The sequence below is a fragment of the Sarcophilus harrisii genome, chromosome 3 (genome assembly GCF_902635505.1).
Source record: "Sarcophilus harrisii chromosome 3, mSarHar1.11, whole genome shotgun sequence".
In the NCBI taxonomy this organism is placed as follows: Eukaryota; Metazoa; Chordata; class Mammalia; order Dasyuromorphia; family Dasyuridae; genus Sarcophilus; species Sarcophilus harrisii.
Genome location: NC_045428.1, coordinates 400,651,263 through 400,710,805, shown reverse-complemented (window position 1 = coordinate 400,710,805; position 59,543 = coordinate 400,651,263). Strand labels below are relative to the sequence as shown.

Sequence of the window (59,543 nt, the reverse complement as noted above, 5' to 3'; positions counted from 1 at the left end):
TCCAATATTATATTGTTCCATAGCTTTATATTCTGCTACCTCAATAGTAGGAATGAAATTAGGTTACACCCATGTTTTTATCACTTTAATCTGCCATACAGTTGCCTTATTGCTTTCAATTATCCAAAACAAAAAAAAAAAATGAAGCAGAGAATTGTTTTAATTCAATTAAGTTCCCCTATACTAATTCTCAAGACTTGTACATGATTAATAATAAAATTAATCTTACAGTTTTTGAAGGCAGGGATGACATTTGTCCCTCATCCCATTTTCAGTTTCCTAAAGTCAGTCCAGTAAAAATGAGTTTAGCCAATTCTGCATATATATGTATTTGTGTATATGTATACATATTTACATATACATCTGTGTCATAACAGAAACAACTCTACACGTCCATCTTTCTCTGTTAATAGTATCCTACTATTTAGACTTTCCAATCCTACAATCCTTTCTCTTTCCAGGAGATATTCATAAGAGATGTGATATTGATCAGTTTTATTTATTCACAGACTTTCCTTGAGTTTGTGTTTCTGAGTCTGAGCAAGTAGGAGTTATCCATTGCCTTGTCCTCATAACCCATACATGAAAAGGTTTTGGAATATTTTCCTGTTCCGTTTTAGAAATTCTTTTATCTTAAATTTCACTTGAAGCAACCAGTCCTATGCAATCAAGTTCTCTGAGTAGTTCAAAGATGGCCAGATATAACAGAAGTTGCTCTACATCCCTGCAACTACAGGATAATATGGGGGATGTATTTTCTTTATTTAAAAATTTTTTTAGGTTATGCATGTACTTTTTTTTGGCTTAGACAATTGAGGTTAAGTGACTTGCCCAGGATCACAGGAAGTGTTAAGTGTCTGAGATCAGATTTGAACTCAGGTCTTCCTGAATTCAGGGCTGGTGCTCTATCCAATGCACCACCTAGCTGCCCCTGTACATTCATTTTTTACATATTTCCATGTGAGTCATGTTGGAAGAGAAAAAACAGAGTTAAAGAGAAAAACAGCAAGAAAAAAAACAGAAGAAAAAATGTGAAAAACTATGATCTACACTCATTCTTCATAATTCTCTCTTTAAATGCAGATCACATTTTATATATAAAGTTTATTGAATTGTCAAATCATTTTATTGCTGAGAAGAGCATAGTCTATCATAATTTGATCATCACACAATCTTGCTGTTGCTATGTACAATGTTTTCCTGGTTCTGCTCACCACACTCTTGCTCTACCTTTATTGCTCTTCACTTGGCCACCAATCTTTCAAAGCAGTCTTTTCACATGCAGCAAAAATTCAGAGGACTTCTCTGTTCTGTTATTTGGCATTATAAAACTTTGATTAAAAAAAATTGCCCAAGTTCCTAAGAAATTGTCCATGTTCCCAAATTGCCTAGCTAGTCTCTTTAAGTATTCTCACATTGTGACATCAAGATTTTGTGATTTGAAATTGTGCATAAAGTCAAATACTGGTCCTTTTGAGGCTTTCCATTAGCCACCTTTTCTCTAGTTTAATCCACTATTACTGCTGTGGTGTTTCAATGATAAATCCTACCTGGACTCAAATACTTCCTTCCCAGTGGGACATGCATTCAATTTTATGGTAGTGGTAGGGGGAAAAGAAACTCCAAAATGATCTCTGTTTTCCCCTCTTGTGCAGAAAAGTTCTGTGACTGATCCAAACTGGTTAGTTTTTAAAAAATTTTTATGAACTAAGACACTGATTTGTTGGGAAAGCAAAATATTACTATCATCTTTGTTCACAGATCTATATTCCCCCACCCCCCACCCCAGATCTACATTTTGAGCATTACAGTTGGCTAATGGAATGAAAATTGATGAGGGTAAAATTGAAAGAAAAGGAAAGGGGGATCTTACTCATCCAATGGCCAACTTTGGGCCCATTTTCAGAGGTAAGAGCCTATTCCTTATGTTCTAAACTAGACTAAGAATTATGAATAGGATAATATTTTGTTATTTTATATATAAAAACATATACATATTATATATTTTGTTAACAAAGAGTCCCAAGAAAGAGGCAGAATGGCATAAAATTGGATAAAGGGCTGGCATTAGAATAAAGGAGGGCTGAGTTCTAATTCTATCTTTTACACATTTAAGATGTGACTATAAGTTAGTAATAATCTCTAAATTCTCAGTGCAAATTCTCTAAGGTGGTGAATTATAGGCATTGGTCAATATTCATTGAGTAGAGGGAGTTTCCTCACCAGTAGTTCATCTAAATTGAATAAACTATAGATCTTCATTCCCCTCCTCAAAAGTTCAAATATTGTCCCTTATTAATTGGTATAATGTGACATATGCTATGAATTTATCTGTATACACATGTAATCTCTCTTAAATACAATATTTGAAACATATACATTCACAAAAATAACATTTGGGGGAATAGCTTATGAAACATTTTTGGGAAATATGCTAAATAATTACACTCTATAGAACTATTTATAAATGATTAATTTTTGACTTTAGTAGTTCTGTTCTGCAGCAAATGCCAGTTTTCTCCTCCTCCAACTTCTTTCTATGTTCATAAATATTTTTCCAGTTCTTATATTCTCTTAATAATCACTTTTCTTCATTTTAAGATTGTTTTCTTTGATTGCACATACTTTCATCTTTGAAAAAAATTGAAAGGATTTTCTTCTCTCCTCTTGGTAGGTCTTGTGAATTGCCTAAGTCTCGGCATAATGAAGATGGAAAATGAAGTTTTGTTATAAGATTGTTTCTAAGGAAACTATTTTCATCAGGCCAAATCCTGCTCCCCCCAAACCACAAACCAAACCAAATACTGTATGTTCATTGTCATTTCTTCTGGCATAGTAATATTTCATTACAGTCATTATTACAGTATTTATTCATTTTCTACACTTTGTTTCCGGACTTTGCTATTACAAAAGTACTGTTAAGAGAATATTTTGGTATAAATGGTGACCTTCTTATCCACAAGCTCCTTGGTTTATAAAGCCTGGTAGCAGTCTCTCAGGGTCAAAGGATTTGAACATTTTAGTCACTTTATTTTAAAAATTATATTAATTCACAGTTCTACCAATGATGGGCAGGTAGGTAATGCAGTGGACATAGGGCTGAGTCTGGAATCAGGAAAATCTGAGTTCAAATATGACCACAGACACTATTATGTGATTTTAGGCAAGTCACAGTGTCTGCCTCAGTTTACTCATCTGTAAAATAGGGATAACAATAGCACCTACTTCCCAGAGTTGCCATGTGAGGATCAAATGTGATAACTATTTGTAAAATGCTCAACACAGAGTCTGACAAATAAGAACTATATAAATGATAGCAGTTATCATTTTCATCAAATGGAATTTCGCCTTCCACCCTCGTTTTTTAGACTTTAGATACTTCTCATAGATAAAATATATTTTCCAGGCTCTACCTATGTAATATATATATATATATATATATATATATATATTACCTCCACTTTCAAAATGTACAGACAGGCCCAACCAAAACAGACAAAGACAGTCTGGATTTCCCAAGAAGGATATATAAAGGGCATAAACCAGTAAGTGCATTCTGTCACTCCCAGAATCTTTGCCCAAGTTTCCTGGGGAAAGATAAAGGGCAGATCGTGTCCTCATTTATCCCACTTTAGCCAAAGTTATCAGTCCCAGGTTTGTCAATCCCATTGATGGTGGCAGATTTTTCTAGATATACAATCTAAAATCCTGGAATTCTTCCTTTGGTACAGGTAGTTGTTGTGCATGTACAAATTTGCTCAGTCTGATGAACTAATAAGGCATTTTTGCAAAAATGCTATAATCAATCTTTCTATTGCTCAGACTGTGACAAAAGATTTTCCCCTCTGATTACTTGGCTTTATGTAGAAAATGTCTCTAGCTAGTTTGAATGCATCCATCTCCTGCATCAACTTCCCCTACTCCTAAGTCTCCCTGCCTCCTTACCATTATATAACTCATTTAAATGTCCATTTTATTTTTGACCCAGCAGGTCTGAATCACTGAGTGATTGATTAAAAACTTCCACATGGCCAATAATAGATGTTATTTAATTCTTCTTCCTCCTATACCATGGGTCAGACTTAAAGAATATGAACTTCTTTCCCCTTTGGGGATGCTAAGAAATATCTTCCTAAATGTTTACAAAGTCCAGGAAAGACATTGAAAGTAAGACACAAACTGAGATTAGAGATCCCACTATGCTTAGCCATATAAATAACAAGATTAATTGCCAGAGAACTACTAGCCACTGCTTAAAACTCAAAGGACTTGGCGGTGCCCTAAACCCTCCTATTCTTAACATCAATGACATCATAGATATGTTCTAATAATATTAATAGTAATGATGATTATGATGGTAGCTAGCATTTATATAGCACTTTAAAGTTTGGAAAGTACTTTCTAAATATTATCTTCACTTTAGTTTTCTGATCTTTTTGTTTTTTGTCACTGTTTTTATGAAAATTCTGAATTCAAGGTGATGAAAAAAAGCATACTTTTAATACACAGTCAAGGATCCATGTCAGAAATGTAATCACATTTAGTTAGACATAAAGAGTGATAGTATCAGCAAATTAGAACAACAGGATAGTTTACCTCTCAGATCTGTGGAGAAAGAAGGAATTTGTAACTAAAAAACTTGAGCTCATTATTGATCACAAAATAGATAATTTTGATTATATTAAGTTAAAAAGTTTTTATACAAACAAAACTAATGCAGACAAGATCAGAAGGGAAGCAAGTGGGAAAATATTTTTATATTCAAGGTTTCTGATAAAGTCCTCATTTCTAATATATATATAGAAAATTGACTCAAATTTGTAAGAAATCAAGCCATTCTCCAATTGATAAAGGGTCAAAGGCTTTGAACAGACAATTTTCAGATGAAATTAAATCTATTTGTAGTCATATGAAAAGGTGCTCTAAATCACTTTTGATCAGAGAAATGCAAATTAAGACAACTCTGAGGTATCACTACATACCCCTCAGATGGGCTAAGGTAACAGGAAAAGATTATAGCGAATATTGGAGGGGATATGGGAAAACTGGGAGACTAATACATTGTTGGTGGAGTTGTGAGCTAATCCAACTATTTTATAGAACAGTTTGGAAATATGCCCAAAGGGCCATCAAACTATGCACACCCTTTGATTCAGTAGTATTTCTACTGAGCTTATATGCCAAAGAGATCTTAAAGGAGGGAAAAAGACCCACATGTGCAAAAATGTTTGTGGCACCACTTTTTGTAGTGGCAAGAAACTGGAAACTGACTGGATGCCCATCAATTGGAGAATGGTTGAGTAAATTGTGGTATATGAATGTTATGGAATATTATTGTTTTATAAGAAACAATCAGGAGGATGATTTTAGAGAGACCTGGAGAGACTTACATGAATTGATGCTGAGTGAAATGAGCAGGACCAGGAGATCATTGTACATAGCAACAGCATATTATACAATGATCAATTCTGATGGACGTGCCTTTTCAACAATGAGATGATTGAGGCCAGTTTCAATGATCTTGTGATGAAGAGAGCCATCTATACTCAGAGAGAGGACTGTGGGAACTGTGTGTGGTTCTTAACATAGCATTTTCCTTTTTTTGTTGTTGTTTGCTTGAATTTTATTTTCTTTCTCATTTGTCTTTTTCTGATTTTTTTGTGCAGCAAAATAATTGTATAAATATGTATACCTATATTGTATTAACAGATATTTTTCTATGTTTAACATATATTTGAATACTTTGCCATCTAGGAAAGAGGATGGGGAAGGGAGGAGAAAATTGGAACACAGGGTTTTTCAAGGGTCAATGTTGAAAAATTATCCTTGTATATGTTTTGAAAATAAAGAGCTTCAATAAAGAAAGAAAATGTAATAGTATCAAAAAATGTAATCACACTGAAGAGATTTACAATAATAGGGAAGCCTGTAAGATTTGCCTTCTATCTCATAATGAGTTCTTAGATATTGATTTTTAATTTGTCTCAGTTTGTAATAAATTTGTATAAATTTATATAAATCCATCCAAACATGGATCATAGGACTCTTGTGTCTGTTTGCTCTTACACACTGACTTATCAAATAATTTTTAGGATCATAGTTTCAGAATGTGAATGCCATTCTATAGATCTTAATTTGTCAGATGAAGAAGTTGAAGCCCCAAGTGAATAAATACCTCTTGCTTATGGGCAAACAGGTAAAGTAGGAGAGCCAGAATTTGAAGCCAGCTTCTTTGAACATCTAGCATTCTTTCTACTATTTCCATGACCCATGACAACAGAAGCATTGGAAGTTACTGAACATAACTAAAAGAGCTTTTTAAGGCAAAGACAAATGAAAGCAAGAAAGCAAAAGGGCAGATAAGCAGTTAATGCCAAGCAGGAAGAAACTTTTATTTATTCAGTTTTAATTTTGCTATTAAAAGGCAAAAGCAGAAGTATTACCGGAACCATCTTGCAAACCTTCTTGCAGCCTTTACCAGTAGTGATCTTTGCATAGGTGATGTTCTCTTATTTTTTGCATCTAGGAATAAGAAGAATTCAGAACAAGTAAAACACTGAAAACTACCTACATCTATGAAAAAAGGACAAGAATAATCATATCATTATGTTGACAGTGTACATGGTATAGTACCTAGAGCACTGTATTAGGAGAAACGAATTCTGGGATCTCTACTCTATGTGACTAGTTAGTTAAAGTATTCAATATTCCCAAGTTTCATTCTTTTCACTTACAAAATGGCTTCAGGATTGAACAAGGTAACTTCCAAAGTTCTTTCCAATATGAATCTACAATGATTTATTTCACGTAAATATTTGCCATTTTCTTTTCCAATTAAGGGTAGATTTAGGAAAACAAAACATTAAGTCCACTAAAGAAATTCAATCAGCCTAACACCAATTTAACCAGGTCATGTTCATGGTAGTTAGCATGAATAGTCAATGAAAGCCAAGCAAACAAAAAAGGTAACAATTATCTTAATTAAGATAATGCTTTATCCACAAGTTTGCTCTCTTGTAAGCTTATGTGAGCAAAGCTCATTGCTATGGGAGTCTCTTAACTGGTGAAGATCAATGTTCTGCTCCTGTAAGGAATGGGGCAGAGCTGGTGAAAATGACAGAGAGCACTTTGGTCTCTTCAAGACTAGTATTTTTCTAGCTCTGCAGTTGTTTCAGGCACTTCTGTTTCCCAACTTTCAAATTTAAGATGGAAGATGTCAACACTATTTGAAGTTGCTTAGGGAAAAGACTCAGAGAATAGTCATGAAAGGAACTTGAGAGGTTCCCATTTTTCTGCACTTGAGATTTGGAGGAACTTTCCCATGAGTCAGATTCAGGAGTTCAATTGAGCTGAAGTACCTTGTAGAACTTCTTCCCTCTGCATTCTTTGTTATATATTCTCCTATGTATGCTTTTTCTGAATGGTATTTTGCTTTGATTTGGTTAGGTGAGTTTTTTGGCTATTACTGTGTGTGGTCATTGTGGAACTGAACTTGATAGGAAGGAGTCAAAGCCTTGGATCCAAAGCTCGGGGTTGTCCTCCTCCTTTCCCCATAATGAAACAATGATTAGAAATTAGCTTGCATTTGAAAACCATATCCCTTAGACTAATAATTCTTAAGGGAGTATATATATATATATATATATATATATATATATATATATATATATATATATGTAATTCTAGCCCATTACCATCTTTCTCTGAGGAGAGCAGAGAAGCCTATATATTCTGGCTCCAATGTCCTGTTTCTCCTTCTGTTAGCAATGAAAATCTTCCTTGGAGAATGGGGTGGGGCAAGGGGAGAAGAGACTAGAGAAGTGTATTTTCTCTCTTTTCTTCCTCTTCCAACTTTTAAACATTTTTATTTAAAGATTTAGGTTCCAAATTTTATTCCTTACCCCCAACCTGAGATGGTAAGCAATCAGATAATAGGTTATACATGTGGAATTATGTAAAATATTTCCATGTTTAGTCATTTTGTACAAGACTACTCAAATAAAAGAAACAAAAGTAAAAAAAAAAAAAAACGTTTCAGTCTGTATTCAATCACTATCAGTTCTTTGTCTGGAAGTGGATAATGCTTTACCATTAATCCTTTGTGATTGCCTTCGATGATTGTATTGTTGAAAATAGCTAAGTCATCCATAGTTCTTCACTGAACAATGTTGAGGTTGTGTACAATGTTCTCCTGGTTCTGATCACTTCACTATGCACCAATTCATGTAAGTCTTTCCAGTTTTTCTTAAGTCATCCTGCTTTTGTCATTTCTTACAACATAATATTATTCCATTACAATCATATACCACAACTTGTTCAGCCATTTCTTAAATGATAGTTATCCCTTTGATTTCCAATTCGTAGCTACCACAAAAAGAGCTGCTATATTTATATACAAACAGGTGCTTTTCCCTTTTTTGGGTATCTTTGGGATATAGAGATAGTAGTATTATCTGGCTCAAAGGATATGCAGTGTTTTATAGCTCTTTGGGCATAGTTCCAAATTCCTCTAGAATATTTGGATCAATTCACAACTTCACCAACAATGCATTAGTGTCCCAGTTTTCCCACATTCCCTCAAACATTCAACATTTTTCTTTTTTTTTTTCATATTAGCCATTCATAGGTGTGAGGTGGTACCTCAGAGTTGCTTTAATTTTATTTTATATTTCTCTGATCAATAGTGATTTAGAATCTGTTTTATATGACTCTCACTTTGATTTCTTTGTCTGAAAATTGCTTGTTCCCATCCTTTTACTATTTATCAACAGGAGAATGATATGTATTTTTATAAATTTGGTTCAGTTCTCTATATATTTGAGAAATGAAACCTTTATTAGAGATACTTGCTAAAAAAAAAAAAACTACTTTTCTGCTTTCCTTGTAATTTTGGTTGCACTGGTTTTGTTTGTGCAAAAACTTTTAAATTTTATAAAACAAATTATTTTACATATTGTAATGCTCTCTTTATCTTCTTTGGCCCTAAATTCTTCCCCTATCCATAAACCTGACAGGTAAACTATTCCATGATCTCTTAATTTGCTTCTGGCATCATATTTTCTGTGTTAAGTTCTCTATTCATTATGACCTTATCTTAGTATATGGTGTGAGGTGTTGCTCTACACAACACCTTTCTGTTATATTGTTTTCTACTTTTCCAAGCATTTTTTGTCCAATAATGAGTTTTTATTCCAGAAGCTTGAATCTTTGGGTTTATCATGTATTAGATTACTCTGCTCACTTACTATAATGTAATTTGTACCTAATCTATTCCACTGAGCCACCATTCTTAATTCTTAGCCAGTACCAGATTGTTTTGATAATTATCACTTTATAATAAGAGCTTGAAATTTGGTATAGCTAGATCCTCTTTCACATTTTTTTTTCATTTGATTCCTTTGATATCGATGGACTTTTGTTCTTCCAGATGAATTTTGTTAATATTTTTCTAGTTCTATAAATAACTTTTGATAATTTGATTAGCATGGTACTGGTTATAGGTGAAATTGTCATTTTTATTATATTGACTCAGTCTACCCATGAACAATAGTTACTGGGTTTGTCTTGGCAGATAGATTCCCAAGTATTTTATATTATCTACAGTTATTTTAAATGGAATTTTTCTTTCCATCTCTTGATGCTGGACTTTGTTGGTAATATGTAGAAATGCTGATCATTTATGTATGTTTATTTCGTATCCTACGACTTTGTTAAAATTGTTAATTATATCAAGTAGTTTTTTAGTTGATTCCCTAAGATATTCTAAGTATAAGATCATATCATCTGCAAGTGATAATTTTATTTCCCCATTGCCTATTCTAATTATTTTAATTTCTTTTTCTTCTCTTATTTCTATAAGCTAACATTTCTATAATACATTAGTTATTTGACAATGGTCTGCCTCTTTTTGAACTACACAATGATACTTCTTTGAGACAAGCTCTTACAACATCTATACTAATAACACCTATACTTGTTTGCAAAGTTCTAGGCTTCATGATCCAAACTAAGAGTTCAGATATATAGTGCTCCATAGAAGCTACATTTTACAGTGACCCTTATGTAAATGTTGTCATCAAATAACTAGGATAGTTATTCTCCATAGCTTTCTCCATTTCATTACATATCTCAGATGACATTATCTTAATGTCATCAAAACTACAAATATTCTTCAATAAAGCCATGCCTTTAAAAAGTGAGCCCTAAAATAAAGCAGGAACCATATAGGTTCAGGCTTACCCAAATTGGAAGATTCATGGATCTCTATCATTCCTCTGGAAGAGTTTATGGGTGGATATTCTTTTTCTTCCAACTTTGGCTCCATGTCCATCCTAATTCTGTTTTTCTTTTCATATATTGATAATTTAGCTTCAGCTTCTGCGATCTGAAATAAAAAAAATTCCTTCATTTTCCAATGATTCCATCTTATTTTTTTATTATCTTTACTTGCATACCTCATATTCCTGAGTAGCTGATGTTATCCCTGCTTAGTGTGTCTTTGCACTATTTGCTCTTCAGTTAACTTACAATTCATTCACTCTTCATAAATTTATTTACCTGAAAGTTTCTTGTCTATCCTCTGTGGGACAGAAAAATTGAAAAGATATGGTGTCTATCTTTGAGAAATATGTAATAACACAATAATGAAATTGAAGATATATAGATACACATATACAACTAAAAAATATAACTGCTTGAATTTTGCAACTCCTTATAATAAAAAGGGACATTGAGGAGACTACTTCCAGCTAGGAGAATATATTGGATATAGAGGATTTATATTCAACTTCTTATAAAAAAGATTGAAGCTGATAAGATTTATAGAGACAGATTTGAGCAAGTTGACTTTTCAGGCAAAAGGAATGGTGTAAACAAGGGCATGGAAGTAGAATGGAGCAAAGCCCATTTGGAAAAAAGTCAAGTAAGACAAGATATTGCAATATCAGATTTGTAAAATTGCATGTGAGAAGTAAGCCTGGAAAGACTTATTAGGGGTCAGACAATGGAAGGCTTTGAGTTTAGACTTTGTTTCATTATGTAACAGGGATTCATTTCCAGTTTGTGAGCAGAGAACTGAGTATAATCCTAGAGAGCACAAAGACTTTTTACATAATAGGATCAGTGTCAGCAATCTTTGAGAAATTCTGGAGAAATACCAGAAAGCCTAGATGTGAAGATGTCCCCAGTATCCAAAAGGGGTGAGAATTTTTTTTTAAAAAAAGAATTTCTAGAAAATCTATATATGATATGATATGAAATATATGAAATTGAGGTGGTGGAGCCAAGATGATGGAGAGGAGACATATCGTTATCTGAGCTCTCCCTAATGTCCCTCAGCTAAATACCAAATCAAGCCTTTAAACTGTTTCTGGAGTCACAGAACCCATGAATATTTGTAGTGTCACAAATTTCCAGCAGAAATTATAGGAAGAACTTCAGAAAAGGTCTGTTTCAATTGGCTCAGAGGGAGGCAGGCTGAGCACAGGTTCAGCACAGAGACCTAAGGCAGTGTGGGATCCATATGCCAGAGAATGTACTGGGAGGAATTTACAGCAGTGTTGGCTACTCTGTCCTGGTTGCAAGCTGGTGGATCAGCAGAGTAGCTGTGAGACATCCAACACAAATACTAGAGGCAAGTAGTGAGCCTCTGAACCCCAGAATAACACAAGACTTCCCAGCACCAGAAGTCAGCAGCACCAACCCAGTGCAGCCACTGTCACCTCTAGAGGAAGCTTGGACAATCCCCCCTTTGCCCTAAAAGCAGACCTCAACCTTTTTTAAAAAAGTGAGCAAAAAGCAAAGAGAACTTTGACCATAGATAGTTTTTATGGAGAAAGAGAAGAACAGATCTCAGACCCTGAAGAGATTAAAAGCAAATCATCTCCAGATGAAGCTCCAAAGGATGATATGTATTGGTTCCTATCTCGCAAGACTTTCTTGGAAGAATTAAAAAAGGATCTTAAAAGAGAGTTAGGGGCTTATATCCCAAAGACATCTTAAAGGAGGGAAAGGGATCCACATGTGCAAAAATGTTTGTGGCAGTCCTTTTTGTAGTTGCAAGGAATTGGAAACTCAGTAGATGTCCATTAATTGGAGAGTGGCTGAATAAGTTATAGTATATGAATGTTATGTAATATTATTCTTCTGTAAGAAACAATCAGCAGGCTGATTTCAGAGAAGCCTAGAGAGACTTACATGAACTGTTGCTAAATGGTGACATGAGCAGAACCAGGAGATCATTGTACATGGCAACAACAAGACTATATGATGATCAATTCTGATGGACATGGCTCTCTTCAACAATGAGATGATTCAAACCAATTGCAGTTATTCAGTGATGAAGAGAGCCATCTACACACAGAGAGAAGATTGTGGGAGCTGAGTGTGGATCACAACATAGCATCATCTTGATCTGATTTTTCTTGTGCACCAAGATAACTGTATCAATATGTATGCATATATTTGATTTAACACATTTTAACACATTTAACATGTATTGGACTACTTGTCCTCTAGGGGAGGGGGTGAGGGGAAGGAGGAAATAATTTGGAACAGAAGGCTTTGCAAGGGTCAGTGTTGAAAAATTACACATGCATTTGTTTTGTAAATAAAAAGCTTTAATTAAAAAAGAGAGAGTTAGAAGAGAAATGGGGAAAGGAAATGAGAACATTACAAGAGAATTTGGAAAAGGAAACACAGAAATTATCTGAAGAAAACTCCTTACAAAATAGAGTTAGTGAAATGGAAAAAGAAAACAACTCCTTGAAAAAAGAATTTGTGAAATGAAATCAATGGCTTGAAAATAGGTTAGAATTTAATAACTTAATTTAATAATAATAGTAATAGAATAGAATAATGTAATAGAATTTAATAAATTAGAAAGGGGAAGCCACAATAACCAAGAGCTCACTTGAGTTGTCTAAACATTTCACATTCAAAAACCAAGATCTTGGTTTAAAATATTTAGCTTAAAATAATTTCCTTTTTCCTCATTGCTGTCATGTATACCATCAACTTCCTAGTCCCTTACAGTCAATTTTTAATTTTTAATTTTCAGTGCCCCTCACACCCTATTCCCTGACCTACTTATTTGTAAGTGCTTTACATCTTTGCAATTTCCCCAAGCCATTCAATTAAATTCACAGTTTATGTACATAGATTATTACTTCCACTTCTGTGATTTTGCCCACTTCATTTCTCTCACCTGGAATGCTTTTCATAATAGTACCTGCTTCTCTGGGTAGATGAGAGGTTCAAATGAGATAATCATTGCAAAGAATTCAGCACAGTGCTTGGCACAAAAATGCCATATAAATGTTTTCATCAAAGATGCTCCAAGTCATTATTAATCAGAGAAATGCAAATTAAGACAACTCTAAGATACCACTACACACCTGTGAGATTGGCTAAGATGACAGGAAAAAATAATGATGATTGTTGGAGGGGATGTGGGAAAACTGGGACATTGATTCATTGTTGGTGGAGTTGTGAACGAATCCAACCATTTTGGAGAAGTAGTTTGGAACTATGCTCAAAAGTTATCAAACTGTGCATACCCTTTGATCCAGCAGTGTTACTACTGGGATTATATCCCAAAGAGATTATAAAGAAGGGAAAGGACCTGTATGTGCACGAATGTTTGTGGCAGCCCTTTTGTAGTAGCTAGAAACTGGAAACTGAATGGATGTCCATCAGTTGGAGAATGGCTGAATAAATTGTGGTATATGAAAATTATGGAATATTACTGTTCTGTAAGAAATGACCAACAGGATGATTTCAGAAAGGCCTGGAGAGACTTACACGAACTGATGCTAAGTGAAATGAGCAGGACCAGGAGATCATTATATACTTCAACAACAATACTAGATGATGACCAGTCCTGATAGATCAGGCCATCCTCAGCAACGAGATCAACCAAATCATTTCTAATGGAGCAGTAATGAACTGAACTAGCTATACCCAGAAAAAGAACTCTGGGAGATGACTAAAACCATTACATTGAATTCCCAGTCCCTATATTTATGCACACCTGCATCTTTGATTTCCTTCACAAGCTAATTGTACAATAATTCAGAGTCTGATTCTTTTTGTACAGCAAAATAATGTTTTGGTCATGTATACTTATTGTGTATCTAAGTTATATTTTAATATATTTAACATCTACTGGTCATCCTGCCATTTAGGGAGGGTAAGAGGTGAAAAATTGGAACAAGAGGTTTGGCAATTGTTAATGCTGTAAAGTTACCCATGTATATATCCTGTAAATTAAAGGCTATTAAAAAAAAATAAATGTTTTCATCATTTTTCTTATTCTTCCCCATCTTTCTACCAATCTAGTCACATCAACTACTTTCAAAGCCAAACTTTAAAAACCTTATGTATCTCCAAAATACTTTCCAGAATTATTATCTATTCTTCCTTTCTGAGCTTAAGAATTCAAATGGAAAGTAAATAAACTAGCTATATGGCTTTTAGCATATTATTAACTGACTCATGCTGGGTATTCATATACATAAAATTAACTCATGGTGCTGGGGAGTTGGAATAGATATTTTCAAGGCTATTACTAATCTTATGGTATCAGTTATGTGTTAGTTATCAAGTTTGTTTTTATGATCTAAGAAATCCATCATAAGCAGAGTAGTGGTTGTAAAGATTGAGGAAGATTGTTTGGTCTTAAGAGAATGATTTGAAAGCATGGAGGCATCAATCATTCCCCATGCAATTATGTGATCATGACAAATCTCTACTTTTTCAATATATGGGAATGAGTATGTAGAATCTTGACTTGGAAACACAGTTATGACAATAGTGAATACATATTACTAATAGCACTTGAAAAGAATATTATGCTGTTTTTTTAAAAAAAAATCTTCCTTAACTCAGAATTCTTAGGAATAAAAGGAAGTGGCATTTACTCTCTTCAAAAACATTCTTGTTTTTCACTTCTTACCAAAACTAGCACCCATTCCCATTTCAGAAACATTGCTTTTATTCCTTTCCTATTTATCCTCTTTTCTTCTCTTCCTTTTTCCTTTCCTCATCCTTTCTTTTTTCTTCTCTTTCTCCCCCTCCTCTTTTTCTCTTTCTCTTTTCTCCTCTTTTTCCTTTTCTTCCTTTCTTTCCTCTTTCCCCCTTCTCTTTTCTCCTTTTTTCCCTTCCTTCTTTTCCTCTTCTTCCTTCTCCTCCCTTCTTCTCCTCTTCCTAATTTCTTGTATCTCACAACATTCAGGAGACTGCATACAAACAGGTCTTCTAAATCATTGTGTAATAGAAATGGGAAAAGTGCCCGTGAATTGAACTGTCTCACCGTGGCATATGCTGTTTTGAGGAATTCAGTATCTTTCTGAACTTTTTTTTTCAGAGCACTTTTTGTTGCTAGTTCTCTTTTTTTGAATTCGATTTCTCTGGAAAAAAGAAAAACCAATAATGTGTTATAAGTGGAGAAACTGACTGTAGATTTGATTTGTAGATTTTGTAGCTGACTGTAGATTTTGGCATTTTTCCTTTATATTGATAATCTAGAATTTATTCAGACATTTTTTATTTGTCAGGCATTTCATGCTTCTCAAGGTTTTTGGAATAATATTATGCTACTATAAATTTATTTGAACATGTACTACTTTTCCTCCATTTAGGATATTCCTAATAAAGGGACCTATGTCAGAGACATGGATTATATACTGTAAATTTTGTTAGGTTGACCAGAATATTACTACATTGCACTCTAAAGACATTCTATTATTTTGCAATCTTATTTGTAATAGATGATAGTGTACCTGTTTCTCCAGAGTGATGCCAGAGTTGAAGCTTCATAATTTGGGGTTTCCTTTTCAGTAATTCTGTTAGTTTCACCTCTTTCCTTTAGAAAGGAATCATTTTTGAAAGAGATAATTAAAATATAATGTTAAAGGAAACAAAAGCAAACCTTTTTTAAAAATACCAATCTGAGACTACTCAGGATGAACTTTTAATATCTGTAACTCAAAATGATTTTTCAAAATTTAAAGAACAAGTATGGCCCAAAGTGGAGATGTGAAAAGTGACTGCCTTCTCAGTTCCTTTGCAGAGAACTGGATGGTAGACAGATATGGGACATTACATTTTCGGATGTTTTTCAATGTAGTGATTGGTTTTGCTGATTTTTTTCCTTTTCTTCCTTTTTTTTGTTACTTTAAAAATATTACTTCTTATAAGGTATGGGTTTCTTGGGAGAACAAAAGGGATGCTGGGAGAAATTCTGGTGATTGTGTAAAATAAATGATATCTATAAAAATTAAGAAAAAAACTTTTAAAAATTGAGGTTATTTCAATAGTCCAGGCAAGAGATTTTATGATCCTGAGACAGGATAATAGTGTTCATGTGAGCAGAAAAAATGTTAAGATGTCAGAGATGTTGTAGAGGCATGGTGAGAAGATTAGTTGATTGATATAAGAAAATGAGGGAGAGTAAAGAGTTTGGAGATGACTTTTAGAGAAACAAAGGTAGTGTCCTCAATAGAAATAGGAAAACTTGGTGGACTAATAGGATTTGGAGAAAGATAATGACTTGACTCCAATTTGTATATCTTGGTACATAAGGTAATTAATGCATATTGATTGTATGGGTCTGAAGCTCAGGACATTGATTCTTTTTGGATCTATGGAACCAAATGGAGCTAATGAGATCATCAAGAAAGAAGGTGTAGGATGAGAAAAGATTACATGAAGTAGACTGTGGGAAAACACCCAGATTTAATGAGTAAGAAATAGTAATCCAGGCTAGAGGAATAAGATATGATCAATTAATAATAGAAACATCAGGAGTTTCAGAGCAATCAAAGGTGGGAAAGTAATCTATATGTGGAAGGGAAGATCCACAATGTAAGAAGTGGTAGAAAGGCAAGGAAATATGAAGTTTGAGAAAAGACCATCAGATTTAATTAATAATTTTAATGTTAGTAAACTAAAGGTCAAGATTATTAGTTAAAAAAAACAGAAATTAAAGGGGCCCACCATTACTATATCTCAAACTGTATTATAAAATATTCATCATCAAAATTATCTGGTAGTGGTTTTAGTAATATTAAAAAATAAAAGGCAAATGGGTGGAACAGATTGAATAATCAAGACTAGAAGCAAATGAAGCCAAAAGTCGAGTAATCAGTGAACCTGAGAGCATGAATGAATGAAGATGGGGGAGGGGAGGAGAGAGGAGGAATGATACTGTTTTAGAAAAACTATAGGGAAAATAGAAAAGCAGTTAGGCAATAATTAGGTTTAGAATAGCATCATACAGTATTTATGAGCTCTGATGGGATAAACAGCTTAAAATAAAAAATATTTAAACGTCATGGAAAATAGAAGTTTCTTTCAATATATGAGTGGGAAAGATGTTTGCAACAAAATAAGGTATAAAGGTCAATCATAAAAAACTAGACAATTTTAACTATGTTACATTAATAAACTTTTGTATGAGTAGAATCAATACAACTTATAAAAGAAGAAACTTTAAGCTGGGAATATCTTTTGAATTTAATTTCTCAGTTGAAAAGTCTGCTTTTTCAAAATATATAACGACTTTGGTTTTTAAAGTCATTTCCCTAGTAGATAATTCATCCAATAATAATATAAGCATGCTTTCCTCAAAGAACTACTAAAAACCATCAACAATCATCAACAACCTCATGAATAGGAAGGGAAATAGATCAACCAACTAACCAACTACTTTTTTCATTTCACATCAAATTGGCAAAAATGATAATATATGGGGATAGACATTTTGAAGGAGCTATGGGAAGATAGATCAACTATTAACTAATTATTGGAGGATATGAAATAAACCCAGCAATTCTGAGAAAAATATTTGGAATTATATAAAAAAGATCATTAAATGTCCTTATCCTTTCATTTAAAAAATTTTTTTGAAGCAGTTAGGGATAAGTGACACATAGGGTCACACAGCTCTGAGGCCAGATTTTAATTGAGGTCCTCCTGATTCCAGGTGCCAGTGCTCTATCAATTGTATCACTTAGAAAGGACATTAACCTATGTCCTTTTAATCATTAACTCCACTGTGACAAATATGTACTCCAAAGAAGTAAAAAAAAAAAAAATTCATATACACAGTTACCTTTTTTGGGGGCTGGAAACAATGTAGGTATAACTCTCCATTGAAAAGAGATTGACTGAACAAATAGTGGTTTATTAATATGATATGTTTAGTTAATGAAGAAGCCATTATTAAACATGTTATGTGCCAGTCACTGTGATGAGCTCTAGGGATACAAAGAAAGGCAAAAGCATGGTTCCTTGCTCTCAAGGAACTCTTGTTTATTGGGGAAAGTATATCAAAAACTGTACATACAGCAGTATAGAGCATAAATGGAAAATAATCTCATAAGAAAGGTTATTAGTTCAGGATGACCATGATTGGCCCTAAATATGGAAGGAGCATTCCAGATGATTATTTCAGGAGGCTGAATTTAAGCTGAGTCTTATAGGAAGTCAGGAAAGCCTGGAAGTAGAGGTGAGGAGATAGAACATTTCAGTGTGTGTGTGTCTGTGTGTGTAGCAGTTAATGAGAAGGCATGGTAGTTGTAAAATGGGAGTATAGTTTGTGAGAAGGGCAAGAAATCCACGGTCTCACTGGATTTCAGAGTATTTGGAGAGGAAAAAGGCATAAAAAGACTGGAAGAAACAGGCCATGCATTGCAGTATTTTAAAAGCTAAAAACAGGATTTTATGTTTGATCCAGGAATCTCTAGCATTTATTAAATAGGGCAGAAGTATGGTTAAATCTTGATTTTAGGAAGATCACTTTAGCAGTTAAGGGTAGGATGGATTGGAATGGAGAGAAACTTTGATGTAAGGAAAGGCTGTTGGAATAGTTTAGGGAGGAGATGAGGGAGGAGAGCATGCATCAAAGAGATGACTGAGGAGATGGAAAAAGGGGGACATTTAAGATATTGTGGAAGTAGAAATGGCAAGTCTTAGCAGGACATTGGACACATGGGATGATGACAATTGAACTCATGGGAGCTAATGTGATTACCAAAAAAGCTGTTGTAGAGTGAGGAGAGCAATAGGATTCACAAGTAGTGGGTACAACTGGGATGTAGACTCCAGAGAGTGAGATGGACTAATCATATGGGGCAGAGGAGGAGCAGATGGAGGTGGTATTATAAAACTCAGGGAAGAAAGACCATCCAAGAGAAGAAAAGGCTTGATAGTGTCAAAAGTTGCAGAGAGATCAAGTTGAATAAGACATGAAATAAGAATTAGATTTGAAACAAAAGAATCAGTGGTAGGTAACATGAGAGTGCCATTTCAATGTTGTAGAAAATGACAAATTCAAAGAATTCAGAGATGCAGAATGAAATTAAGAACGGATTATTATAAATAACTAAAATTAATATAGACAAAAACATCACTAAAAGGTTGCCATTCTCTTAATTGTATTGAAAAATCTTAGCACCCAGAAAAAGAGAAAATGAAAAAGTTTTCTCCACTTAGTAGAGTGGCTAAATAGTAGTTATAGAATGTTGCATGTTCTGTCAGATGCAGTTATATTGGCAGGTTTTGTTAATTTCTGTTTATTTATTTATTTATTTTTGCTGAGGCAATTGGGATTAAATGATTATATATATATATATATATATATATATATATATATATATATATATACAGACACACTCCAAGGAACTGCTCAGTGATAATTGTATGGGATAAATCTGGAAAAGACCAGGCTGTGAAAACAAAATGCATCAATGTAATTATAAAAAAACAAAGAAACCCAGTGTGGTGAGTTTCTAGATATTTACTAGCATGTTTCAGACTATTGCAGCTAAGAACAGAGATTTGTTTTATAAATAAATTATTTTTAATAATGGATAATAATGAATTAATTGAGCTTTTACATCCTTTATAGGTATTTCATTTAATACCTGTTTCGCTGAATCAAGGAAACCTCTTTTCCTTTCTTCCTCTTTCATTAAGTGTTTGATGAGTTGCTTGGTGTTCTCAGGTGACTCTCGTCCAATTTGAATCCTAGTCACATAATAGCACCGTTAAGTTTTATGACCATAGAATAGTAATAGGGACAAATTGAACAGGCAAATATATCAACTTTCAGGTTTCCAAAAATCTTTTTAGATAGATTAGCATTTAATTATCAAGAGAATACTAATTTGTCATTAAAGATAATTCAATAAAATTATCTCCATTTATGAAGTGGATATGTAAAACTGGGCATTCTTTCCCCCACACCCCCAGGCAATTGGGGTTAAATGACTTGCCCAGAGTCACACAGCTAGGAAGTGTTAAGTGTCTAGGACCAGATTTGAATTCAGATCCTTGTGACTTCAGGGTTGGTGCTCTATCTACTGAGCCACCTAGCTGTCCCAAAAAATACTAGGTACTCTGACCAAGAGTATAAATGGATCCTAAAATTTGCATTGTTTGTTATACAAAATAAAGTTATTCATATTTAACAACAAAAAGCAAAAAGCTGGGGAGAGAAATGCTTCTTCCATAATCTATCTTTTCTTCTACTTTTGCTGTTTTTACATAAATTGAATAAAATTTCAATACAATAGATAAAAGTAGCATTTTTTGTATGACAATGAATGCAGTAAATGTATTTACCAGACACTATGTTCCATTTTTTTAAAAGTAGAGTCAATTTCTTCTTTGGTTAATCCTATTAGACTTGTACCATTGACATTAATGATTTGGTCAAATAATTGGAACCTGAAAAATACAAAGACTATTGTTCATATTATCAGTAAAGACATCTTCAGAGATTAGATTAATAAGTCTATGACCCATAATTTCAGGGTTGTGAGTGCATCCCCTTTATAAACATAAAACACAACTTCTGGACAAATTGCTATTAGGTTCTGAGATTGTCAAATTTGGGATGGTCGAACAAATTCATCACCATGTAGTGAATTTGGGGATCACCTTCCCTAAACTTATTTAGATTATTCAAAGTATGACAAACACAAAATCAATCACTAGCTCCATGTTCAGATCCTTTCCAAGTTGATAGAAAAATCTGATGTCTCCCCTCTTCTGGTATTGCCTTTCAGAACCCAGAATCATCTTCATTTTATTAAGAGGCATAAGAAATGGAGTGTTCAATTGAGAAACAGATACTTTAAAATCTCACACATAAAACAAGTCTCTCCCTCAAGAAATATGGATGTTTTTCAATTTCATTATCACAATATTGTTAAATTAATATTTATAATCATCATATTTATCTTTTAAATAAAAATGTGAATAATCTACTCAGAAGTTGGGCTCAATTATTCCACTGAAGGAAGCTTCAACTCCTATATAAAAAACTGGGGGCCTAAATTAGAGAGATTGTCAATTGATAAGCTAGTAGAAGGCACTTCTGGTGACACTGAACAGAATAAAAAATGTGATAAAACCCAGAAAAAAATTCTCCTGAGCCTGAGACAAGGGCATTTTAGCCATGTATCAGTCATATCCTACTCAAGCATAACCAAGTAGGCAAAAATATAAGAATAATGCAGAAATGGTTGTATATGTTGAGGTGAACAGTGATCAAGAAGCTCGTTGAGTGAGAATTGATAAATAACATTAATATTTTCTTTCACCTTAATATATTATTGATGGTTAGTTTCATTTGGAAAATTTTTGTCAGAGAGTCAGCTCAGAACCTGATTTCTATGAATACTTGGCAACATGTTGGAATTTCTTACTATGATCTTTTTTCAAGTAATTGCTTATGATTTGTTTCTGGTAGTACTTTGTATGTTCAAATAAGTATTATATCTGGGTAGCCTGGACTTGAATTAGGAATTAATTGTAGTCCTATCAAACCCTAATTATCTATACTTATTTTCCAAGGAATAGGGCTATCCTGTCTTCTCAACTAACTCAAAAAGCTGAGAAACTATATGTATCAGATTGGTTTTGTAAAGTCCCTAAAGGCCTTACAAATGATTAATATTCAAGTAGATGATTTTGAAGTGGAATGGTAGGAAGAGTGGGAAGGTGACTTGGGAAGAAGAATTTATAGATACATTCTATGACTTAAAATTTTTTTTTTGTCTAGCTCCTGTGCATGTTTACTAAAATGATCCAATTCATGGAAATTGAATAGATATCCCTCAATTGGGGAATGACTGAATAAGTTTGGTATATAAATGTAATGGAATATTATTGTTCTATAAGAAATGATAAGCAGGGTGATTTCAGAAAAGCCTGGACAGTTTTACAGAAACTGGCTAAGTGAAGTAAACAGAACCAACAGCAAGGTGGTGAATGATCAACTGGGATGACCTTGCTTCTTTTTCAACAATAAGGTGATTCAAGGCAATTTCGAATAGATTTGTGATGTAAAGTAGCACCCATATCCAGAGAGAGAAAGACTGAATGCAGATCAAAGTATTTTCACCATTTTGTGGTGGTGGGTGGTTGCTTATTTTTTTTTTTTCTCTCATGCTTTTTTCTCCTTTGATCTGATTTTTTTTCTCAGCATGACAAATATGGAAATATATTTAGAACAATTGTACACCTTTAATCTATATCAGATTGTGTGTTATCTTGGGGAGGGAGCAGGATAAGGAGAAAAATTTAGAACACAAGATTTTGCGAAGGTGAATGCTGAGTTTTATCTTTGCATGTATTTGAAAAAATAAAATGCTACTAAAAGTAAATAAAATAAAATGGTTTGTTTCAAAACATACTCAGGTTCCCCCTGCAAAACTAAGTTATATAGAATTATAAGGTCAACTCCAAGCTTACTTTCCAGATTTATGGGCTGCTCCTCCTTTGACAATTTCCATGATAAAGACACCTGGTTCCTTCTCCTCCTTGTCTGCTGGATCATAGAAGAGACGAATAAGGATTCCCAGTCCCTTTTCATCTAGAAGTACAAAAACTCCAGATGATGTCCCAAAGTATTTAAATCTGTGCCAAGTTATTAAGACACATATTCAGATGAACCAAGTGGAAATTTCCTAGCTAGTGAAATGTTTGAGTTCTACAACTTTATTGGGAAGCTAGCCATTTGTAACTCAGATTGTACTTCTTCCATAGCATTAAGCTCAATTCCACAAATCTTTACTAGGTACCTACTCTAACCTTGGGCTCAGAAGGTACAAGGATGAATCAAGACACTGAGCTGGGATTAAGGAATGTACAATCTACTAAAAATAGTATTATCCATAATGGCCTCCAGGCAGGTCTACCAATCTGTTTAACTAGAATTGTAGCTGATCTAAAGTATGCATGATAATCCTGGGCAACGAGTTCCTAGGACAAGGACAAGTTGAGAATGAGTTCATCCAGTCTGCAGTGGGCAGCCACAGCTCCTGTGTCTCTTTCAGGAAAGGGTTCTACTGGTTAAGAGAGTGAGATAGCAGCTGGATATTTCTTTTGGGGAGTATGGAAGGCATGCTCAACTTGTGATGAGTCTTATTATGTCTTAACAACTGTGAGGTTAAATGACTTGACCAAGGCCACATATGCAGTAAATAAGGGAGGGGAAACTTGAACCCAGGTTTAGAAATCTGCTTTTTATCCATTACACATCAAGGCTCTCAATTAAAATATGAATTTATAAAAATAAATTTCATAACTCACCTTTTTCAATTTGAAAAGAGATTAACTCCATTTTACTGAGTCTTTGCATTCTTTGCCTCTTGATTCAGGCTTGTTGCACAGGGCAATCCCAGATCTCACTTGAATGGGAAATCAAAACTTTTTTTTAAAACAGGGTCAACTAAATTTGCCATAAAGTTATAAACATTAATTCTTAGTAAAAATTCTCATTTTCATGATTGAGAAATTCATTAAAAAATTTTTTTTGTCATAGCAGACACATCCCCTCTCTCCTCAAGAGTAATTTTTTCTCAGTGCATTTCATGTATCCAAATAGACTTTCCAACACTTTATTATATTTGTGATTTTAAAAGAGCTAGGGTCTAATGAAAGGAAATTAAGTCCAAAGGAATTTATAATGTAGAAATATCTCAAGTGATATTTATAGCACATAAATGATGATAAAGGCACATGGAATTTGCTTATCTCCAATGTTAGGTTGGGCCATCACATACACATCAGATTTGTTCTTTCTCTGATGATGTCTTTAGCCTCTAGCTATATACTCTTCTTTTACCACTATTCTTCCTTTTCCATCCTCTCCCTGGAAATACCTTTCTGATTGCCACAGAAAGATAAGTTCCCTGATACCTGTCTGCCTGTGAATTTTGGAATTTTAATTGGAAAATTAATGAGACAGATTTGATCAAATTTTTTCATTTCATTTTTTAATTACTTCCAATGAAATATCTATTTCCCTCTTAAGTTCCCCCGATTGTCCTATACCTTGGAAGGATCATGGATGCCAGGAAAACTCAACTGAATAATGTCACAAGTGCTGGGAGCAGAACTTGGACCATCAAAGAAACTCTTGGAGATTATTTTTAACTAAACTCACAGACTTTCATCTGTACCCATAGGTTTTGTTAAGTCATCTTAATCAGACTTTGCTTGCCTTTTGCTAACTGTGAAGTTCTGCAAGACTCTTATCATTCTTTTCCCTAAATCTCTCTATAATATCTCATTTGACAGATTTGTGTAGTTAATCCATAGTAGAATTTTCAAAATTCTTTCTGCTTATATTTCTTATTCCTTACACCTTAGCTGCAAAAATAGACAAGATCTGGGTTCCCCAAGTTTTGTGATATACATATATATAACATACTATATATATAGTACATACATTTGTCCATATGTATAACACAAATACACATAATACGTACACAGAACATAATATACATATTATCTATAAGTATACATGCAAAATATCTGTAATATATACATGGAAGGAGAAAGAGATGCAAAAGAAAAACACATCTGAAAAAAATCATGTTGTTGTTTTATTTGTAAAGTGAATTGCAGAAATCTTAAGTGATCCTTAAGGCAAACCACACCATCAGAATTATGAAGGAATAAGTTATATCACTTTCTTAGTAAACTTTAAGATAGAAGTTGAAAAACAGAATTTAAGATTACCACGAAGGTGCTCTTGAGTCAGTGGAAGTCAGTTAAGAGCAAGGAGAGGCACCTGGTCGGCCACCTTTCCACTTAGGGCTCTTCCCAGAGGGCTGCTTTCAGTCTCAACTTTCTTTCTATTCTCCAAATTCTGCTCTCCAGTTCACAAGCAGCCTTGCTCTCATCATTGTACCAAATCTACTTAGCCTCTTCTTCATCATTATACGTGATTCTCTTCTTAATCATTATGATTATCTTTTTCTTCCAGGCTTCATGTCTCTCCTGTTGTTAATCTAAAATCACCTTTTCATCTCCATCTTTTTTATTTATTCTTCTGCTCTGCTTCCCTCTGCTCTTCCTATGCCTCAGGCTTTTTTTTTTTTTTTTTTTTTTTTTTTTTTTTTTTACTGCTGGAGTCCTAGTTTTTTTTCTCCAGTTTTCCTCTATTAACATGGAACAGTTCATTCTACTTCTTTTACTGTTGGTCTTTTAAGATTCTCCTCAAAACTATATTCACTTCAAAGTGCTCTTGGCCAAAAGCAGTCTTTGTCCCGCCTCACAATCCTAAAATTATCCAATCTACCTCACAGTGTCTTGTTTTTCAGCACAAATCCAACATCTCCTTTTCCATTCTGATGGAATATCAGAAGCTATCATCCCTCTTCCCACTTTCCTTAGTCCCTTTAACCTTACAATCCCAAATTATAAGGTATGTGATTAAATTCTCAACAAGGAAAAGTGAATTTAACCAGAAAATAAATGGTTGGTAAATAAAGCAAGCATATACCTATTTCCAAAATGCCTCAAAGTTCCAATGAAATGGGGATTGATCAGACACCAAAATTCAAATTCTTCAAAACACTGCTCACCAAAAGCACCAAACATTAAACTATCCCTATTTGCCACTCCACCCATATGAAACACACTATAAAGGGAATTCTAGTGATGCCTCAGTGATGTCTTTGAGCAACAATGCCTTATCTGTTACCATGGAAATAAAGAATAACAAATACTTTATGATGTAATTAGTCCCAGAAGAAAGAATAGCAATAACAACAAATAGTGTGACCTTTGACTCTGTGGCTCAGGGAGGGAAGAGATCAAGTCTTAGATATGAGTTGAAGTGAGCTTCGTTGATCCCTCAAAGACCCCAAGCACATTACCCAACAGTCATTAAACTGAGACAATATATACTAAGTCATCTGTTTTTGGTATTGAGGTTTAATCTTTAGTTACCTGGTTATTCCATTCTGTAACTGCCTAGTACCCCAATAGTTTTGAGTGTACATACATTATATATGGTTTACCTCTCTAATTGACTGCATTTGTACATAAAGTTTCATTTTTCATTTGGTGCCTTTTGTCTTAGTTTTTTACTTCTGAGAGGAGAGGATGTCTTATAGGATTGCCTCCCAATGTAATATGTCATCAGCTTGGTAAGAAATGAGATTAATAGCATTCTATTTTGGAGCTTTCTCTTCTGATGACTTGAGGAAAGAGCTCTAAATTTAGTAGTAAAAAACTTGGGCTAGGACCCCAGATTTGTCCAAGAAAAGATCACCACCTCTCCTAGCATCAGTTTCCTCATTTGCAAAATGGAATAAAGGTAAGGTGGAATAGCAAAATTTATGTATCAATTCTCCTTGGTCCCTTTGCCCTCCAACTTTTAATACACAGGGAATATGATTGAACTCACAAGGAGAAATGTATCATAAAGGACTTGACACTCAACTAATGAAAAACCAGAAAATAAGTGGTCTGTAAGAAAATCAGGAATGTACCTATTGTCCTGAAATGACTCCAAGTTTAAGTAAAGATTGACCATATACCAAAAACTATAATTATCTAAACCTTCTTAACTTATGAAAAGTCCTACAAATCAAACCACCCCCTAAGTCAATCCACTCAAGAAGGAAACATACCACAAGTGAAATTCCACTTCCTAGAGTAATACCTCGTAGTAACTATGACTTCCCTGTTACAATGGAAATTAAAAAAATAAAATATATGCTTTACAGTCAAAGCATCAAGATCATCAAAGACAACAGAATTTATTAGCTTTTGGTTTTGTGGAGAGATGGGAGAGAAGGAAAATTAGTACTCTTGATCCTCCCACTGTGGAGAAAGCTCTCCCCATTTTTATCTGGGTCCCTTTGTCACATCCTCATTATGACAACTTTAGGCCAAGCCTCCCTGTAAGTTGGACAGAATTAGCTAATTTTCTACAAACTCTTTCTTTTCAGCTTTTCAAATATGAATCCTGTAACTTACTAGTCCTTTTTGAAGAAGTACACTACTTTTTTTTTTTTAGAAGTACACTACTCTTTTCCTTCTTTGTCCTTCCTCCTGGAACCAGTTAAATTTATCCCTTATTATCTTCTGGCACTTTTTCTCCTTAGTTTTTTTTCCCCTTCCTCCTCTATTACAATGAAGATTTTGACCCATTATTTATAAAGATAATGTTCTCACCTGATAATGCCACCAAAAAGGAGAAGCATTTCTGATCTAGACCACAGCAAGCAATTCCTTGGACAGGAATTAAATAGAAATCTCCCATATCTGTTGGAATATAATCTATTCTGTGAATATCCATCTGTTTCTTCTTCCAGGGAGACTCTCAGTTTTTAATATTTCTCCCTTCACTCTAGCTACTCCTCTGAAGAACTATAGAGGCAGTTATTTGTGTACCTTCAACTCTCCAACTTCCTTACACCTTCAGAAATTACTTTTTCTTCTCATAAACCTATCTTCCTCCCAACTTATCTTGTTCATGTTCTTTTAGCATCTCTTCTGAACCTCTATAGTCCTATGCCTCTTGCTTCTGTTCCCTCTTTCATACTTCTCTCCTATCCCTTCTTCTTCCTCTCCCAATGACATCCATATCCTTCTTTCCTCATTCCTCTCTCCTTTCCTTTTGCCACTGTTCTTTCTACTACTCAGGTCTTCAGATCAATGAGTTTTTCTCTTAGTTTTCCTCTAGCTATTCTCCATTATTTTGACCCTAGCCCTCTTTTATTTTCTTCCTTTAACTTCAGATGAAGTAACTTGGAATAAGAATAAAGAGTTCCTCTGCCCAAATGTGAAATGCAGTCTCTGACTTTCCCCCAACAATCCCCAAATTGTCCATTCACCATCACATTGCTTCAGCCATCTTCTTCAGCACCACTGTAACAACTCCTCTAGAAACTGCTCCAGTAAAGTTTGGATGCAGGTTTTTCTCTACAACTTTCTGAAGATTCTTTCTGGATGCTTCCCATACTCCCTGCATGGCCTATTGAAGGAGAAATTGTATTGACTCTTTAATATGTCAATGGCAAAGTGAATTCCCATCTACCATAAAAAGGCTATCATATTTTCTGAAGAGGTGATCAGAATTACATGAGATAAAACCCACTACACGTCAAGGGTTTGCAGTTTCTGCATGAATATTCTATCCCTATTGCTATTTTAACTTGATAATAACTACTATGCCTATATCCTTCAGAATCAACAGTTACAAGAGTAATTTTAAAGGGTAATTAAAGACATAATTGAAGAAGAGATCTGAAGAGATCTAACTCATAGTACACATGGGGCTATTGAGAGCCATGGAGGTTCAATGATAGCTTGTGCAATTGATGATCTACAAAGAGAAGATGACTGACCTGTTCATGATAAGGGCACTCTGCCAATTCACTCTCAGAGTACAGAAGGGACAATTGTGATGATGGGATGTTGCTGAGGAATGGAAATTAAGGAGTCAATGAGAATTAAAGATACATACATCAAGAGCAGAACTTTTGCTATGGAAACCCTTCCCCCACCTTAAAAAACCACCTTAAGTCAAATAACCTATCTTGTATTTGATTTCCAGATGAATATTGATAATGTGGAAAAGCTTTAAGAATTGAAGAAATATTTTAAGCACCCTAAAGGAAGGAATTTCTAGGAAACTTTGCATTTCTGTGATCAACTCAATAAACTTTGTTTTAAGGGGGCTCCCTCATTGACTACAAATATGGATGGAATTTGCATGACTAGTTGCTCTCAAAGTATAGTAGTAAGGGGGGCAGGGAAGGAGACAGTAAGGAAAGCCCTGTTATGTTTGTATCCCTCCTTCTTTTAATTGCCTCCTTCTATACCAACCAATATAAGTTGTCTATAGGCCTTTGGAGAGAGAAGAAAAACTGTATACTTTGTTGAGGGATTGCTACAGGTTGATCTATTCATGGGAAAGGAGTGTTGGAGGAATGTAATATTTATTGCAAGTGGTCCTAATAACTAGGGAAGCTCAGATTCCAATTGTAGACAAAAAGAAATGTCAAGGATGCAGATTCACACAGACATATATATTATTTCAGCATGTTCAACATAATGGAAATCTTATTCTCTAACAACCTAGAGAGGTTTGTGTGGCATATTAGGAAGTTTATGAATTGTCTTGTTTTATCCTTTAATGTTAACATCCTCTTCAATGTTAAATGTCTACACTTGAATGGAATGTCAGTTTTAAATTTTGTTGAAATGAAACCATGGTAAAGCACCACTTTGTAATAGGTAGAGAATGGATATTTCATGTTCTCTTGTTTAATGCTTATCAGTTTAAAGGTAAGGAAACTAGATAATCCAAAGAAAGGGGGAATCCCTTTGTCACTTCTTTGGTGGGTTATTAGCTTAATGTCTAGGTTAATTATGTTAATAAAGCTTTATATTTGGGGGAAACTGTTCTGGATTTATAAGCAAAAGGATTTAGACATATCCCAGAATTGCTATTTATCGCCACTCTTACAATTAATTATAAGTATAGGGTTGGGATGGAATAGTAAAAATCTAGCCTTTCCCTTTCCACTCAACCTATCTTTCAAACCCTAAATGGTAGAATGTGATTGAATCTCCAACAAGAAGAAATACATTCAGAAAGGGTTTGACAACATGACAAAGCAACAACCAGAGGTAAATAGTCAGAATGGAAAGCAGAATGGAAAATTTTGCCAAAATTTCTCTAAGTTCCATTAGATAAATAGAAGATTGATACTACCAAAACTCTTATTCTCTGAACCACCACCAATTAAAAGCACTACAAATAAATTCATTCCACTTACCAAACCACCTGAAGGAAACACATCACTAAGGCAGTTCTATTCCTTAAAATGATGCTTCAGCAACCAAGCCTTTTCGGCTACTTAATGATGAAATGAGTGGCAATTTGCAGATTTCGTAACTGAATATTTTAATTTGTTTAATATTTTTAGTAAAAATTCAATAGAGATAGTTTGAGGGAAAGCTAGATGGCATGGTGGTTAGAGCACAAGCTTTGGAATCAGAAGAACCCTAGCTTAAATCTAACCTCAGATTAGCTATATGACCCTAGGTGAATTAGTTGTCAAGATATTAGGAAACATCCTTCCCCCTCCCCTCCCCAGAACTAAGCCACCCAGTAAGCAAGTTGATCCTGGAGCTTAGCATAACAATAAAACTTTGCACTCATCTTTTGGATGGTTTCATCCTCTGGCAAAATGCATTGCTCTTACAAACACCAGATGTTCTCTGAGGTTTTTATAATTTTCATATTAATTGATAATGATAAATATTTGTTAAGAGTTTTCCTATTTCCCAGGGGCCTGAGAACCGTAAGCAGCTGATCTGCAGCAGAAAGTTTTTTTATTTTTTTAACTTTTTTTTTTATTATAGTAACTTTTTATTGACAGAATCCATGCCAGGGTAATTTTTTACAACATTATCCCTTGCACTCACTTCTGTTCCAATTTTTCCCTCCCATCCTCCACCCCCTCCCCAGATTGCAAGCAGTCCTATATATGTTGAATATGTCCTAGTATATCCTAGATACAATGTATGTGTGCAGATCCTAACAGTTTTCTTGTTGCACAGGGAGAATTGGATTCAGAAGGTAAAAATAACCCAGGAAGAAAAACAAAATGCAAACAGTTTACATTCATTTCCCAGTGTTTTTTCTTTGGGTGTAGCTGCTTCTGTCCATCATTGATCAATTGAAACTGAATTAGGTCTCTTTGTCAAAGAAATCCACTTCCATCAGATTACATCTTCATACAGTATGGTTGTTGATATATATAATGATCTCTTGGTTCTGCTCATTTCCCTTAGCATCAGTTCATGTAATTCTCTCCAAGCTTCTCTGTATTCATCCTGCTGGTCATTTCTTACACAACAATAATATTCCATAACATTCATATACCACAATTTACTCAATCATTCTCCAATTGATGGGCATCCACTCAGTTTCCAGCTTCTAGCCACTACAAACAGGACTGCCACAAACATTTTGGCACGTACAGGTCCCTTTCCCTTCTTTAATATCTCTTTGGGATATAAGCCCAGTAGAAACACTGCTGGATCAAAGGGTATAAACAGTTTGATAACTTTTTGGGCATAATTCCAGATTGCTCTCCAGAATGGTTGAATTCGTTCACAACTCCACCAACTATAATATATTAGTGTCCCAGTTTTCCCACATCCCCTCCAACAATCATCATTATTTTTTCCTGTCATCTTAGCCAATCTGACAGGTGTGTAGTGGTATCTCAGAGTTGTCTTAATTTGCATTTCTCTGATTAATAATGATTTGGAACACTTTCATATGAGTGGTAATAATTTCAATTTCATCATCTGAAAATTGTCTGTTTATATCCTTTGACCATTTATCAATTGGAGAATGGCTTGATTTCTTATAAATTAGAGTCAGTTCTCTATCTATTTTGGAAATGAGGCCTTTATCAGAACCTTTAACTGTGAAGATGTTTTCCCAGTTTGTTGCTTCCCTTCTAATCTTGCTTACATTAGTTTTGTTTGTACAGAAGCTTTTTAATTTGATGTAATCAAAATTTTCCATTTTGTGATCAATAATGGTCTCTAGTTCATCTTTAGTCACACATTTCTTCCTCCTCCACAAGTCTGAGAGATAAACTATCCTATGTTCCTCCAATTTGTTTATAATCTCGTTCTTTATGTCTAAATCATGGACCCATTTTGATCTTATCTTGGTATATGGTGTTAAGTGTGGGTTCATGTCTAATTTCTGCCATACTAATTTCCAGTTATCCCAGCACTTTTTTTTTTTAATCAAATAATGAATTCTTATCCCAAAAGTTAGGATCTTTGGGTTTGTCAAACTCTAGATTGCTATAGTTGATTATTCTGTCTTGTGAAACTAACCTATCACACTGATCAACTAAACTGTTTCTTAGCCAATACCAAATGGTTTTGGTGACTGCTGCTCTTTAATATAGTTTTAGATCAGGTACAGCTGGGCCACCTTCATTTGATTTTTTTTTCATTAATTCTTTTGAGATTCTCGACCTTTTATTATTCCATATGAATTTTGTTATTTTTTCTAGATCATTAAAATATTTTCTTGGAAGTCTGATTGGTATAGCACTAAATAAATAGATTAGTTTAGGGAGTATTGTCATCTTTATTATATTCGCTTGACCTATCCAGGAGCACTTAATATTTTTCCAATTGTTTAAGTCTGACTTTATTTGTGTGGAAAGTTTTTTGCAGTTTTGCTCATATCATTCCTGACTTTCCTTTGGTAGATAGATTCCCAAATATTTTATGCTGTCGACAGTTATTCTCAATGGAATTTCTCTTTGTATCGCTTGCTGTTGGATTTTGTTGGTGATGTATAAAAATGCTGAGGATTTATGGGGATTTATTTTATAACCTCAACTTGCTAAAGTTTGGATTACAATGTTTTGGTGAACTCTGGGGTTTTAAATTAATCAACACTCGGGATATTTGGTTTTCATGTATTCTGACCTTTAATTTTTGTTTTTTGACTATTTTCTAATCAATTTGAATAATAATTGAAGTAAATTGTTCTAATTTACGGGAAAGATTAGTTTTCCCATTGTTGATGCTTATGTGATTTTTATATATCCTGACTTTTTAAAAAACCTTTATTCCATATTTCGTGTTTTTTTAGGTGGATGTTGGGAATTTATCAAGTTTTTTTTTCTGCACTTTGAGATGATATATGGTTTTTTTGGGTTTCTTATTACATAGTCAAATTAATAGTTTTTTCCTATTATTGACCAACCCTGCTTTTCCTGGTATAAATTATTGGTCATGGGTTATTATCCTGGGAAGATTTTTCCCTTAATTTTTTGCTAATATTTTATTTAAGATTTTTGCATCATATTCATTAAAATTGGTTATAAAATTTTCTTTTTCTGTTTTAATACTGGTTTGGGTATCATACCATATCTTGTCTAAAAGGGTTTGGATTTTTGTAGGATCCAATCCCATTTTTTCAAATAGTTTATATACATTGGGGTTAATTTTCTTTTGTTTTAGCACCTGTAAATCCATCTGGTCCTGGGGGATTTTTTCTTAAAACTTTTAAATATTTATTTTCTTTTTTAAGTGGGCTGTTTGGAAATTACTTTTTCCTCTGTTTCTGGGATTTTTTTTAAGGATTTTATTTTTTAATTTCTTTTTAAAGTTGGGAAATAATTTTATTGCTTTTTCCTCTTATTAGGGCGAGTTCTCCTTTTCATTTTTAAATAAAATTTATTTTCCTTTTCCTTTTTTAAAAGATTTCTGGGTTTGTCATTTTTGTTTTTTCATAAAACCAACTCTTAGTTTATTAATTAATTCAATAGTTTTTTTTTTTTCAATTTTTTGATCCTTTTAGAATTTCAAGTTTATTTTTGACTGGGGGTTTTAATTTGTTCCTTTTCTAGATTTTATTGAAGAATTTTTACCTTTCTCTATTTTATCAAATAGGTTCTGAATTAAATTTCCCCCTATTACCCGGGCTGCATCTCACATTTGGATGATGTCTCATTTTTAATTTCTTGGGTGAATTTTAATTATGTTTGATTTGTTTTTTCAAATTTTTCTTTAAAGTTTTTAGTTTAAATTATTTTTTGTTCTTTCCCTGCTTTTTGTTGAGTGTAATTTTTATTATGTGGCCTGAAAAGGATGCATTTTATTTTGCCTTATGATTTTGGTTTGGGTTTTATGCCTAATATTGTTTTTTTTTAGGTTCATGAATGCTAAAAGAAAGTGTACTTTTTTCTGTTCCATTTTTTTTTCCGGATTTTCATATTAATTTTTTTTATTTCCTCTTTGACTTTTTCTTTTTATTTTGTGGTTTATTTATTAATTTGAGGTGGGTTGGGATCTCCCACTATTATGTTTTTTGTTTTTTTCTTTAATTCTTTTTTCCTTTAAGGATGTAGATGTAACCACTTGGTGAAATATTTTAATATTGATTTGTTTTTATTTGCCCTTTTAAAGGATTAGTGCCTTCTTATTTTTTAATTAATAATTTTTTGTTTTTTGTTGGTTTAGATCAGGATCTCCCCTTTTTGATTACCTGAGATGTGATTTTCTTCCTTTTTACCTTTTTCTGATGTATCTCCCGTTTCATGTGTTTCCTGTAAAAAAATATTTTGGGATTTGGCTTTTAATATTTTCAATTTCCTTTTTGGGGGGTTTTATTATTTATGGTTAAAATAAATTTTTGGCATTTGAACCCCTGTTTATTTTTTCCCTTTTTCCCTTCCCTTTTCCGTTTAAATTTAAATTAATCCCCTTTTTTTTTTATCCCTCCTCCCCTTGGGGTTTCTCTTATTTCCCCTCCGTTTTGTTTCCTTTGCTTATTTTTTCCTTTTTCCTTTTTCTTTTTCAATGGATGGGAGAATTTTCTATTGAATATGTTAAATTTTTTTTAGTATTTTATGGGTAAAAAATATTTATCCCCTCCATTTTTTCTCAGATATTAGGTTTTTGCCTTTTGTGAATATAATTTCTTTTTCTGAATTAACCATCTAATTTCTAGAAAAGGTATAATGTATTTTTTATAATTTTAAGCAGAAATATAGTTCCCAAAGATTTTTTTTTTTTTTAGGTTTTTTTTGGAGTTTATATTTAGATAAACTTTTTTAAGTTTTTTTCACAAAAAATAGGTGAAATTCTTATTTGTTGAATACTTTTCCCTGGAAAATGTTTTTTTTGGTTTTTGGTTAAAGCGGTTTTAGCCTTTTGGAATATCATATTCAGGTCCTTTGATTTTTAATGTGGATGCTGTAGATCTTGGGTGATCCTTTTGTGGTCCTTTTTTTGAATTGGGTTTTTCAGACTTGGAGTATTTTTTCCTTTGTTGTGGGTTCGCTTTGGATTATATTTCTTGGTGTTTAGATTTTGGATCCCTTTCAGGGGTGAGGATGTCCCTTTCAATGTCTATTTTATTGTTTCTTGACTTCTGGGCAGTGCTCTTTGATAATTTCCTGGAAAATATGGCCGGGCTCTTTTTTTCATTTATTTTTTCTGGGGTCAATAATTATCAGATTGTCTTCCTGCCCATTTTCCAGGTCTGTTGTTTTGAAGGTATTTCATTTTTTTCCATTGTTTGATTTTTTTGGTTTTGTTTACTGATTCTTCTTGTCTCCTTGGTCATTCAATTTCCATTTGTTCTATTCTGATTTTCAAAATGTTTTCCACTACTTTTTAATATCTTTTTTCTAATTGTCCAATTTGTTCTATGGAATGTTTTCCATTTCCCAATTTATTCTTTAAGATATTTTCTGTTTCCAGTTCACTAATCCTGTTTTCAAGGTTTGTTTTCTTTATCCACTTTGTCTTTTAAATGATGGATGACTTTCCAGTCTCTCTTGCCAACCTCCTCTCCTTTTCCTATTTTTTTCTAGCTCTCTTGTGAGCCTTTTTAATTTTTCTAGAAATTCATCTGTGGAGGAACAGATGATCTCCTGTAATTCACCGAATAATCTGTTTTGTTTCCTCAGGGTTTAAGTCTGCTTCGTCCGTATAAAAGCTTCAAACTTAAGGTCCTTTTCAATTTTTGCTCATTTTGTCGGAAGAATAGAGACAAACTAGCAAAGAAAAAAAAACGGACAAAACCCCAAATGGAATCTGCTTTTTTTGGGGGGGAGGGGCTGGGTGGTATTACCGAGCTTCCACTACAGACTGTGGGGCCAGCAGCAAGGCACTAGCAGGACTGTGCTGTACCTGCACTCCGAGACTCTGAGAGTGTGCTGAGACGCTGTAGGGGAGGGGTGGCCAGGTCCCAAGGAACTCCAGCTGTTTGGGGTTGAATTCTTCACCCCCGGTGTTTTTAGCTTCTCTGCTGGGCTACTGATTTGCTGCCAGGGCAAAGTATCCAATCCTGTAGTGAAGCTCTCCCAACACTTAAGACTTGAGACAAACTTAAGGACTGTTCCCACAGGGGCCATGAATGCTTGTGGGAACTGCTTACTCAAGACCCAAGAATGACTGTGTTACAACACAGCCCTGCCTTTTCTGATTTTAAATTCTTAAAAGCCCTACCCCTGGCACAAACCACAAACCCTCCTTCCTTGAGGACTTTGGTTTACAAACCTGTTTTCCTCACTGTGAATTTAAACTTTTATTTGATTCCTGAATCTCCTGTCTCTAGCCTGCTTTGTTTGACTCCAGCCACTCACAGGTTAGAGAACAGGAAGGGTATGGGTTGACATACAACTCCAGTTGCCTCCCAAATAAGAAATACTTCGGATATTATTTGTAGATCTCACTTTGGAAATCATCAATTCAGTGAAATGAATATGGGCATTGAGAAGTTTAATTACTTGCCAGGATTCACATATGCATATTATAGGATGTGAATCCAAGCCTTCACATTCCAAGGACAGCCCCTCAGCCAATTACCTCAGGATATCTCTTGCTTGGAGATTTATACACTAATTACAACACAGTTGTCTCAAATAGATCTCTTAACCATCCACATTCTCCATTGCATCCCCTACAGAAAAGAGAATACTTGCCTTTGGATCTAGCTGCCTTTTGCTGCTCAATGAAAGAACTTCTTAGTTAAGGGGCCATCTTCAGGGTCACCTGCATCTCAGTCTCCCTTTTAAACTGAGCCATCTCATACAACTGCTGTGAAACTCTGTCTTCAGTTTTCTCAGTCAAATATCACAACAAATGACTGTGAATTGTTAGATATATGTTCTGCCAGACTTCAAAGCTAAGATTTTCAGCTAATGAGTTTAGGGATGCCTTTTGAATTCTCCTTAGAATTCTTTTCTCAACGACTTCTCTCTACTTTGCTTACTGGACTAAACAGTCAGTCCTTCTCTCAACTATTCTTACAGGGTTTCTCCTTTCCAGAGTCACCAAAATATGACAAAAAACATATTTCCATTCTTAGACTGAATGGCCTAGCAGAAGTACATCTCTCCAGAGCTGCTTTGTTTCCTCAACAGAAAAAGAAGCTGAAACAGTGTTAAGGAAATAGTTTTTACCTTAAATCAGGAACCTTTGTGTTCTATGAAAAGTAGCAAGAACTGCTTTTCCAGTTAGGATGACAAGAGTGTTTAGAAAGGTGGCAGAGGAGCCTAGCTACTCCGTTTACAGTCAGAAAAAATGTAACCTAAGAAAGTTCAAGAAGACCAAAAGAGGGGCCATAGTGAGTCCCTTTGTGAATTCCTGAAGTAAGGAGAGTTTGCATTTCAGTAAAAGGCTTAAAGGAGGGGGGAAGATGAAAGAGGGAGAAAGAAAATTTGGAACTCAAAATTTTAAAAAATGAATTTAAAAAATTGTCTTTTTGTGGAATAGAATATTTTAAAAATAAGAAAAATAAAAGGCTGAAGCCTATGAAACTCCTGAACAGGAATGTGCTAAAAATACATGAACACACACAATTACCACAGGGTTTCAAGCCTGTGGATGCTCTAGATTTGACAGCTCAGAGGAGCAAGGACCCCATCTGATATCTCATAGATTTTGAAAAGTGTCTATGCTCTTTGCAGGAGCATGCTAGGAAAGGTAGAAGCCAATTGGGCCTGTCTCCAGCAGCTGTTCTGAGCAGAAACAGCTTCTATAAGTTATCATGCAGTTGACAAGGTGAGACATAGCCTATCTAAAGACTCAGAAGGAATCAGCTTAATCATGGGACAAATCTCCTAGATGGAGAGACTTCTAGTAAGCCTGCAGGGATCATTTAAATCTATTTGGGGTCCTCCAAAGAAACAACAAAAACTGAACTTCTGCAAAGAGATGGAGACAGAGAGGGATAAGGACCAACATTCACATTGGACCAAGAGGAAATGAAAGCCTGGAAAAAAAGCAAATAAAGCATTCTGGGTTTAGGCCAAAGTCTTAATCCAGAAATTAAAGGTAGAGACAGAAACAAAGGCAAGAAAAACATAGAAAAGAAATATTATATATTAAGAGAAGCCCAAGAGGTAAATGGAAGAACAAGAGAGTAACTCCACAAAAAAGCAAATAAACCTCCAGAGAAAAGAATGGTTGAGCTACAAAATCTTCAAGAGTGTATGGAAAAAATGGAGTATGAAATTTAAAAAATTATATAATTTAAATGGAAAGTAAATAAGATCAGAAGGGGAATAAAAACATTAGAGTAAAAGTTGGAAATCCTTATAAAATGGATTTCCTGAAAAATTAAATGGCAAAACCAGAACACAATATTTCCATAAGATCACAAGAAATGCTAGAACCAAATCAAAAAACTAAAAAATTGGAAGAATATGTAAGATAATCTACTATACAAAACAGAAGACGTGGAAAATCAGCTAAAGGGAGAAAACTTAATATTCAAAGGTTATTCCCAAGTCATGAGCAAATAAAAATACTGTTCCAACTGGATATCCTGTGTCAAGAAACCCTAAAAGAAAATGGCCTACATATATTAGAACCACGGGGCCAAGTGAAAATTAAAGATTTCTATCATTTGTCACCTGGTAGAAATGCTAAACTGGAAAGTCCCAGCAATATCAAAAGCAAAATTCAGAACTTTCAGTTGAAAGAAATAAAATACTTGCTCTCTTTCAGGATCATATAATATAATGCTTCAACTACTAAAAAGAAAAAAAAATCTGGAAATATAACATTCCAAAAATCTAAGGACTTTCAATGACTAATTTGCCCTACAACACAGAATATAAACTTGAAGCAACAATAAAAGGATATTTAATAGGATATAGGACTTTTACCCTACTTTCTCATTAATATGTCCACTCTCTAATTAATTGTTCACCAATCAGGTTTGATTTTCACTTGTCAGAGCACACTATTTTCCAAAGGTATTTAAGCATTCAGGGATTTCCCTGATTTTGTTTCTGGTTACCAAGAAAAGCCACTGACCATCAATTTATTGATTATTTGCTAGCTTAATAAATTGTTTATTAATTACTCAGAAACTCTGTCTCTTGGTCTTTTGGTTCATATTAGTTGAAAGAAGTACGTTAATAACTATAATCAGAAGTGTAAATGGAAAAGGCAGAAAACAGCAAAGTAGACCTGAAAGGAGAATCTAAGACTACCTTGTTTATAAGAAATACATGTGAAACAGAAAGATTCACTTGAGCTAAATGATAAGTTGGAATGGAATATTTTGTGTTTCAGAGGAATTTTTAAAAAGCTAGAAATCCTGATTTCAGACAAGAAAAAATTAAAAATAGATCTCCTTGAAAGATATAAGCAAGAAAACTGCACTAAAATTAAAGTCATCATTGATAATGAAATGACATAAATATTTAATAGACTTATTAAATGGCTTAGCATCTAAGAAATTAAAGGAAAAGCTCATCAAAATTATAAAGAAACCAGAAAGCAACACTATCAGAGGTGGGAACCTCAATTTGAGGAGAGAAGGTCAAGTATCTCCTGGTGGTAAAATTATAACAATGAACTCCATTGATGACCCAGTACCATTCAATTTTTTTCCGCTTCAGACATCCCCCTATATATAATTTTTATGTTTTATATTTTATTAAAGTTTTTATTTTCAAAACATATGCAAGGATAATTTTTCAACACTGACTCTTGAAAAAATTTTGTGTTCCAATTCTACTCCCCTTTCCCCATCCCATAACTTAGATGGCATGTAATACAATATATGTTAAACACAGTAAAAATATATGTAAAACCCCAAATAGGCATAAATATTTATACAATTATCTTGCTGCATTAGAAAAATCAGATCAAAAAGTAAAAAAGAAAAAAAAAAGAAAAAAATTAAATTTAAGCAAACCACAATAAAAAAAGTGAAATGCTATGTTGTAATCCACTCTCAGTTCCCACAGTCCTCTCTCTCTTGGTGCAGATGGCTCTCATCATCACAAGATCAATGTTTCATCATCACATGATGATGTAACATCAGGCCTGAATCATCTCATTGTTGAAAAGAACCACATCCATCAGAATTGATCATTGTATAATCTTGTTTTTACTGTGCACAATGATTTTGTAGTTCTGCTACTTCACTTAGTGTCAGTTCATGCAAGTCTCCACAGTCCTCTCTGAAATCATACTGCTGATCATTTCTTATAGAGCAACTATATTCCATAACATTTCATATACCATAATTTATTCAGCCATTTTCCAATTGATGGGCATCCATTCACTTTCCAGTTTCTAGCCACTACAAAGAGAGCTGCTACAAACATTTTTGCACATGTTGGTCCCTTTCCCTTCTTTAAGATCTCTTTGGGCTATTAGTCTAGTAGAAACATTGCTGGATCAAAGGGAATGCACAGTTTGATATCCCTTTGGGCATAGTTCCAAATTGCTCTTCAGAATGGTTGGATAAGTTCACAACTTCACCAACAATGTATTCGTGTCCAATTTTCCCTCATCCCCTCCAACATTCGTCATTATCTTTTCATGTCATCTTTGCCAATCTGAGAAGTGTCTAGTGATAACTCAAAGTTGTCTTAATTTGCATTTCTCTGATCCATCATGATTTAGAGCATCTTTTCATATGATTACAAATAGTTTCAATTTCTTCATCTGAAAATTGAGTGTTCATATCCTTTGACCATTTATCAGTTGGAAAATGGCTTCAATTCTTATCAATTTGAATCAGTTCTCTTATATATTTTAGAAATGAGGACTTTATCAGAAATTTTGAATGTAAAAATGTTTTCCCACTTTATTGCTTCCTTTCTAATCTTGTTCCTATTAATTTTGTTTGTACAAAAACTTTTTAGCTTAATATAATCAAAATGATCTCTTTTGTGTTTAACAGGGATGTCTTGCTCTTCTTTGGTCACAAATTCCTTTTTTCTCCACAGACCTGAGATGTAAACTATCCTATGTTCTACCAATTTGCTTATAATATTACTCTTTATGTCTAAATCATGAACCCATTTAAACCTTCTCTTGGTATAGGGTATTGAGTGTGAGTCACTGCCTAATTTCTTCCATACTAGTTTCCAATTTTCCCAGAAGTTTTTGTCAAATAGTAAGTTCTTATCCCAAAAACTTGAGTCTTCCCTCACATCTATTTTTAAAGTTTTGCTTCAAAAGTTTCTTTAAAAGGCCATCACCTTGATCTTCTGATCCTTGTATGACTGAAGAAGTCACAGACTTACTACTCTGTCCTTCTATGGATTTTGGACTGGTCCCAGTAAAAGGAAGCCTAGTGTCTCCTCCCCTATCTCTGAATTACTCCTAGGAAGGGAAAAGGAGCAATATCATTGTTCTGCTTCCCTTTGGCTCTCCCCCCTCCCAGGAATGGGAGAAAACAGAATAGGATGGGGGAGTGTCTTGGATCCTTTTCTTCTTTTGCTCTTTGCCAGGGAAAGGACCAGCATCATGGTAACTATCCTTCTGCCTGGGCACTATAGACTATGGGCTACTGAAGAAGGCAGAACCAGTCTCTCCCCACCCCTTCTATATCCTAATGTATCAGTGTGCACTTGGTCCTGGGAAGACAGCACTACCAGCCCTGAAAATTTTGCTCCTCCTTTGGTTATCATCCTTTCAAATAAGGGTGGGAACAGATAAGGATCCCTTCCTGGAGAACACTAAATCTAGATTGAAGGATCTATTTTTTTTTATTTTGGCAAAGTTTATTTACAAAAATCACAGATGGGAGGTAGGGGACGAGTGGATTGCAACAGAATAATTTGTAGGGTTTGAGCAATTTCCCATAGTAAACCCATGGATCCAGGATGTGGATTGTAACCCTGACAAATTACAGTCAAATGAATATGTGTGACAAAATTTCACATATGTTCTTGAGTCCTGTGGGGAAAGTTCTTAAGTTGATTGTCTCAAGTCTTGGGACCATGATTCATCTGTGATGGGAACAGAAATGTAGTCTTTGGTTCATTTCACTTAGTATACACAGACAGTACAAGTATGGGAATGTAGATATTTTTAGAGTGGTTGTTAACTCTAAGGTGTATTGTGAGTCTGTCTGCCAAATCAGACTATGCTGATAAAATGGAAACTCTAAAAATAATTTAAATTATTAGTGTATTCATTGTACATATCATAGCAATATCAATGTGAAAAGCTTAAGTCCCCTTTATAGAATAGATGATAGATGGAAAGATGGAATGATAAAGCAAGCTATATGCAGGAAAAATAGGAAATAATTAAAAGAGGTAAAGCACTGGAATTAAGAGGGGTTGAAAAAAGCTTCCTGTAGAAGTTACAATTTTAGTTGGAACTTACAAAAAGCCAGGGAGGTCAGTAATCAGAGCAGAGGAAGTGGAACATTACAGGTATATGGGACAACTCGTGAGAATGCTCAGAGCTGGAGGACTGAGTATCTTGTTCTTGAAATAGCCAGGAGGCCAGTGTTATTGAATTGAAGTATATGTCAGTAATAAGGTGTAAGAAGACTGGAAAGGTAGGAGAAAACAAGGTCATACTCATGGAGGCATTAGAAAGCTACTGGAGTTTATTGAGTAGGTTTGGGCAATAATAGGATCTGACCTGCATTTTAGGAAACACTTTGGTGACTGAATGAAAGATAGATTGGAGTGGGGAGAGGAAACCCAACCCACCACCAGGCTATTTCAGTAATCAAAGTGAGAGGTGATGAGGACCTGCATCCAGGTGATGACAGTGTCAGAGGAGAATAAGTGACTTCAGGAGATGTTGCAAAGATGAAATTATTAAGCCTTGGCAACAACTTGTCTATAGGGAGGGGGGCCTAAGAGAGAAGGAGGAATCCAGGATGGTTCTGAGGTTGTAAGCCTGAAATATTGGAAGGATGGTATAATCCTCTTCATTAACAGGGAAAGTAGGCAATAGGCAGAGTTTAAGGAGAAAGACAATGAGTTGGACATAATGAGTTTAAAACATCACTGAAATCTATTTGGAGATGTTTGAAAGACAATTGGAGGTGGAAGATTGATAGCCAGAGAGATTGGAGCAGGAAGGTAGATTCGAGAATCATCAGCATAGATATTGTAATTAAGGAATTGATGAGATCACCAAGTGAAGTAGTACAGAGGGAGAACAGAAGAGAAACCAGGTCAGAATGCTGAGATACAATTATGTATCTAGATATGTAGAAAGATCTAGCAAAGAAAAAATATTTTTTCTCTCCTGTCTTAGGCATCTATGTGGCTTAATGGAAAAAGTCTTGGACTTGGAATCAGGAAGTAGTTGTTGTTATTTATTTATTTCAATCATATCTGACTCTTCCTGCCTCCATTCAGGGCTCTCTTGTAAAGATACTGGAGTGGTTCGGTATTTCCTTCTCCAACTCTTTACAGATGAGGAAACTGAGACAAACATAAGTGACTTTTTCAGGGTCACAATGAAAGTCAAACATGACTGAACAGGAAATGAAGGCCAAGAAAATCTTGTATGTAACAAAGAGGGTTTTGGACTATTAAAGTCAAGGTTGAATTTGGAAAAATTTGACAAAAATTTTTAAGACATTGAAGAAAATTTAAAGAACAATTTCCACTTCTATAGTTTACATTCTACTTGAAGTTTTAAAGAGAAACAGGATCAAGACAAGGAGGCTATAAACAAAAAAGGATTAAAGAATGAGTACTCTTCATCTTGGCAGTCTCTCCCTTCTTAGCCATCTATTCCTTAAAAGAGAAGGGGGCTTTGCTATCTCTCTTTAGTTTAGATCCCAGAGTTTGAGCTGTTCTTCTTACAGAATAATCACAAACTACTTCACATATCCAGTTGCTGGACTGATGAAACATGACCTTTTCTCAGCATCTACTATCTGCTAGGCATTGTGCCAAATGCTGAGATTACAAAGAAGGGTAAAAGATAGTTTGTGCCCTTAAGGAACTCACAGTCTAATTGGGGAAGATAATACAGAAAAGGAAATTGAAAATGTGAGAACAGGGGAAGAGGGTACCCCAGTGAAATGATGAGATAGCAGTCTTGGGTACCCTCCTTCAATGGAAGATCTGAGGGCAATGCTTCACTCTTCATTGACTGATCAGAGGTAGAGATATGGTCCAGGGGTAAGAAGTATGAATTTCAAAGTTGACATGATCATGTAGGATGTCAAGATTCCAGAGGATATGAAGAGTTCAGCCAGGTGAGAAATGAAGAAAATGTATTTTATTAGCTCCTAGAGTTTAACCACCTGGGGTCAAATTCTTTTAGAATGCAACAGATGTGGTCAGATTATTAGGACCTGCAAGAATTTGTCCTGCTTTTGAACCATCTTCTTCCTCTCAGCAGAATCAATGTTTTTGTCTCAAACCTCTATGTACTTTAGAAAATTTCCTTTGATTTTCCTTGATTGGTTATTGCCAGCCTACATCTGGACTTCCAATAATTTTTTTAAACCTTGCCTTCCAAATAACAACATACAGAATTATCTAGGTAGGAGGTACCTTGATTTAGCTTGGATCAAAATTCTAAATTAAAATCCTTTGAGTCTTACTGTGGAAATGAATCTGAAGAAACAAAAAAAGAATAAAAGGTCATCGTCTTCCTTCTGACCCATATTTCTGTCTTTTTGATATTTATATGACTGGCAATAGGTTGTCCATGCTTCAATTCGACTTACATTTTTTTAGATCATGGTCTTATTCTGCAGATTCCCAGGAGCTTTGGATAGGGATATTAGGATCCCAGAAGGCTTCCAAAATTTGATGAATACAGCAATAAAGTGTTCTGGAGAAGTGCCTAAGTTTTTTAAAGCTGTGATGAGAAGATCTTCAGAATTTGCTTATCCACTGATTTTCAATACACTAGATATATAGTATTTTCAATACTCTAGATGGAGTAGCTAGGTGGCCCTGTGCATAAAGCACTGGGCCTGAAGTGGAAAGATCTGAGTTCAAATCCAGTTTTAGAACTTACTAGTTGTGTGACTAGTTGTGTATCTCTTCTCAGTTTTCTCATCTGTAAAATGAGCTGAAGATGGCAGAGTAAAGGCAGGGACTCACCCAAGCTCTCCCTCAAACTCCTCAGAATACATTTAAATAATAATGCTAAACAAATTTTAAAGCATCAGAACTGGAAAAACATGGAGTAGCAGCAGCAGCAATACCAGTGGTGGCTTCCAGAGGTCTCAGCCAATAGATGATAATTGGTCAGAAGAATAAAATAGGGGTCTTTTTGCTAGCATTGAGGCAGAACTCTGTTGCTTTTCCCATACTCAGATACAGGATGCAGTATTGGCTCACAATGCCACGGTAAGGAGGAGCAAGAGCCATAGAGATCATAGTCACAGTAGGGTGGGACCTTCCTCACAGTACCAGGGCAGAAAAGAGTGCTTATGGTTAATCACAAACCAGAACACAGGCCAAAAGAGTAATAAACACACTACTCTTTATATCATACCATATTGGAAAAACATACAAATCCCTAAAGGTATCTTTGAAAACAGCTGCACAATGAATGTTTGTGGCAGCCCTTTTTGTAGTGGCTAAAAACTGGAAACTGAATGGATGTCCATCAGTTGGAGAATGGCTGAATAAATTGTGGTATATGAATATTATGGAATATTACTGTTCTCTAAGAAATGACCAACAGGATGATTTCAGAAAAGCCTGGAGAGACTTACACGAACTGATGCTGAGTGAAATGAATAGGACCAGGAGATCATTATATACTTCAACAATAATACTATATGATGACCAGTTCTGATGGACCAGGCCATCCTCAGCAACGAGATCAATCAAATCATTTCCAATGGAGCAGTAATGAACTGAACTAACTATGCCCAGACAAAGAACTCTGGGAGATGACTAAAAACCATTACATTGAATTCCCAATCCCTATATTTATGCACACCTGCATTTTTGATTTCCTTCACAAGCTAATTGTACAATATTTCAGAGTCTGATTCTTTTTGTACAGCAAAATAACGTTTTGGTCATGTATACTTATTGTATATCTAATTTATATTTTAATATATTTAACATCTACTGGTCATCCTGCCATCTAGGGGAGGGGATGGGGGGGGTAAGAGGTAAAAAATTGGAACAAGAGGTTTGGCAATTGTTAATGCTGTAAAGTTATCCATGCATATATCCTGTAAATAAAAGGCTATCACATAAAAATTAAAAAAAAAACAGCTGCACAAAACCCTGGAAAACTGGGACATTACATCCTCCACCTCGAGAACAAAGACCCATTTTAATAAAGAATTAAAAGCTGAATAAGAGGCTGAGGAAAAGAGAAAAGAACAAAAAGATTCTGATCATAAAAAGTTACTATTGTAACAAGGAAGATAGAAAAATATACACAGAAGAAGATAACAAAGTTAAAGCTTTTACATTCAAAGCTTCCAAGAAAAATAAAAATTGCTCTCAGAATACAAAAGAGCTCAAAAGGAATTTTGATAAGTAACAGACATAAAGGAAAAATTTGGAAGAGTAATAAGAATGATGCAAAAGTAAGTACAAAAAATTTTTGCTAATGATGAGAAGAATGACAAAAAAACCAAAATTGGCCAAATAGTAAAGATGGCCAAAATGCAAAAGCTCACTGAATAATAATTCCAGAAAAAAATAGTATTAGAATTGAGAAAGTGGAAGGTAATGATAATAAAAAAATCTACCAAAGGAAAAGAAAACATGAATATCTCATTGGAAAAAACAACTGACCTGAAGAAAAATTACCAGGAGATATAATTTAAAAATTATTAGTCTGTCTGAAAATCATGATTTTTAAAAAAGAGTCTGAACATTATCTTTCAAGAAATTAACAAAGAAAACTGTCCTGAAATTCTAGAACTAGAGGGTAAAATAGAAATAGAAAGAACTCACTGATTACCTCCTGCAAGACAGCCCAAGATGAAAACTTCAAGGGTTACTATAGCCAAATTCTGGAACTCCAAGATATAGGAGAAAATATTGCAAATATCCAGAAAAAAATAATTCAAGAATCTAAGTATGGACAAAGTAACAGAGTTCTCTAGCAAAGAGAGCCCCTATAATATCGTTCTGACTAGTTTCTTGACCCATCTGTATCCATCTGTTGACTGAGACTTTTGGCAGCTGTCACTGTAGAATAACACAAGATTTTGGTATTTCTAAAGAAAAAAGTTTGGATTATGATATTCCAGAGAGCAAGGGAGCTAGGATTGCAACCAAGAATTGCAACTACCCAACAAAGCTAAACATAGCCCTTTAGGGGAAAAGGTGGATATTCAATGAAATAGAGGAGTTTTTGTGATGAAAAGACCAGGGCTGAATAGAAAATTTGGCTTTTTAATACAAGATTCAGGAGAAGTGTAAGGAGGTAATCAGGAAACTGAAGTCTTTAGGGATTTAATAATCACGTTAATCTATTTACATTCCTACTTGGGAAGATAATACCTGTAACTTGAAGGAACGTTCTCATTGGATAGTTAGGAAGAATATATATATGTGTGTGTGTGTGTGTGTGTGTGTGTGTATACATACATACATACATATATACACAGGGGTCACAGGTGTGAGTTAAATACGAAGGAATCATACCTTTAAAAACTAAAATTAAGGAGGGAGGAATGTGTTAAGAAAAAGGGAATGAGATTATCTGCCATAAAACAGACAAGAAAAAACCTTTACAGTGGAGGGGAATGGGGGAAGGGAGTGAAGGAACTTCTCATCACAACTGGTTCAAAGAGGGTAGGAAAGTAGGAGGAGAAGGGGATACAAGAACAAAGGAGGATGAGAAAAGAAAAGTATATTGGGTGAGGGGATAGAAGCAAAACACTTTTGCAGAGAGAAGTTGAAAGGGGAGAGAGAATAGAATAAATAAATAAATAAATAGAATGCAGGTAGCAGTAGTAATTATGCAAAAAATTTTGAAGCAGGTTTCTTTGATAAAGACCTCATTTCTCAAACTTGGAAAATGAAAACTGAAACAACTCTGAGGCACACCTCCTCATACCTATTAGATTAGTTAACAGAACAGAAAAGGAAAATGAAAAAATGTTGTAGGGAATGAGAGAGAAATGAAACAATAATGAATTGTTGGTAGAATTGTGAACTGATTCAATTTGCACAGCAATTTGGAATTGTGCCCAAAAGGTTATACAACCATGTGTATTCTTTGTCTTAGCTATATTAGAACTATACACATATCCCAAAATATATTTTTTTAAAAAGGAAAAGGAACTATGTGTTGAAAAATATTTATACCAATGTTTATTAAGGCACAGGTTTGGAAACTGAGGAGATGCCCAACAATTGTGGAATGACTGAATAAACTGTGGTATGAGGTTACAATTAGATACTATAGCGCTATAAGAACTGAGTAGCATGCTTGGAGAAAAACACGGAAAGACATCCATGAGCTTATACAAAGTGAAAGGTACTGTGTACAAAGTAACACCAATATTGTAAGATGATAAGTTGTGAATAACTTTCTTATTTTCAGCAATACAATAATGCAAGACAACACTGAAAGACTTATGGAAAATACTATCTATAACCAGAAAAAGAACTGATTGTGATTGAATGCAGACTAAGCATACATTTGCTAAACTTTTTAAGCTATTTAATTTGAGGTTGTTTTGGGGGTTTGGTATGTGAATGCCAATGAACACTGTGCTTCACAATGTGGTTTTTACAGACATGTTTTGCATTAAATAACACATAAAGAAACATTGCAGTTACTGAAAATGTCAAAATAAAGAAAATAAATAAAATGAGTTGGATAAGGAAATGGCAAGCCACATCATTCTCTTGCCAAAACAACAACCAAAAAACTCAACCAATAGAAAACTCTGTAGACAACTAGTCCACTAAAAATCTCCAAGATTTCAAAACCATTGGCAAGAGAATATGATCTGCAGTCAAAACATTTGGACCCCTCCCAGAGGCAGTCCTTTCCCAAGTGCCCAACAAGCTTGACAAAAGCTTTCCTGCAAGTCTTAAGCAATAAACACCTACTGAGGTTCCCTCAATCATACTGTCACCGCAGCAAGGGATGTGAGATGTGAGGGCAGGCCAAATCACAACATGCGGTGTTAACCAAATGTCATTGACTCTGCTGGCAAATCGATTGTGTACACTCAGGCATAGCCCTGAGGAGGCACATGCCAGCAAGTTGAACCATGCACATCATCCCCATGGTCATCATTGCCCCAAAAACCCGGATGGAGAAAGCACAGAAGCTTGAGGCCAAGAGCTTGGGCAGCTGCTAAAGACAACAGCCCATTATCCTCAACCATCAGTCTGGGCAGTCCTCTATGTGAACACGCAGCCTGACAATTGCTCCATAATATGCTCTTCCCAAAACTACTTTTTCCCCCAATAATGGGGTCCTTAATTTTCCCAAAGACTTGCAAAGATAGTTTTCAAAAATCACTTTGGCAAAACCAAGCATTCCAAATATTTCTCCCTTGATTCCAGCCTCTCCCCATCCACCCCACAAAGCATCCTCCCCCTGCCGCCTTCAGCCCGACCCTCCTACTCCCACCCACACTCCCAACTCTAGGTTAAATGAAAGAACATCCCCTAACTATATTTTCACATCTGTCCTGCCACACAAGGAAAACAGGGTCCAAAGGAAACACAAATAAACCAGAGAGGGAACAAAGCAAAACCACCAAAAGGGGCAAAATGAGGAGCCACCCTCATTCTCCATAGTTCTCTCTCTAGATGCCCATGGCTCTTTCCCTCATGAGTGTGTTGACATCAGCTCCAATTTTCTCAAGGTGTTAAAGAGGCAAGTCCCTCACCGCTGCTCCTCTCATATTTGTTTTGTAATTGAAAGTTGTACATTTCAGAACATAAGCTAGGATCATAGGTTCAATACTGACTCCTTGACAAATACTGTGTTTCTTTCTTCTTCTTCTTCTTTTTTTTTTTTAATAATACCTTTTCACAGAAGCCATGCCAGGGTAATTTTTTACAACATTATCTCTTGCACTCACTTCTGTTCTGATTTTTCTCCTCTCTCCCTCCACTCCCTCCCCTAGATGGCAAGTAGTCCTATATATATTGAATATGTCGCAGTATATCCTAGATACAATAAATGTGTGCAGAACCGAACAGTTCTCTTTTTGCATAGGGAGAAATGGATTCAGAAGGTAGAAATAATCCAAGAAGAAAAACAAAAATGTTTTCATTCATTTCCCAGTGTTCTTTCTTTAGGTGTAGCTGCTTCTGTCCATCCTTGATCAATTGAAACTGAGTTAGATCTCTTTGTCAAAGAAATCCACTTCCATCAGAATACATCCTCAAATAGTATCATTGTTGAGATATACAGTGGTCTCCTGGTTCTGCTCATTTCACTTAGCATCAGTTCATGTAAGTCTCGCCAATCCTCTCTGTATTCATCTTGCTGGTCATTTGTTACAGAACAATAATATTCCATAACATTCATATACCACAATTTACCCAACCATTCTCCAATTGATGGAATCCATTCATTTTTCAGTTTCTAGCCACAAAACAGGACTGCCCAAACATTTTGGCATACGGTCCTTTCCTTCTTTAGTATCTCCCGGGTATGCCCAAGTAGCCTCTGGATCAAAGGGTATGTACAGTTTGTAACTTTTACATAATTCAGATTGTCTCAGAATGGTTGGATTGTTCACAACTCCACCAAAATGCATCAGTGTCCCAGTTTTTCCCCATTTCCTCCAACATTTATCATTATTTTTCCCGTCATCTTAGTCAATCCAGGTATGTATGGTTCTAGAGTTTCAATTTCCATTTCTCTGATCAATAGTGATTTGGAATTTTTCAAAGGGGGTTAGTTTCAATTTCATCATCTGAAAATTGTCTGTTCATATCCTTTGCCCATTTATCAAGTGGAGAATGGCTTGGCTTCTTATAAATTAGAGTCAATACTCTATATATTTTGAAAATGAGGCCTTTATCAGAACGTCTAACTGTGAAGATGTTTTCCCAGTTTGTTGCTTCCTTCTAATCTTGTTTGCATTAGTTTTGTTTGTACGAAGGCTTTTTAATTTGCTATAATCAAAAATTTCTATTTTATGATCAGTAATGGTTTCTAGTTCATCTTTGGTCACAAATTTCTTCCTCCTGCACAGGTCTGAGAGATAAGCCTCCTATGTTCCTCTAATTTATTTATAATCTCATTCTTTTCCTAAATTTGGACCCATTTGATCTTATTGTAGTATCGGTTTAAGTTTCCATGCCTAATTTCTCCATACGTTTCCATTTCAGCATTTTTTTTTAATCAAATAATGATTTTATCCCAAAGTTAGGATCTTTGGTTTGTCAAACTCTAGATTGCTATATTTGATTTGTCTTTGAAACAACCTATCACACTGATCAACTAAACTGTTTCTTAGCCAATACCAAATGGTTTTGGTGACTTCTTTATAATTAAGTTTTAGATCAGGTAAGCTAAAACCTTCATTTGATTTTTTTTCATTAATTTTTTAGATTCTCGACCTTTTATTATTCCATATGAATTTTTTGTTATTTTTTTGGATCATTAAAATATTTTCTTGGGTCTGTTGGTATAGCACTAAATAAATAGATTAGTTTAGGGGTATTTTCATCTTTATTATATTTGTTGGCCTATCAGGAGCACTTAATTTTTAATTATTTAAGTCGCTTTATTTGTGTGGAAAGTTTTTGAATTTTCCTCATATAATTCCTGACTTTCCTTTTGAAAGATTCCCAAATATTTTATCTGTTGACAGTTATTCTGATGGAATTTTCTTTGTATCTCTAGCTGTTAGAATTTGTTGGTGATGTATAAAAATTTAAAGGGTTTATGGGGTTTATTTTTAATGCAACTTTTAAAGTTATGGATTATTTCTAATAGCTTTTAGTAGAATCTCTGGGGTTCTCAAATACTTTTATCTGCAAGGGATAGTTTGGTTTCTCCCATTCCTATTCGTTCCTTTAATCTCTTTCTTGACTCCTTATTTGGGCTAGTGTTTCTAAACAAATTTGAATAATAATGGTGATAATGGGCAACCTTGTTCCCAGATCTTACTGGGAAAGATTCAATTTTTCCATTGATATGATGTTTATGATGGTTTTTAAATATATGTCCTGACAATTTTAAGAAAAAGCCATTTTTCCTATACTCTCAATGTTTTTTTAAAGGAATGGATGTTGGATTTTATCAAATCTTTTTCTGCATCTATTGAGATGATCTTATGTTTTTGTTAGTTTGGTTGTTGATATAGTCAATTATGCTAATAGTTTTTCTAATATTGAACCAGCCCTGCCATTTCCTGGTATAAATCCTACTTGGTCATAATTATGTATTATCCTGGGATGATTTTCACAATCTTTTTATAATATTTTATTTAAGATTTTAGCATTTGATATTCATTAGGAGATTGGTGTATAATTTTCTTTCTCTGTTTCAGCCTACCTGGTTTAGGTATCAGTACCATGTCTGTGTCGTAAAAGGAGTTTGGACTCCTTTTGTAGGGACTCCTTCAATCCCTATTTTTTCAAATAGTTTATATAGCATTGGGATTAATTGTTCTTTAAATGTTTGGTAGAACTATGCTCAAAAAGTTATCAAACTGTGCATACCCTTTGATCCAGCAATTATTTTCTTGGATTATATCCCAAAGTTATAAAAGAAGGAAGGGATATATGCAATGTTTATGCTTCAGCCCTTTTTGTAGTGGCTAGAAACTGGAAACTAGTGGATATCCATCAGTTGGAGAATATTGGAATAAATTATGGTATATAGAAATTATGGAATATTACTATTCTGTAAGGAAATGACCAACAGGATGTTCAGAAAGGCTGGAGGACTTTCCACAGACTGATGCTAGTGGGAAATAGACAGGACCAGGAGATCATTATATACTTCAACAACAATGCTGAATGATGACCAGTTCTGATGGATCAGGCCATCCCTCAACGAATCAACAAATCATTTTCTAATGGAGCAGTAATGAACTAGACTAGCTATACCCAGAAAAAGAACTCTGGGAGATGACTAAAAACCATTACATTGATTCCCAATCCCTATATTTATACACACCTGCATCTTTTGATTTCCTTCATGACTAATTTTAATAATTCAGAGTCTGATTCTTTTTGTACAGCAAAATAATATTTTAGTCATGTATACCTATTGTGTATCTAAGTTATATTTAATATATTTAACATCTACTGGTCATCACCATTTAGGGAGGGGTGGGGGGAGTAAGAGGTGAAAAATTGGAACAAGAGGTTTGGCAATTGGTAATGCTGCTAAGTTATCCATGTATATATCCTGTAAATAAAATATTAAATAAAAAGAAAAAAAAAAATATAAATATTTGGTAAATTTCATATAACAAATCCATCTAGTCCTAAGGATTTTTTCTTAGGGAGTTAGTTAATAAGCTTGTTCTAATACTTTCCTAGATAGGACTATTTGGATATTTACTTCTTCCTCTGTTAATCTAGGCGACTATATTTGAAGGTATTCTTCCATTTCATTTAAGTTGTCAATTTATTGCCATAAAGTTAGGCAAGTAATTCCTAATTATTGGGTATAATTTCCTCTTTTTTTAATGGCGAGTTCTCCTTTCATTTTTTAAGACTAACAATTTGATTTTCCTCTTTCCTTTTTTAATCAGAATCACTAAAGGGTTTATTTTATTTTATTGATTTTCCATAGAACCAATTCTTAGTTTGTGAATTAATTCAATAGTTTTTCCTTTTAATTGTGGTGATCTCTCCTTTTATTTTTAGAATTTCCAAGTTTAGTGTTGTTGGGGTTTTAATTTGTTCCTTTTCTAGCATTTTAGTTGCAAGCCCAATTCATTTCACCTTCTCTTTCTCTATTTTATGCAAGTAGGCCTCTAGAGATATAAATTTCCCCTTATTATCCAACTGAAAAGCTTGCGTCCACACATTTTGGTATGATGTCTCATTGTTGTTGTTTTCTTGGGTGAAGTTATTAATTATGTCTATGATTTGCTATTTCACCCAATCATTCTTTACTGTAAGTTATTTAGTTTCAATTATATTTTAGTCTATATTCCCTAGCTTTTTATTGGGTGTTATTTTATTGCATCCTAGAAAGGATGCATTTATTCTGCCTTACTGCATTTGGGTTGAGGTTTTATGTCTATATATGTTCTATTTTTTATTATAGGTTCATGAACTGCTGAAAAGAAAGTGTACTTCTTTCTGTCTCCATTTCGTTTTTCTCAGGATCTATCTAACTTTTTCAAGTATTCTATTTACCTCTTTGACTTCTTTCTTATTTGTTATTTGTGGTTTGATTTATCTAATTCTGAGGTGCAGCGTTGAGGATCTCCACTATTATGGTTTGCTGTCTATTTCTTCTTGCAGCTCTCATAATTTCTCTTTTTAAATTTAGTGCACTACACCACTTAGTTACATATATGTTTAATATTGATATTGCTTCATTATCTATACTACCCTTTAGCAAGATATAGTACTCTTATCTCACCAATTAGATCAAAATTTTTGTTTTGCTTGATCTGGGATCAGGATGTGTACTTTTTGACTTCACCTGAAGCATAGTAAGATTTTGCTCAACCTTTTACGCTATTCTGCATGTATCTCTATTTCAGGTGTATTTCCTGTAAACAATATATTGTAGGATTCTGGCTTTAATCCATTATATACGCTTCCTCTTTATGTGGGGTTACCCTTTCACACATTTCGTTAAGGTACAATTCTGTATTACTTGCCATCTTGTTAACCCTGTTTTGCTTTTCTCCCTTCTTTCCCTTACCCCCCTTCCCAGTATTCAACATGAACACCACTTGCTTCTCACAGCCCTCCCTTTTTAGGATTTTAGGGATACCTCCTCACCTTAAGTCCCTCCCTATCTTGCTCTTCCTCACAGTTTCCATTCCCTTCTGCAAGTTATTCCTTCCCTTTTCACTTTTCAATGAGATGGGAAGTTTCACCATAAATTGAATATGTCTAAAATTTTCTCTTAAAGCCAATTCTGATGGCAGTAAAATACCACTATATATTCATCCCCTCCATTCTTTCTCTCAGATATAATAGGTTTCTTTTTGCCTCTTTGTGAGATGTAATTGCCTCCATTTTACCCTTTTCTGGTACAATGTCCTTTCACCTCATTTCTAGAACAAGGTATACATGTATTCTTTATACATCTTTGTGAAATATAGTTCCCAAGATTTCTTTTTTACCTTTTTAGTTTCTCATGAATTTCTATATTTGTAGATCAAACTTCTTGGTAAGTTCTGGTTTTTCATCAAAATAGATGAAATTCACTTATTTTTGTTGAATAATGCATCTTCTTCACTGGAAAAAAGATGTTCATTCTGGCTAGGTAAGTTATTTTTAGTTTGCATAGTGAGTTCCTTAGCTTTTGGATATCCTTCAGGCCCTTCAATCTTTTAATGTGGATTGTGCAAGATCCTGGGTGATCCTTATTGTGGCTCCTTTATATTTGAATTGGGTTTTCTAGCCTCTTGAAGTATTTTTTCCTTCGTTTGAGGGTTCTGGCATTTGGCCACTATATTTCTTGGTGTTTTGATTTTGGGATCCCTTTAAGTAGGTTATCGATGAATCTTTCAATGTCTATTTTACCCTCTATTTCTATGACTTTTGGGCAGTTCTCTTTGATAATTTCCTGGAACATAGTGTCCAGACTCTTTTTTTAATCAAATTTTTTCTGGGAGTCCAATAATTCTCAGATTGTCTCTCCTAGATCTATTTTCCAGGTGTGTTGTTTTCCCAAGAAGGTATTTCACATTTTTCTCCATTGTTTGATTTTTTTGGTTTTGCTTGACTGATTCTTCTTGTCTCCTTGAGTCATGCAGTTCCATTTTGCTTGATTCTGATTTTCAATGAAGTATTTTCTTCATTCAGTTTTTTTATATCTTTTTCTAATTGTCCAATTTGTTCTGTGGAATGTTTTTCCATTTCACCCATTTTGTTTTTTAGAGAGCTATTTTCTGTTTCCAGTTCACTAATCCACTAATTTCAAGGATTTGATTTCTTTATCCATTCTGTCTTTAAATGAGTGGGATGACTTCTCCAGACTCTCTTGCCAAGCCTCCCTCTCCTTTTCCCATTTTTCTTCTAGCTCTCTTGTAAGAGCCTTTTTAATTTCTTCTATGAGATTTATCTGTGCTGAGGACCAGATGATCTCCTCCTGTGGGGATTCACTTGGAGACAGTCTGCTTTTAGTCTCCTCAGGGTTTAGAGTCTGCTTTCTTTCTGTATAAAAGCTGTCAATCGTTAAGGTCCTTTTCAATTTTTTGCTCATTTTGTTAGAGAAGAATCAGAGACAAACTAGCAAAGAAAAAAAGAAAAAAACCCAAATGGAATCTGCTTTTTTTGGGGGGAGGGGCTGGGTGGCGTTACAGAGCTTCCTCTACAGACTACGGGGTCAGCAGTGATGCACTAGAAGGACTGTGTTGTGCTTGCATTCCGAGACTCTGAGAGTGTGCTGAGAAGCTGTGGGGGAGGGGTGGGCAGGTCTTGAGAAACTCAGCTGATTGGGGTTGTATTCTTCACTCCTGGTGTTTTTAGCTTCTCTGTTGGGCTACTGACTTGCTGCCAGGGCAAAGTATCCAAACCTGTAGCAAAGCTCTCCCCACAGAGACGGCTGAGATCACACCCCTCCCCCCTCTGGTCTGCTAGATGGTGAGCTGCCTGCTGTGCTCTCCCTGTTGCTGCCTGCTTCCTGCCTGTGCCTGATCTAAAACCTTCCCTGACATTGAGCAAGAACAGACCTTTCCTGGCGAATTTCAAGGATGTCTTCTCTTGGTAACTATTTGTGGGTTCTTTTTCAGTCAAGTATTAATTCAGAGGCTTGTCATGAAATAAATTCTGAGGAAAGTGGGGCTTACCCAGCTGTGTTACTCTCTCCGCCATCTTGGCTGGAATTTACAATTGTGCATATTAATTGGGAAGGAAAATTGAACTTAGGGAACAAAGTGGACAAGTTGATGGAAACATATTTAGGCATGACTTTTGTAATCTCACTCTGAATTAATGGTGCCACAATCAATACATTAATCCCTGCCTCCATCTAACATTATTAATACAGGGATTTTTTCATATGTAAACAATATAATAACATATATGCATAAGTATAAATAATATATATAGGCATCTTTAAGGGAAATGCATTTGTAAATACATAGAATTGTGGCAATCAGGATGTCCACTGACGGCATTGTCTTCCTGATGTTCCCCATTGTCGCAATTAGAAGGTAGTAAAAGCATATCTTGTGGGTGTCTAAAGGAAACTTCATTCTATCTGGTCCTTCATTACCCAGACAAGCCAAATTCTTCAAGAGAGAAAGGTGACCAATATGTTATGTTGGTCCTCAGACAGACCTCATATCCCACAGGTCCTTTCCTTGGGGGTCCTGGAAACTTATGGGCTGTACAGCCTTTGAACAATAGGGTCATCATTTCTGGAAAAACAGTAGGACCCATTTCTTTGGATGAGCAAAGACGTGGCATATCAGGTTTCTAGTAAAAGGAAAAATTTCTTTTTTTGTTTTTTCTCTAAAGGAATATTATTGTTTTATTTTATTTTCTTTTCTGTTTTATTTAATAGCCTTTTATTTACAGGTTATATGTATGGGTAACTTTACAGCATTGACAATTTGCAAACCTCTTGTTCCAATTTTCCTCTTCCCCCCCACCCCTCCCCAGATGTGGCAGGACGACCACTAGATGTTAAATATATTAAAATATAAATTAGATACACAAAAAGTATACATGACCAAACTGTTATTTTGCCGTACAAAAAGAATTGGACTCTGAAATATTGTACAATTAGCCTGTGAAGAAATCCAAAATGTAGCTGGGCAAAAATATAGGGATTGGGGATTCAATGTAATGGTTTTTAGTCATCTCCCAGAGTTCTTTCACTGGGCATAGCTGGTTCAGTTCATTACTGATCCATTGGAAAAGATTTGGTTGATCTCATTGCTGAGGATGGCCAAGTCCATCAGAATTGGTCATCATATAGTATTGTTGTTGAAGTATATAATGATCTTTTGGCCCTGCTCATTTCACTCAGCATCAGTTTGTGAAAGTCTCTCCAGGCCTTTTTGAAATCATCCTGTTGGTCATTTCTTACAGAACTATAATATTTCATAATATTCATATACCACAGCCATTATTCAGCCATTCTCAGTTAGTGGGCATCAATCAGTTTCAGTTTTCTAGCCACTACAAAGAGGGCTGCCACAAACGATGATGCATACAGGTCCTTTCTCTTCTTTATATGATCCTTTGGGATATAAATGATAATTACCACTGCTGGATGAGAAGGGTATACACTGATAACTTTTGAGCATAGTTCAAATTGCTCTCAGAATGGTTGGATGTATTCACAGTTCCATCAACAATGTTAGTTCTTTTCAACATCCTTCAACATTCCGCATTATCTTTCCTATCAATCTAGCCAGTCTGACAGGTGTGTAGTGGTATCTCAGGGAGTTCTCTTAATTTGCATTTCTGATTAATGGCTTGGAGCATCTTTTCCTTATGGCTAGAAACAGTTTCAATTTCTTTATCTGAGAATTGTCTGTTCATCCTTTGACCATTTTATCAATTGGAGAATGAGCGATTTTTTATAAATTAGAGTCAATTCTCTATATATTTTGGAAATGAGTCCTTTATCAGAACCTTCTTTGACTGTAAAATATTTTGCCGCTTTTATTTGCTTCCCTTCTAATCTTGTGCATTAGGTTTTGTTTGTACAAAAACTTTTCAGTTTGGTATAGTCGAAATTTTCTATTTTGTGATCAGTAATGATCTTTAGTTCTTCTTTGGTCATAAATTCCTTCCTATTTCGCATGTCTGAGAGATAAACTATCCTGTGTCCCTCTAATTTATTTATAATCTCATTCTTTATGCCTAGGTCGTTGTTTTGACCTTATCTTGGTGTACGGTGTTGAAAGTGTGGATCAACGCCTAGTTTCTGCCATATTAGTTTCCAATTATCAGCAATTTTTGCCAAACAGTAAATTCTTATCAAAAGCTGGGGTCTTTGGTTTATCAAACTACTAAGTTGCTATAGTTGTTGACTGTTTTGTCCATGAACCTAACCTGTTCCACTAATCAACTAATCTATTCCTTAGCCAATACAAATGGTTTGGTAACTGCTGCTCTATAATATAATTTTAGATCTGAATTTTAGCTAAGCCACCTTCACATTTGATTTTCTTTTCATTAAATTCCTTGAAATGTTTGACCTTTTGTTTTCCATATGAATTTTGTTGTTATTTTTCTAGGTCATTAAAATATAGTTTTTAGGAGAATGATTGGTATATCCTTCAAACAAAGTTAGTTTAGGTAGTATTATCATCTTTATTATATTTACTCCACCTTGTCAAAGAGCATTTAATATTTTCAATTGGTTAGATCAGACTTAATTTGTGTGAAAAGTGGTTTGTAATTTTGCTC

General features: G+C 34.6%; 1 protein-coding gene across 9 annotated transcripts; it reads right to left on the bottom strand.

The window, feature by feature from the left end:
* Positions 1 to 6,369: 6,369 nt before the first annotated feature.
* Positions 6,370 to 37,537, bottom strand: LOC100935394 (neurabin-2-like). 9 transcript variants are annotated; one of them, XM_031960452.1, is made up of 10 exons: positions 37,281 to 37,537; positions 28,659 to 28,731; positions 23,602 to 23,699; positions 22,762 to 22,882; positions 20,626 to 20,730; positions 19,926 to 20,028; positions 15,780 to 15,862; positions 15,311 to 15,407; positions 10,240 to 10,384; positions 6,370 to 6,522 (listed from the first exon to the last, which is right to left on the bottom strand). In XM_031960452.1, the coding sequence occupies exons 3-10, from the start codon at positions 23,648 to 23,650 to the stop codon at positions 6,440 to 6,442; spliced, it is 786 nt and encodes a 261-aa protein (XP_031816312.1). In that variant the 5' UTR covers positions 23,651 to 23,699; positions 28,659 to 28,731; positions 37,281 to 37,537; the 3' UTR covers positions 6,370 to 6,439. The 9 variants fall into 9 exon arrangements, with proteins under 9 accessions (XP_031816312.1, XP_031816315.1, XP_031816313.1 ...); XM_031960455.1 differs by lacking the exon at positions 28,659 to 28,731; XM_031960453.1 differs by lacking the exons at positions 28,659 to 28,731; positions 37,281 to 37,537 and adding an exon at positions 36,801 to 37,251.
* Positions 37,538 to 59,543: the final 22,006 nt, after the last annotated feature.

Excerpts from the sequence above, each read along its gene's own strand:
- LOC100935394 (XM_031960452.1), bottom strand. The coding sequence starts at position 23,650 with ATGCAAAGACTCAGTAAAATGGAGTTAATCTCTTTTCAAATTGAAAAA. Across the intron at positions 20,731-22,761 it reads GCAGCCCATAAATCTGGAAA|GTTCCAATTATTTGACCAAA; the intron begins GTAAGCTTGGAG and ends TGTATTTTTCAG. Across the intron at positions 20,029-20,625 it reads AAAATGGAACATAGTGTCTG|GATTCAAATTGGACGAGAGT; the intron begins GTAAATACATTT and ends TTATGTGACTAG.